General features: G+C 52.9%; 1 protein-coding gene across 4 annotated transcripts; it reads right to left on the bottom strand.

The window, feature by feature from the left end:
* Positions 1 to 3,579: 3,579 nt before the first annotated feature.
* Positions 3,580 to 37,483, bottom strand: MTCL2 (microtubule crosslinking factor 2). 4 transcript variants are annotated; one of them, XM_080403764.1, is made up of 15 exons: positions 29,788 to 37,483; positions 21,329 to 21,553; positions 19,583 to 19,741; positions 16,924 to 16,986; positions 12,834 to 14,066; positions 11,721 to 11,837; positions 11,422 to 11,547; positions 10,820 to 11,050; positions 10,543 to 10,650; positions 10,080 to 10,247; positions 8,746 to 8,997; positions 8,507 to 8,578; positions 8,050 to 8,120; positions 6,358 to 7,807; positions 3,580 to 6,261 (listed from the first exon to the last, which is right to left on the bottom strand). In XM_080403764.1, the coding sequence occupies exons 1-15, from the start codon at positions 30,478 to 30,480 to the stop codon at positions 6,112 to 6,114; spliced, it is 5,118 nt and encodes a 1,705-aa protein (XP_080259890.1). In that variant the 5' UTR covers positions 30,481 to 37,483; the 3' UTR covers positions 3,580 to 6,111. The 4 variants fall into 4 exon arrangements, with proteins under 4 accessions (XP_080259890.1, XP_080259889.1, XP_080259892.1 ...); XM_080403763.1 differs by having other exon boundaries at positions 11,721 to 11,840; positions 29,788 to 37,482; XM_080403766.1 differs by lacking the exon at positions 29,788 to 37,483 and adding an exon at positions 24,528 to 29,751 and having other exon boundaries at positions 11,721 to 11,840.
* Positions 37,484 to 70,138: the final 32,655 nt, after the last annotated feature.

Genomic DNA, 70,138 nt, shown 5'->3' on the forward strand with positions numbered 1-70,138 from the left:
TGCTGCTCAAGCAGCGTGGGATGGTTCTGCTCAAGCAGCCTAGGATGGTTCTGCTCAAGCAGCATTAAGGTGGTCCTCAAGCAACCAAGAGCTGTTCTGCTTGAGCAGCATGGAACGGTCCTAGAAGCTGGTGTTGTGTGGGGTGGTCCTGCTTGAGCAGCACGGGGTGAGCCTGCTCAAGCAGTGTGGGATGGTCCTGCTTAAGCAGGCTGATGTGATCCTGCTCAAGATGCACAGGGTGGCCTGCTTGAGCGGCATGGGGTGGGCCTGCTCATGCAGCATGGGATGGTTGTGCTTGAGCAGCGAGGGGTGGTGTTGCTTGAGCACCTGGAGCAGCTGCAAGTGGCAGGGATAGTTCCTCGTGTCCTGCAGCATCCCAAGCACTGCATTCAAAGCCATGTCCGGCCTTTCTTGTCCCTCTTGGAAATCATCCACTGTTCGGAGAAGTCTCCAAAAGATGTGTGCACTTGAAGGGATGCCAGGGGGCTTTGGTCAAGCTCCAAAAGAGTTATTGCTAATGCTAAATCAGGACATTTGTGACTATCTATGAAAACTTCCAAGGGCAAAGGATCCTCCCACGTTCTCAGTGACCAGTTCCAGCTGCACCAGCCCTAGGGAGAAGCATTTCCTCATGTGCAGCATGAAGATCCCTGCCTACACGCTGTGGCCATTGCCACTATTATGGAAGTGCCTTTACTAGTGGGGATGGGGTATGAGGCCAGTACTTCATCTAACCCAGCCCCACATCCCATCCCCAACAGTAAGGGCCCTTCCTGCTTGGATCAGGGACGGCTGCACCGGTGGTAGCTTTCCTGGGTTGGTAAGGGGTGGGATACAAGGCAGGGAAAGGAGGAAGAGGAGAAAATAACAGCAGGAGTCAGGTGTGCTGGGAGTAAAAGAGTGAAGGGAAGATGGAGGAGAGAATAAATGGGAGAGGTCAGGCTGGGAGAAGATGGGAGGTCATGATGGAGTTGGGAGGTGAAGGAGAATGAAAGGACAGTGAGAGAGGGAGGTGTGAGGTAGGGCAGGATGGTTGAAGGTAAGGTAGGGTGGCTGGAGGTCAGGAAGGGGTGGAGGGAAAATCTGTGAGGTAGGCAGGACACTTGGAGGACAAGGAGGGATGGGGAGATATGGAGAGGTAGAGGAGTACAAGGAGAAACAGGGAGACTGTGGGAGGCAAATGACAAAGGATGGTGAGATAGCCAGAGGTCAAGTATAAGGAGAGACGGGGAAAGACGTGAAAGAGCATGAAAAAGGATTGGGAAGAATGGGAGACTCACAGGAAGGATAGAGGGACTGAGGTGGAAGAATAAGATTTATGAGACGGAAGATGAGGGAGAAGGTATGGGAGATGGTAGAAAGTGGAGGACAGTGAAGAGGAAAAGAGAGGTTGGAAGAGGATGAAGAGGACTGGGCAGACAGTGGGAAGGTGGAGGATGAAGAAGAACAGGCAAACAGTGGGCAGTGTTGGGGCATGAGGAAGGATGGGGGACAGTGAGAGGTGGAGAAGTAGGAAGAAGGGCAAAATGGAAGAGAGAAACAAGGAGAGATGAGATGGCAGGTGGTGGAGGACAAGGAGGGAGGGAGAGATGGAGATGAGGAAAAGGGATGAGGATACAGTGGGAGATGGATGAGGATGACAGGAGGGATGAAGAGATATTTAGGGGGTAGAGGAAAACAAAGATTGCAAGGCAGTGGAGGAAGATGGGTGAGGAGATGGTGGGAAATGGTGAAGCACAAGGCAGGGATTAGAAACGTTGGGGGTGGAGGAGGAGGAGGCAGGACTGGGTGAAGTTGGCAGCTGGGGGGATGGGGCAATGGTAGGAGGTGTGGGTGGACTTTCATATGGAGAAGTGGGGGAGGATGAGGGGGATGAGGAGGTAGGAGGAGATAGAAGAGGACGAAGAAAGATGGGGAGAAGATGAGAAATCAAGGAGGCTGAAACAGGCCAGGGTGATGGTGAGAGCTAATGGAGGATAAGCAGGGATAAGATGGTAAGATGTAGAGGAGGACAGGGTGATGGTGGGAACTGATGAAGGATGAGAAGGGATGGTGAGATGTTGACATGAGGAATATGAAAGGAAAAAAACCTGGAGGCAAAGGAGGATGGGACAGGGTGGAGGCAGAGAAGGAAGAGAAGACATGATGATATGTGGGAGGCAGATGAGGATAACAAGGAATGGGATGTGGTGGATGAAGGAGGAACGGGTGAGAGGGATGGGATGCAAGTGCAACAGGAAGATGGGAAGGTGGGATTATGAAGGGCAATGGAGAAGCACAGAAAGGAGAGATCGAAGGTGGTGGGTGATGGAAAAGCACAGGAAGAAGGGATGGGGATAAGGAGAGAAAGTATGTGATGTAGGATGCAGGAGTACAAGCGGGCAGCAAGGGATGCAGTGGGTAATGGAGGAGCATGGCATGGCAGGTAGGGATGGGATACAGTGGATGACAACACACTCTGGGAGGAGTGCAGGAGGGATGGGATGTGAAGGATGTGGAAGAGAACAGGGAGGGATGGGAGGTGGTGGGTGATAGTGGAGCACAAGAAGGGACAGGACACGGTGGAAGATGCAGGAGCACAGGAAGGAGGAACAGGACATGGTGGCTGATGGCAGAGCACAGAAAGGAAGGATGGGACCTGGTGGTGGAAGAGGATGGCAAAAAGGGATGGGACACAGTGGGTGACAAGAGCACAGGGAGGATGGATAGCATTGGTGGACAATGAAGAAGCAGCGGAAGGAGAGGTGGGACATGAATGATGGAGGTACACAGGAAAAAGTATGGGATATGGCGGGCGATAAGAGCATGGGAAAGAGGAATGGGATGGCTGGGTGATGAAGGAGCACATGAAGGAGGGCTGGGTTGGGTTAGGTGGGTGATGAAAGCAGAATAAAGAGGGATGGGACACGGCGTGCGATGGAAGAACACATGAAGGAAGAAAGGAATGTGATGGAGGATGGAAAGCAAGAAGTATGGGACATGGGGGATCAAAGAGCAGGGATAAAAGGGATGGGACATGAAGGGTGATGCAGGAGCAAAAGACTGAGAGGTGGGCCATGGTGGGTGATGGAGGACCTCAGGGAGGGACCATTCTACGTAGTGAGCCTGGAGGAAGCTGGGACCTGCAGGTGATGAGGGGCACAAGGGCAAGAAGCCATGGGCAGTGATGCAAAAGGGGACATGGGGTCCATGTGCGGGCTGGGGTGGGCTGCTGGGCAGGATGGGACAGGACAGAGGAGGCATGAGAAACACCAGCATCACAAGAACAATGCAGAGCTGAGAGGAGCCTGGTGTGAGGTGACCACCCTGGCAGTGAGGCCATGGAGGACCCATGGGCAACAACAAGGAGCCCTGGTGGTGTGGCACAGTCGGGGTCAGCACACAGGGATGGTGTTGGGGAGAGACAGGCGGGTGAGGAGAGGATGGGACAGCGTGTGTAGGCTGGGCAGCTGCAGGGTGGTGGGTACAGAGGGACCCAGCCACTCCACACTCCCCTCCGCAGCAGCACTGGCTCCCCAGCCAGGACAGGCATCACGGTCACCCCACCGCAGCACGGGAAGGCAGCACCAGGGGCACAGGTGAGGGGTTGCAGGGCCTTTATTCATCACACGACAAGCAGGCATGGTACAGGGGTGCAGGATGGGACAGGCAGGGGGCCCGTCATCAGGGCAGAAGGTGCCCTTCACGCGACCTTGGCATGGACTGGTGAGAAGCAGCAGGAGGAGAGGGCAGGGGAAAGCGTGGTTTTGCCCGAAGCACCTTGGGCTTTGCCCTGGGCTGGGCACTGGTGCGTGGGGAAGACAGGGGCAGAGGCTGGGGGGGCGGGCTGGGGCTGGATCAGCCATCTCCACACCTCAAGCAAATTTTCTCCACTGCCTCTGCCAATCCCTTGCTAGCCCCGGCTCAGCCCCCAGCCCCGCGGGAAATGTGCAGCACCGCTATTTACAGAGTAAGACGGAACTGACCAATATTACAAATAATTAAAAGGCAGTTGTAAAAATGAGAAACCACATTCCAAATGTAGAGAGTCTTTTAAAAACAAAACAAAACAAAAACAACAAACAAACCCAAACCCCCCATTACCAATGAAAATGCTAAAAAACACCCCGAAAGGATCTATGTACAGCAGGAGATCGCCTGCAGCAGTGCTGCGCCTGCCGGGGTGCAGAGACCTGACTTCACGGCAGGCAGGGATGCTGCCTGGCCCCGGCTGCTGGTGAGGGTGGGCAGCGCCTGCCCCGCGCGTCCCGCACCCGGGTGACAAGGGTCCCCGTGGGGCCGGCCAGGCGCTGCAGGAGCAAAAGGCCATCGGTGCTGGGCCGGCTGGGCCCTGGCTGATGCTGGTGTGTCCGGAGACACAGGCAGTGAGTGGCCGTCGCGGAGATGCTGACGGAGGCTGCGACGTGGCAGTGATGCAGCCTGCCTGCCGCGGGCAGTGTGCGGCTGGACGGGAGGGGGCAGCAGCTTCGGCCGCAGGAGCGTTTTTTAAGTGAAGCTGCAAGATGACAGCAACGCGCAGAGGCCCTGGGGCAGCGTACACTGGCCCAGAGCAATGCACGGAACCCCTGGAGCAGTGTACAGAGCCCCTGGAGCAGTGTACAGAGCCCCTGGAGCAGTGTACAGAGCCCCAGAACAATGCACAGAGGTCCTGGAGCAATGTATAGAGCCCCTAGAGCAAGATACACAGCCCTTGAGCAATGCACAGAGCCCCAGGAGGCACAGGCACCTGCAGGCAGCTCCACCTGGGCGAATAGCCCTGGCAGGCAAGCCTGAAAATAGGTCAGGCAGCCGCCTCTGAAATTGCTGTTCTCTCCTGGGGCTGCAGAGGCAACAATGCTGCTCTGCATGGGGCTGGGATGCAGCCCCCTGGCTCCAGGAGCTCTGCACCACCACAGGGACTGTGGCTGCTGCCCCCACTCCCTCCCTGGCTAAGGCTTTTTCTGGTGGTGACCGAGGGACGCATGGCGCAGACCGTTGGCCATACTGCAGCCTCCCAACCCACAATCTCTTAATCCAATTGGTGCATCTCCAATATAGCTCATTTCGGTATTTTTAAAATGCACTTGGTTTTACATTGCAGGCTGTCCGGAGTTGGGCAGAGCCAAAAGTAGAGGGGAAAAAAAAAAAAAAAAGAAAAAAAATGTATATTCAGCACTTGGAGGAGCAAATAACTACAAATGGCCCCAGGCAGGGAGGTGGGTGCAATGCTGGGGGCACCACAGCCGTGGCCCCTCGGGATGGCGGCAGGAGATACGCACGCACGAGTGCGCGCGCACACACACACACACACACACACACACACACACGCAGGCACACGCTGCCTCCCCCCACGCTGAGCACCCAGCGCCGCCGTCTCTGCAGCTGGACGAGCCAGGGGGACTGCCTGGACCCTTCCCAGCAGTGAAGGCCCTCAGCTGCCCCCCCACCCCAGAGCAAAAGGGTGGCCAGGGAGGGCCCCCCACCCAGCCCAGCCTGGGTGACCGCAGAGACCCTCCCCGCCTCCTTCCTGCCCGGGGAAGCACGCGCAGCCCCGTGGCTGATGCAACCGCACGGCAATCAGGGCTGGCAGGGATGCGCCGGGGCTCGGGCAGGGCGGCAGCGCTGGCAGCGGCTGCAGGGACCGGAGCCAGCACCCTCCGCCCCGGGGGCCAGCGCGGCATCGCGCCTCCATCCATCGCACCCACACGGTCTCCCTGCCGCGCTTCGCCCCAGCCCTGCCCTGTCTCCACGAGCAGCCTCCCTCCGCTGCTCTCCCCTTCTCGGGGCCCCGGCGAGCCCTCGGCACGGTGGGGTCCCAGCTGACATTCCCGGGGTGGTGGGCACCGGGGAGGACCCCCCAGTGCTGGCAGCGGCTCTGAGGGAGCAGGTCTCCGCACAGACGGGAGGTGAAGCAGCCACCCCGGCGGGACATCCCCGCGCACCCCGGGGCTACCGGCAGCCTGCGGCTCCGACATCTGCTTCGTAAGCGTCCCCGGGGGCGAGGGGACGGTTAGGAGACAGATGCGCCCGCGCTGCCTCCGAGAGGGGCCCCCGCGGGGTGGGTGTCAGCGCGGGTGCTCTTCCAGCAGGAGAGTGGGTAGCAGGCACGCTGCGTCCCCCGGTCCCCTGTCCTCACTCACTCGAGACCCCCAGCTTCTCCTCCGCCCTGGGGGGGTCCGTGGGGTGCAGTTTGCACTTGGAGGGGGAATGGCGGACGGCGGAGCGGGATGGCCGGGCGAAGCAAGAAGTGAGGGATTGGGAGCTGCAGTCACAGGCCGTGTCCTGCAAAGACAGAACAGGGCACAGGGGGGTTAGAGGGGTCAGAGACCGTGTCCCCTGCCACGGTGGGACACCCCGAGGGGCACCCTGCCTCGTTACCTCGCTGACTATAGCCGAGATGAGGTCGGGGTCCCGCAGGGCTGCATCCTTACTCCCCTGCCCGGGGGATGAGGGCTTGGGGTCCTCGCAGCTGCTCTGCTTGAGGACTTTCTTGTTCAAGACACGGGAGATGTTTTCAGCTGGGTGGTGGGCGGCTGGGCTGGGGTGCTCAGCTCTCTTGCTGCCCTCCTCCCCAGTGGCTTCCTTCTTCTCCGGAGGGGCAGTGGGGCTCTGTGCCCGCCCACAGACGTTCCTGAAGAACTCCTGCACGAGGCCATACTTGGGGGCTTCAGGCTTAGCCCTGCTGCTCTCAGGGCAGCCCGGCTTCCAGATGGACTCGGTGCTGCCTGCGTGCTCCACCACGCTGAATAAGCTGGACAAGCCGTCATTGATGTTGCTGAGGACGGGGCTGTCGCGGGTGGTGGTGGAGCGAGCCCAGGCAGAGCCGTTCTGCTTGCTCTGGTGCAGGTTCCAGAGGCTCCTGTCCTTGGAGGCATCCAGCTTGGAGGAAGACCTCCTCTGGAGCTTTGGAGAGCCATATTTTGGGGAGCAGCATGGCCGCTCAATCCTGGAGTGGACCTTATCCAGGGAGGAGGAGATCTGCTTGCTGCGCACGGACACAAGGGAGGAGCTGCGTGGGGACCAGCTCTTGCCATGCACGCCACTGCCACGCGGCAGGTCAGTCTGCAGGCCAACGCTCACCGTCTGAATGGTCTGTGTCCCCACGTGGGCCAGCCCCACTGTCTGGCTGGAGGTGCTTTTCACCTTCCTCTCCAGTGAGCTGGAGCGGATGGCCTGCCGCACGCAGTTGGTGATCTCCTTCATGTCATCGCTCATGTTGCCAGAGATCTCCAGGTCGTGCAGCGATGGGGGAAAGCGGGGCACGGGTGGCACTGTGCTTTCCACCGTGCCACCATCCAGCAGCTCTCGCTGCTGCTTGGAGAAGTTGCACAGCCACTGGCTGTAGGTGCTCTCAGCACTGGCTGACTCCTCCGGCTCCTTCGGCTTGGCCATGGTGAACAAGAAACCAGGTTCGATCATGATCTTTCCCTCCTTGTTGTGCACCAGAGGTGCCTCCAGCCGCCGCACCACGGGGGGGCTGTAATAGATGCGGATCCCCGTCTTGTCAGGCGCTGTGTAGCTCCTCTGCATTTGCTTCTGGGCTGGGTCATGCCCAGAGAGGCTGCTTGCCCGCGAGTAGTCCCAGGAGGAGATGCCCACCTTCTCCTTGGCCAGGCTGTCGGGGGAAGGTTGCTCAATATTCACATATGTACAGTTTGAGGGAGGAACGCCGGTGCTGTCCCGGATCCCGCTGGGCAACAACTGGGCAGCTGCAGATGCCTTTTTGGCCCGGGAATGGTCACCCAGCCCCGGTGTGGTTTTTCCAGGGAGGTAGGGAGAACAGTCGAGCAAGCTTTCAAACTCTGACATGGAGGAAACGGACTTGGTCCTGTGGGAGGAGAGAAGACGGGGCTCACAAGGGGACTGGGCAGCAGTCTGGCACCTCACTCCCACCCCAATGGGACCCCTCCTGAGCACCCAAGTCCTGCTCCTCATGGGAGCCCTTGGCATCCAGGACCACCCTGGACCATGGCTGCATCTGCCCCCAGCTGCTAGGGCTGCCAAGCCTGGGGAGAGCCCCAAGCAGCCTCCTCCATGCCCCAGGGACCATGTAGACACCAGTGCACGTACCTTTTGAGGTTGGTTCCCTTGGCTTCTGCCTCAGAAATTGTCTCTTTGTCTGTGATTTTTTCATTGAGAGCCTAGGAGGACACAGGAGAAAGCTCTGGTGTCGGCAAGCACAGGACCAAAGCACACAGGTGGTCTGGAGCAGAGACTGCACCCTGCTCCTCTCCAGCACTACTTCCCCCATGCAACCAGGCCTGGCATCCCATTCCCAGGGCTAGATGGGGCTTACTGTACCCATGTCTATTTTAAATAAAGTTTTTATAACCTCATGGAAGCCCTTGAGGTTCAGCCATGCTCTCCACCCTCTCATTCTCCCCAGCCCCTGGTGCTCCCCTTTGCAGCCTCATTTGCTGTTCAAGGGGGTGTTACTTTGGGTTCACAATGGGATCTCCCATCTAACCCTTAGCATAGACCTGAGCCCAACGAGCATCTCGAGAGCCCTCTGCCTGCTCTTGCAGACCTCTTTCCAGTTGCTGCTGTGCTTCTCCATTTCAGAGTGCTTCAGTGCCCATGGGTTGGCTCCTTTCTGCAACTGGAGAATGTGTTGGTCACTCAATGTGTGCAACATGTGCCCCTTTCAGCAAGCAAAAGCATTTGCTGCTTGCCCTCAGTGTGTGCCTTGAGTGCGTGCTCTTGGGACACACATGGAGGGCAAGTGGCAGAGGCTGGAGGAATATTCACGATGCGGGGACACCATACCTGGTTGATTTTGTTCTGCAGGTCCTTCGCTTGCTGCTCTGCCTGCTGCTGCTCCTCCTTGAAGCGGGCCAGGAGCTCCACTTTCTCCTGGTTCCAGTTCTTCTCGCTGATCTGCAGCTGCTTGGTGAGGTCCATGACAGCGCTGTAGGACTCGGCTAGGAGATGCTGGTGCTCCTCACGCTCCCTCTTCAACGCTACCTTCCAGTCCGGCAGCGTGCGCTCTGCAATCCCTTTGCCTGCCTTCGACTCCAGCTGCAGGGACATGTTGGTGGCTGTGGGGGACCCATGGCTCCAGCGTGGTGCTGGACATCCCCAGCAAAGGGGCAAGGCTGTGGGCACCCTGGTTCCCAGTGCAGACCCCGTGCTGCCTGCGACAGGCAATAAGCGTGTCCCCAGGGCTGTGTTGCACAGCACGGCTCGCCCGTGGGCACAGCCAAGCTGCAGCCAGCCCTGGCTTGCAGCCATGTCATGCCACACGGCCCGGCAGACGGTCACCCAGTGGGACACAGGCTGAATGTCCTGCCTGCTCGTCTGTGCTCTGCCTGCAATCCTGCCTGCTGGACCTGGCTCCTGGAGAGGGGCAGCATCACCTGCAGGGCTGGCGGAGCAGACGCCAAGGATGCTGCTGTTGCTGGCAGCCAGGAAGGCACCTGAAACTGGGGTGCTGCCACCACGGCAGCTCTCTTTTGGGGTGGGAGAGAGGGGAACTGGGGACTGCTGCTGAGCTCTGCCTGCAGAAATCCTGCCTGAAAGGTGCCGGCACCCACTCTGGGGAGCGAAGCTGATGTACGGCCATGGGCTGCTGCCAGCACAGTGCGAGGGAGGGGAAAACCCTCATCACCCTGAAGGCAGGGCTGGGGGACTGGTGGGACTGCTTCTGCAGGCAGGAGCTTCCCCCAGTGCCGAGGCTGCCCTCCCTCCACCTCCTGCCCTCGCTGCAGACATACATCCCTCCCGCAGCATCCACAGGGATGCAGAGCCCCCACCTGCGCCATGACCTGCAAGAGGAGAGAGGAGCGCTTTGATGCTACTCCTAGATGCCTATCCTGGGGAGGGATGGTGAGCACGGGTACCATCCTACCCACCCCAGACAAATCCAGCAGAGGAATAAAGAGCATCCTCTGCTGCTCTGCAGTCAGATTTTCATGCCAGCACTGTTGCTATAGAAACTCGCCTGCTGGAGTGGCTGCTAATTGAGATTCCCACAGTGCCACCCCGCCTCCCAGCCCTGCCCAACAGCCAGCGCCTGGCACTCAGCACAGGCAGCCCCAGCCCCATATCCCCACCAGGCAAGGAGGAGCTGTACCAGCCCGTGGGGTGTCCAGGGCTCCCACCTGGGCGATGTGGCACTTGAGCTCGGCACGCTCCATCTCCCAGGCAGCCTTGGCCTTGGTGAACTGCTGCTGCAGCTCGCTGGCACCGCGCCGCTCCTCCCGCAGCTCTGTGCACAGCTCCTTCAGGGTCACCTTCATGTCTGCCAGCGTCTTGATGCACTCGTTGGGCTGCTGGGGGATCAGGCGTGAGCAGAGGGAGCTGGGGTCCCATGCTGGAGGAGACCCAATGGGGTAGGAACCCGTGGGAGCTGCCCTCTCTGCAGCCCACCCCTGAAGGCTGCCCACCTGTGGGGTGAGGGACAGGGGGTGCCACCAAGGCAGGGGACCACCTCCTGGGGTGACGTGCCAGGGGGGAGCATCCCCTTTCAGCCACGCACCCCGAGAGGAGCTGCTATCCCACACCATGCAGCTGCAGTGGGGGCTGATCCTGCCCACCCACTGGGCTTGTGGGGACCCCACTCACCGTGCTGGGGGTCCAGCTGTCCCCGGTGCACATCTTGTTGTCTGCCTGCTGCTGCGGGGCGAGCTCCTCCTCCTCCAGCAGCAGGTACAGCTCCTTCATGCTGTTTACCTGCAGGAGACACCATGGCTGGGGTGATGAGGGGACCCACAGCAGGAACCGGGGTCATCCCAGCAGCCCCAGGTGGGATGCATAGGCATGAGGGATAGCCCCTGGGATGCCCAACAGCGAGGTCTCCCCTTCATGGCAGCCAAGGTGGAAGCCCCTCAGCCCACAGTACCTCCAAAAAGTCCTCGCCCTCATTGTGCACCATCTTGCCCTGGCGCCAGTGCTTGAGGAACCACTTGAGCTTCATGAAGAGCAGGAGAAAGCTCTGCCTGAACTGCTGTGACTCCTGCACCAGCAGGTTCTTCTCCTGGCTCCAGAACTTCTGCTCCAGCCGCCTCTGCAGGTTCAGGCTCTGCAGCTCGAACTCTCGCCGCAGCAGTGCTTTCTGGTGGTCCTCCTTCAGCTGCAGAAAGAAGCACAGGCTCTGAGACAGGGGCTGGTGGCAGAGACATGGTGCTTCTGCCCCAGGGTCTGGGCTAAGCCTGGTGCCAACCCCTTATTTAACACCCCCGGGAAGCTGCCATGCCCTGGCAGCGTGCTGGGGACAGCAGGGTCATTGAGGCGTTGCCATGGGTAGAAGCCCTGCGTGGCTGCACACCCATGTCAAGGAGGATGTGCTCAGCCCCTGTGCCCCTTGAAGATGGGACATGCTATGTGTGCGGTCCTGGGTGACACCTGGGTCCCCAGGTGGGTCATCAGCCTGGGGCTGGAGGTGGCACGGCCGTGGGTGTAGGGACACCTGACTCCCAGCGATCAGGGCTGTTGCCTACTCACCTGGCAGATCTTCTGTGAGAAGTTGTCCACCTCGTCCTTCCTCAGCTGCCTCTCCTGCGAGAGCTGCTCCTGCAGTCCCCGCAGGCTCTCGTTGGCCTCCGACAGCACCAGCTGCAGCTCCTTCATCTGAAACAGCCCGGGGAGGGGATGGGGATGGCGGGCTGCGCCTCCCCACATCCCTTCCCAACGGGGCTCTGCAACTTCCCTTGTCCCCAGCCCTCAAGAGGTACAGCCCGTCCCCGCAGCCCTGTCCCCAACCCGGCAGCCAAGGGGACACAGCTCCCCAGCCCGTGTCATACCTCGGTGGCGTAGGAGTTGTTCTCCTCAGGCCGGCAGGTTTTGTAGCTCCGGGGATGCGCGGGGTCTGTGTCCTTGGTGTGGGGGATGCGGTAAGGGTCGGCGTCCCTAAAATCAGGCTGCTGCATGCGTGGGCAAGTTAATGAGAACAAACCAAAAGAGCGGGAAGAAAAAAAAGCCAGAAAACAAAACAATGGGTCTCCGAAACAGTAAAGAACTACAAGACAACAAAAAGGATGATGAGGAGAAGGAGCTTCATCACCATGGCGGGAGACAATGCAGAAACCAAAAGGAAACACAGGATGAGGAGACACGTGGCCTGGATTGTTTGGGGAAAGGGGAAAAAAGAGAGAAAGAGGGAAAAAATGTGCAAACACCAGTTACGGTGCCATGCAGTGACTGGGGAGACTGGGACCTGGGGCTGGTGGGACCACATGCAGAAAAATAGGACTCTGAACAAGTGAGTGTGCTCCAGAAAGGGGCTTGTGTCTGCAGCCCTGACCACCACCGGCCGACATCCCTGGCCCCTGGCACGAGCTGGCCCCCCCTGGGGAGGAGGGGGAAAGCAGGGCATGAGCTCCGCTGCTGCACAGGCGCTCCTCACTGGATGCAGGTTTGCCCTGGAGTCTTTGCTCTCCAAATTACCCTGCCTGGGTACCACTAGGGGCTAAGGCTTCTTGCAGCTGGGGTCCTCACAATTTGGGCTGCTTTCAGGAGGCTGCAGGCTGCTCTCCTCCCACCCAGCTCATCCCCAATAAGCAAAGGACTTTTGAGCTGGGGATGTTGGGCTGAGCCAGGGACAACAGCCAAAACACTGGTCCCTGCTAAGGCAGGATGGTACCCAAAGGCCCTGGCTGTGGGCAGGGCAGCCTCGGCACCACCAGCCCGTGCCGGGATGCGCCAGGATGTCCTTGCCTCCTGCCCTGGGCACACTCTGTTGGAGCAGAGTCCTACCTTGTTCCCTGGCATGCAGCGAGGTGTTAGTCTGGGGTTTGCTCTGGAGAGGCTGGAGGGAGGTTACGTTGGGGATCAGGGTTTGCTCCGTTAAAGCGGGAGGAAACAGGGCAGCAAATAAAGCGGCAGCTCCTGCAGGGGACATGGGAAGAAGCCCGTACCTGGAAGTCAGAGGCATGCTCCTTCTGCAGTCCCTCTTTGGTGGCATCGTGGCTGCTGGGGCCGGAGAAGGGGAAAGACTCCGTGTGCTCCCTGAGGCCACTGGTGAGGTTATCCACCCTCCTCGCGAAGCAGCCCAGGTCCTGCTGGAGCACGCCCAGCCGCATGAGGAGCACATTCATCAGCTTGGCATCGCTGGGGCTCTCGCCACCGCTACCCACCGCCTCACCCAGCAGCCCCCCCATGCACTCGTTGTCCAAGCAAGCCTTCAGCCCAGAGGTGAAGCCATTGGCATCTGAAATCAAGACATCGATCGCTTTGCTGACGAGCGCCACTTGGTCCCGGATGCCCAGCAAAGTCTCCAGGTCCTTGGGCTTGAGCAGGTTGGCGGGACCATCGGGCACCTTCCCACCACTGGGCACCCTGTCCTGCCCATCAGCTTCGCCGCTGCCCACCCCGTCCCTCCAGCCGGCGGTGGGGATGCACTGTGCTGAGTCGCCGGCCTCAGCATCAGTCTCCAGCATGGGCCGGGTGGTCTGGCAGGAGGCCAGGTCACAGCGCTGGAGGTTGGACAGCAGCACACGGTTCTCGTACTGCAGCTTCTTCACCTTGCCACTCAGCTCGCTGATCTGCACCTTGGCTGTGGCCAGCTCCTCCTGCGAGGGCTCACTGACCACTGAGCAGCTGTCCTCTGACAGCGTCACGTCCAGTTCATGGTCCGACTTATACTTGGTCAGCTCATTCAGGAGGAGCTTGTTCTGGTCCTCCAGCTCCAGCAGCGAGCGCCTCAGCAGCTCAGCCTCCTCCTCCACAAACTGCAGGTGCCGGCGCAGCTCGGCCACCGTGTCCCCTGTGTCCCCGCAGCCTGAGACACCCACCAGGAACCGCACATCCTGCCCCGGCAGCTCTCTGTCCCCCTGGCCCTTCATGTCATCCATCTCCGCCCGCAGCCCACGGTTTTCCACCTCCAGCTCCACTATCCTCCGGCTGAGGATGTTGGCTTCCTCCTCCACCAGCTTCAGGTGGACCTTCAACTCAGCCTCCCGGGAATGGGGAGAGTCGGCTAGCTCCTCCACAGAGAGGGAGCTGTCAAGGTCCCCATACAGGGACCTGTACTTCAGCAGCTCCTCCTTCATGCCATCATTCTCCTTGGCCAGCTTGGTCAACTTCTTGCACATCAGGGCCGACTCCTCCTTGGCAAAATGCAGCTGGCACTTCAGGTCCGCACTGTCCTCCTGGGGACCAAGAGGACGCAGGCATTACAAAAGTGCTCCCAGGGCCATGGGGACTCTGACCCAACCCTGGGGACGTGCTGCCCTCCCACCCTAGTAATCCTGGGGAAGCCGCAGCCCCCATTCATGGAAGGGAATAAACTTTGAGATCCATCCTGGAGGCTTTCAGGGAGAGCGCAGAGACAGGGCAGGATGCCTGGGCAAGGAGACCCAATGTTGTAGCTCCAGGAAGGACACCGAGCCACCGCCAGGGATATGGGGACAGAGACCAGCCCTGCTGCAGCTTGATCCACTGCGGGGAGGAGGGGAGGGAAAGCTGTCAGGCTCCACAGAGCAAAAAAAAAGCCATCAACAAGGTTTCCTCCCGAAAGCTAGCAATGCTGAAACAACTGGCACTGCTGCTGGTGCAACCCCCCTGCCAGGGTCTGCGCCTCCTGCTCAGCCCCCAGTGCTCCATCACAGGGCAGGGAAGCAGTGGTTTTGGCTGCAGACCTCCCAAAGTCCCAGCCCGTGCCCAGCTTGCATCCTTGCTGCCACCACCTTGCCAGGGGACAGAAAACCCAGGCAAACCTCCTGCATCAGCTTGCCGGTCCCTTCCCACGCCTCTTTGCTTCTTGGGACTGTTTTTGCACGTGTTTTTTTTTTAAATTTAGCAGTTAGGATCTCGGCTGTTTGCCCAGGCAGACTGTTTCTCTGCTTTGGAAAGCTTTTTGGATGAGGGACCGGGATTTCCTGACGTCCAGCTCACGGCTTCCTGTGCCGTGGGGTCACTCGAGTGCTCCGAGCTCTGGTGCGGTAGCTGCCAGGAGGGGACCTGCTGGGCTGTGACCCGCACCCTGCGGCACCTGCTGGAGCCCAGGATGGGTGCTGGAGGCGGCCAAGCCCTTTGCCAGGTGGCTGCTGGCCCTGGCATCTCTCTGCCTGTTGAACTCATCCCCTTTTCCTGCTTCCTTGGCTGGCAGAAACAAGCCATCCCCCTCTTCGGGTGCTCCTGACCTCTCAGCCCCCCAAGCTGTGCCCACATTCACCCCCCTCCAAACCCCACAGCAATTTACTCCGCAGACTTCCCAGGCTGCTCATATCAAGGCCAGGGGTGACGTGGGGGCCCCAGGAGTTTGGGGTGCCGTTTTACTCCCCAAACACCCCACCATGACCACAGGAACCACCCTGCTGCTCTTCTGTGCTTGAGCAGGGAGACATGGCCTCGCTAAGGCGCTTTAAAGCCATGCCCCCCCTAATGAGCTGCAGAGATTAGGGGAGGGCCAGTGCGGGCAGCTCTAGCTGCCGGGGCAGACATGACCTCAGTTCCTGTTTTTCCAGGGGAAAAAAAACCCACAGTAGTCTGACATGTCCCTCTGCCCTTTGGCATCACTGGAGGGACACGCACATCCCCAAAACCACCTGAGTGCTCCTAGGGTCTGGGGCAGAGCTCAGCATCGAGCCTGTCCCCCCCCAGCTGTGTTTCTGGTGAGTGCCGATGCTCACCCAGTGCAGCCAGGCAGGAAAGGGGCCCAGAAGCCACCGATGAGTCACGAGCATCTGTGCCCGTGGTGCACCAGGCCATGGCTGCACTGGAAAGGGAGCAGCTGGCGGGGGCCACATCAGGGGCATTTGCACCCCGGGAAGCTCGGGGTTTGCCTTCCAGCACCGGCTCCTTCCTGGAGCATCAGTCCCAGCACAAAGCTGGGACCGCATCCAGCCCTGCATCCCCAGGCTGAGGGGTTCCAGCTCCGCGGGGGTGTGGGAAGCAGAGGAGGGGTTTACTGTGGCCCAGGGCTGGGGCGTGTTTCCTGCCCCAGGAGGAGGCAGATGAGGGGCTGCATTTCAGCCTCGGGAAGGGGGGTGATGGAGGGGCTCCCGGACAACCCCCTCTGCTTGGGGCACAGCCAAGTGTAGGTGCAAAGCCACAGTCTGCTCTTTGGCAGAATGGGGGGCAGGACTTGGGGACCATCAGCGGGCCTGAAAAGGCTCTCAAGGACGGAGTTAAAGGGAGATGATAAATAAAAGACAAAAGGGGGAAGTCTTTGAGGGCCTGGGGATCCCTGCACGGCGTGGGCTGTGCCAGCAATGATGCAGGTCAGCCAGAAACCTCGGGGGTGCTCAGGGTCCTCATCACAAGATGCTCTCAGCAGCATGTGGCAGGAGTGGCTTTACAGGGTCTCCCTCTCTGCCCTGGCTTTGAGGAAGAAGATCTACTCCCCAAAATAAACCTTTCAGGTCTTTTGCCTTTGAAAGAGGATTTTTCCAGTCTTAAAACACTTGCATTTCTATTCCCGCAACAGCAGCTCTGCCCCTCCGAGCCCCAGTAACAGCATTAGCGAGTCACAGCAGCTCAGCCCAACCACAAGTGACAGCTGAAATCCTGCCGCCCCAGCAAATCCCCCTCCCCGCGCGGCCCCAGCACGGGCCAGGGACACCGTGGCCTTGAGCTGCCCCCCACAGGGACCCTCAGCTCCCCCAAACCCCCAGGGCCACCCTCGAGCACGGCCGCTGGCACCGGCAGGAGGGACCCAGGCTGCAACAGCCGCAGCCCAAGAGCAGGAGCAGCTTCACGGTGTAAAAGCCAAAGTCCTTCAGTTCCTTGCTGCAGTCCTGACACGGCAAGGGTTAAAGCCATCAGCCAGCCACTGATACTCCATTGATAAATGAGACAAGGGAGTGGTTGAGGACAACGAGGACGGCCCAGCACGTCAATCCCTCCCTTATGCTCTCTCTGAAAGGCAGGAAAGCCCTGCAAGCCAGGGGATGGCACTGCCATGCCCAGGTTTACTTCTGAGCCAGGAGTGGTCCCCAGCTGGCACCATGTCCTGGGGTGCTGGTGGGCCACCGTGGCGTGCCCCGGCCAAGCTGGTGCCAATACCTGCACTGATGGTTTCTTCTCGGTCTTCCCGATGGAGCGAGACCCCCGCTTCTTCAGGGAATTCTGCAGAGAGGAGAGAACGAGCTGTTAGCCGCAGCGATGGCATGGCACTGTGGCACGGACAGACAGACCCAGCGTGGATAGACATTGATGCTGATTTCTCCAGCTGCTTGTGAACCCCAGGAAAACACCAGAGCCCCAGTGGGCTGAGGCCCTTTGCTTTGAGGGAGCTGGACTGGTAAGCATCATATGAGGTCTGGCCAGAAATTCCCCCCGCAGGCAAGCGAGCAGTGAGAGAGCAGGAGTGAGCAGGAAATGAGCCGTGGAGAGGCTGAGTCACGGTCCTGTCAAGGCTGGATGGAGCGGGGAATCCAACCCCCAGGCCAAGGGGTGGCTCTTGGGGCATGCCAGCGTGGGAGCAGCAGATGATGATGTTCCCCATCCCCTCTTCCCCAAGCAAGGGACACGTCCTGGTCACAGCTATGGGTAGGGCTCCTCCGCAGGACAATGCTGACTCTGCCCTCACTGCTTCTGGTGACACCAGAGACAATCTCCAGGCCAGCGAGGACAGCTGGGAGATGGGGAGGCCAGTCAGAGCAGTAAGGCAGACTGGAAGGGGGGGAGAAAAGCAGCTGCCCAGAGCAAAGCCAGTTAGGAGGGCAGCTGGGGGAAAACCCTCAGGAACATCAACGCAGCCCCCCAAGTGCTGGCCGATCCGTGCAGCCACCCTGGACCTATTTCCAAGCTGGCGCTGAGGCCCAGCAGCCAAAGAAAGCAGCTGTGAAATGTAAGCTGCTGCCTGTGCCAAGGTGCTGGGCTCCAGGCTTTCCTATTAAGGCCACGACCATCGCTGGAGCTGCTGCTGCTGCAGAGCCTCTCCCGGGGGCTGGCTGTGCCACGTCGGCATCCCTCGCCCCCACCGTGCTGGGGACCAGGGCTGGCAAAGGGCATCCCCAGCCCAAAGCAGCTCCAAGCACAGCACCCTGGGGCAGACGGTGCCTGTCATCGCTCCAGCTTGGGCGCATCCCTTGGGGTGGCCATGCCTAAGGGTCTCTTCGGTCAAGCTCGATGTGGCAGGCTTAGCAGCGGGTACCTGAACCGACCTGCTCCCCAGGACGTGCCAGGCGGGGTAGAGCCTGAGGGGCAAATGCATGTGCCTTTGGGGATGATCTGCCCATCCCAACAATTATCCAGTAATGGGAGAAGCCTCTTGGAAGGGAGAAATAATCAGCCCTGAGGGGCGAGCCCGGCCCTGCGCAGCCGCCACTCTGCTGGCTTGGCTGCTAACAAGCTCTGCCACGCTCTGTGCCCTCCAGCAGCAGCGAGGAGGTGCAGGAGGGCTGTTAACTCACTCCTTTGTCTAATTATCGCTCTGCAATCAGTGAGTAACCCCAATGCCCTTGCTCGCCTGGGGACATGCCACCCCCAGCTTGGGGAGCTGTGCTCTGGCATCGTCCCCCTTGGGCTCACGCAGCTGCAGAGGGGGGCTGTGTCCTGTCCCACGCTCTTTTTGCCAGGGCAAGGCAGCAGCTGCCGCTCAGGTCTCCCTGCACGCTGACCACGCAACCATTTTCTCTGCCTGTTTTTCACACACGAGAGTCCTCCAGCCCAGCTCCTGCTGCTGCCGTTTGTTATTCAGCCTGCACTCGCTGGCTGCTGGGAAAGCCATTTCACGCCTGTTAGCGGAGGCTGTGCAGAGGAGGGACAAGATCTAGGGTGACGCTTCTCTGTGCCACCCCACGAGAAGGGGGCTGCAGAGGGGATGGGTGTGACTGCAGCTGGGTCCTGTGGCTTGCCAGGAACCGGCCCCAGAGACCCCAAGCCGCGTGCTGGCTCCCTGCCCTGCCGCACAGGGAGGGGGCATTGCTGTGGGCAGAGAGCCCCCTCCCTGCATCATGTCCCTGTCCTCAGCGGGAGCAGGGCCAGAGCTCTGCCACGGCACATCTCCCATGCGCTGCCCTGACGGCTCTGCCAGGGATGCTTCCCTAAGCTCCCCAGGGACCAAAGGCATCCCGGGCAGTAGGGAAGTGGGTTACAAGTGCTGCAACGAATCACAAGCCCAGACTGTCACCAGGATGCCTTTCCTGTCACCAAGGATGACATCCTCCTGTCTGGGAGCTGGTCCCAAACCAGGCATGGCATGGAACACCCTGGACCTATGGGCACATGTGTGGCACACGGCTTCCCAGGACACTGATGAGATCGTGCACCCTCCCAGCTCCACAGCACCGCCAGGACATCCCTGCCATGCAGCCCCATGGCTCAGCATGACTTGAATCAGCAGCACGCAGGCAGGATAGGGCCAGCACCGGGCACTGTGCCAGGAGCACAACAGACTCCACACATCGTGCAGAGCTTTGGCCAGCGGGAGCTGGGCACAGCCCAGGTGGCTGGGCTGAGCAAGTGGCGGAGGACATATAAAGTGGCTCTAGCGCAGGCAAAAAGTCCTGTAGCCCTCCCAGGATGGAGTAGAGCCACCCCATGCCTGCAGGGTGGATGAAGCATGCCTCACCCAGGGCAGGCGCTGCTCGGGTTTCGCAAGCATCTGCAGCATGGTTTGGGTTTCAGCAATGCTGAGCAGGGATGGGGGATCCTGCAGTGCAGGGCCAGGACACCTGCTATGGGCAGAGCCTTGGGGATGCCTACCAGTCCCCCTCACCTCTCGGAGCTTGTCCATCTCATTCTGCACCACCTGCTTGGCCAGCTCAGTCTCGATGAGCCGCTGGCGCAGGTCCTCATTCTCCTCCTCCAGCCTGATCCTCTTCTTCTCCACTGCCTCCAGCTCATTGTGGAGCCGCACAGAGACGTCCTTGGCCACCTGGGGACACAACAGGGCTGCCATCAGACTGGGCACAACACGCATGGGGCTGGGACCGCAGTGCCTGGGCACCTACAATCCTCATGCAGAGATCATCAGGTTGTTACTGAGACCCTTTGGAGCAGACACTGTGCTGGGTGACACCCTGGTCCCTGTGTGTGCCCCCTTGCTTGCATGCTGTGACTGCTGTTCCCCCTTCACCAGCTGCAATGCTGCTCCACATCCCCATCCCCAACCCAACCCTGCCTTTCCCAGTCCTAACATAATACTGCAAGATGCTTGTCACCTTTTTGTATTTTTTTTCCACACCATGAGGCTGGAAAAGCCCCCAAAAGGCTGGAAAACCTGGTGGGTAGCACCAGAGCAGGCAGCCCCTCACTACTGGCAGCAGCTGTGCAGGCCAGGAGAAAGCCGAGCTGCTGCATCACATTACAGAAGAAAACAGCAGCTGCCCCGGGGTGAAGGGTGCCTCCATCATCCTGGGCAAGGCCCAGGGACCCCCCACTCCAGATCCCTGCAAGTGAGCAGCCCCTGGCATAAAGGGAGCTTAATGGCATGAAGTGTTCGCTCCCGCATCTGTATGAAGGGAAAAATTGTCCCCAGTTCCCCCGGTCTCCTGCCCAGCCCGGGGCATGAGCACTGTGGAGGCAGCAGCAAGCCCCACTGTGGGCTGGGCTCCTGTTTCCCCCGAGGATGGGCTGTTCTTTCTCCCCCAGAAAGGGAGAACTTGGAGGAGGGTGTTTTTGGCAGCAGCACCCCAAGCTGGGGGCTGCTGGGTGGTCTGGGGAGGGGATCGGGCCCCCAGCAGGGATGGGCAGCGCGAGGTGGGTTCACAGCCCTACACTTGTGGCATGCCTCGGCTCTGGGACTGGCTGTTTTCTGCTCAAAACCCCGAAGTTACCCCTTGAGCAGTTGCCTGTCCCTGCAGAGCTGTCCCCAGCTGTCACTGCACCCCACTCCTGGCAGCAGCCATGTCGATGAGAGCCCTCAGCAAACACTCACTGGCACCAGCGGCTCCTTGAGGGCCAGGAGCTGGAGAGGGTGAAGCAATATCACCCCGCAGAAATGCCCTCGTGCCTGCCCCAGCCTGTGGTGCCGCAGTGCCCGGGGCTCTGCAAAGTTTCCCCGACAGCCAAGAGCAGCAGCCCCCAGGTCCCCAGGCTCCCTCCCCGTGCACTCGTGCTGCTCCAGCCCGCGGTGGTGGCCCCGTCCTGTCCCCACTGGTGCAGGATAAGGGAGCCCAGCCCTGGGGCACAGGATCAGGCTGGGCTCCAGCCTGCACAGGATAAACCTCACGTATGGCATTATGAGACCCCCATCCTCGGGCAACACTGGCCCTCTCCACCCTCAGGATCCTCCCAAAGGCCCCCACGCCCAGACCGCGTGTGAGCTGAAAGCACTGCTCCCCACTTCCCACATCGCCACTGCCAGTGGGGAATGGCAATGCCCCCATCAGCAACCTCATAAACAGCGCAATCCTGCAGAGCTCCCTGCACCCCAGCATCCCCTGCCACCCCCTCGTCACCATAAACCACTCTGGGGGACATGGGGACTGCCTGGATGGGGATGTCGCCCTTCCAGCCTCACCTTGACGTCCTGCTCGAGGCTGTGGATGAGCTCGCCGTCCACCTGGCCCGTCTGTGCCACGCGCAGGCTGCGGCGCTCGGCTTTGCGCAGCCGGTACTGCAGGATGCGGCAGGTCTTGCTGGCCTGGTCCAGCTGCTGCCGGAGCTCCTGCAGCTGGTAGACATCCTCCTCCATGTAGACATCCCTCATCTCCAGCATCTCGGCACGCAGCTCCTCAATCTCATCCTGCGAGGAGATGTGTGTTAGAGGGGACAGACCCCACAGCTCGTTCTCCCCTCTTTTCCCCCTGGGACACCTCCCCACCATGGCTGCCCTGCCCTCCTCCATCCCACGAGCCATTTTCACAGACCTTCGACCCCTCGGGTCAAGCCCCATCCTTGCAGGAAAAGGGCTCAGAGCCAGCTAAGCACCATCACGCACTGGCAAGCCAGCCACCCGAGGTGGGGACAGCCAACACAGGCGCCTGTAAATATCTGCGGTAAAAGAAAGAGGAAGGTGGGGGAGGGAGAGGAGCTGCAGGAGCAGCACAGGCGGCAGCCGCGGCAAGAAAAATGTAGGTTGTCTTTGGAAAAGATGTGTCAGGGAGGCAGGCGAGGGAAGGAGGAGATGGCAGGCGAGGACAGGGGAGGCAACGCAGGGACATGAGTGAGACGCTCCCGGTGCTGGGGACCAGAGGTTGCCCCTTGTTTTGCCACCAAGGGGCAAATCGCTGGGCTGGGAGAGGCTCATCACCATGAGAGCTGATGAGACTGGAAAGGGGAGTAAGGGGGGACCCAGTTCAGCGATTTGCCCCTTGCAAATGGGATGACATCCTGCTGGCACCAGCGCTGACCCAAACCCTCCGCCGGGTCTGTGGCACATGACTGCTGTGGATCCCCTGCAACAGCCACAGTGCCACTTCCCCATCCAGCACAGGGCTACAGCCATTGGGGATGCTCAAGGACTGTCCCCTCGGGTCCCTGGGGACCCACACAGGCTGTGCTGCCCAAAGCTCTTTTCACGTCCCTGTGAACACGGTCTCGACCCAAATTCTCCAAGCAAACGCTCCAGTGGTCTCACCGGCTGTTCTCCTCGACAAGACCCAGTGGACCTGGCACGCTCCTGGGAAGGGATCAAGCATCTGTTTTCCTGCCAAGAAAGCTGCACCACTAAACACCTCCCATCACTGCCAAATGCAATTGCCACGAGATGTGAGGGGCTCACGCTGCTGCCTTGCACCATGTCACGGCCAGGGAAGGGACAAGAGGAGGATCCAGCACAGGCAGAGGGGATGCACTGCCCCGATTCACCCCAGGCAGAGGGGGACAGGACCCCACTGCTCCCAAGACTGCCCATGACAACGACCTGAGACAGCAGCACCACGCCAGCTCTGCCAGGCACTGGCACTCTTGCTGCCACGCTCACCCAGCCCGGACAAAGCCCCAGCTGCAAGAATTCCCCCGAAAAGCAAAGCTGAGCCTGGCGAGGGGGGGAGGCAGCTGCGGGGACAAGTCACAGTCGCTCACTGTTGGCTTTAAACACTATGTGACAAATAAGGAACGTCAATTAGACAATCCCGGATTATCTCTGGGCCTAGGCTGCTGGAGCCTGGCGGCACCACAGCTACCAGTGTCCTGCCGCCCTCCACCGCTGCTTCTTGCTGGGGGTCTTGAGAACAACAGCAGGGCAGAAGCAGCACCAAGGCACCGAGATGGGCAGTGGGGTGTCCCGGGGACACCTGGCTGGGCTGCGCCAGGGACAGCTGGAGACCATCCTGTAAAGGGGCATCACTGCAGGTATGTTTCTGAAACACTTCACGGACAGCTCAGGCATGAAACCCTCGAGGGACGGACCGCACACGCCTGCAGACAGCCCTGTGACTGCTGTGATGCACCGCAGGGTGACAAACCTGATGGAAACCCACTGCCAGCACTGCCCAGGTCATGGCCCTGGGGACACCAGCAAAACCCCCGTAAACCAAACCAGCCTGGGGAGCTGGTTTATGGGATCTATTCCTTGGGAGTTTTCACGGGAAAAAATCCATTATGCACCGGAGGCGAGCAGCTGCTCTGCAATAGGGTGGTGGAAAACAACCTTTCACCACCAAAGTCATGCGAACTGTGGCTTGGATATGACTGTAGATGCACATGGAGCTGCCTGCGTCCTGCTCCAGTGCTGACCATGCCAGCTCCCGCTTGCCATGCGGCTTCCCCAGGCAGCAGCTGAGCAGGGCAGGGAGAGGGACCTTGGAAAAAACCCAACCAAACCTCACATTTGCTGGAAGGACGCCTGGGCTTGCCATGCTAAGAGCTGCTGCTTGTTTATACCTCGGGCTGTAGCAACCGTTATTTTACAGGGAGGCCATGTCCAGCACGAGCTTCTGAGCGGCTCTTTCGTAGGGTGCTTCCCCAGGGATCAGGGCTGGAGGGGTTTGCAGCCAGGCCAGCACTGGGGGGGGGTGGGGGGTGGGAAAGCAGTGCCTCCCTTTGCTCCAGCTGCAGGAATTCACCCACACCCTGTAATGCCAATAAACCCCTGAGTGGCTGCAGCCCAGCAGCTGCACAGCCGGCCCCAAGCTTGCTCCTCAGAGGCAAGCCGTGCTGCTCAGCCATAGTAACTGGATTAGGAGTGCAGAGCAGAAAATGCCAGCAAACTGGGAGAGAATTTAGGATGGCAAAGCTGACCTCCTCTGTGCCAGGCTGCCGTGGGTGGCACAGCCCCACAGTGTCTGGAGGCAGCGCATGGGGTGCAGAGAGGTCCCCTTATGGCTTTGGGGGTCTGTGATGGCCACTGAGCCTCACCCTTTGCATCTGCACATTTTTTCTGGAGTTGATGCCCAGCTTAGCAAAATCAAAGCAAAAAAATCCATTTGGATGGAGGTGAGGGCTGAGCCAGCCGCAAGGAGGAACCCCACAGAAATATCCCCAGTTCAGGGGGGCACTGCGAGCATGAAGCACCATAAGCGATGCTAAATGAAGCATGAAACAGAGACAAGGACAAGATAAATGACTTCTTTCCCACACAACTGCCCCTGGGGACTGCAGGCTCCGCCACTTGTTCCATAATCAAAAAGGCGCCCACCCCTATGCAGAGTCAGAGCCTCCCAGCACCCATGGGCTGCTCGTCCTCTCCATCCTCCAGGGTTATCCACCACAACATCCGTGCTCACCCCATCCCTGTCGCAGCAAAGATTTTGTGGTGTTTTCACACTAGAAGTCACCTGTCTTGGAAAAGATGCTAGGGATCTGCAGTCCAGGGAGACTTGTTTCACTGCCCAAGGGACAACAGTGTGCAGGAGCAAACACCCCACTTGTGTTTGCAGGAGCCAGGTTACACTCGATGGAGGAATCCAAGAGACAAGATAACTTCAACCGTCTTCACGCAAACCTCGGAGACACTGTCTCTCCTTGGGAAGACTATTCAGGAAACTAAAGAAGCAGTAAGGTGGGATGCAAACTGCCTGGGTCCAGTTCAGACACACACACACACACCCCCCGGTGTGTTTTCACAGCAGAAGGTGACAGCTACAGCCCTGTCCATGTGACCGTGCCCACTTGCAGGACATCGGCACCTCCAGGCAGGGCAAGACCTGGAAAGGGCTGAGCTTTAGGGCGATGGCCCTGGCAGGAGAGGGACCAGTGGAGAAGGCTGAGCACACCCCAAAATGCAGATCAGACCCATCATGGGTTGCAGCAGCAGAGTTAACCCTTTAATCTCCTGCCCAAGAGGAGCTGCATGCTGGCTTAGGCGCCTGCAAGAATGCAGCAAGCTCAGACCAAGCCAGGGGACTTGCGCTGTGCAACGCCTGCAGCTCCTCAGCAGGATCCGCTATCTTTTAGAAGCGGAAAGCAGCAATGGATACAAAACAGGATCATGCAAATAACGACATGGCTGGCTGTCGTGCTGCTGCCAGCGCATACACCCTCAGCTTTGGCAGCCCCAGGCTCTGGGGTGCAGCCAAGCAGCAGCTGCCTGTCCATGGGGGACGGACGGGCGGCTCTCCGGGGAGCACGGCCCTGCCTGCATTCACACCCTCCACCCGCACCCTCAAACCTCAGCGCAAGATGCAAGCAAGGAGAAAGGGTGGAAGCTGCCTGTGTGTTTTGCATCGATGCCTTTGTGCAGAGCTCGGGGCTGCGCTGGCAGCGGCTGCGCCCGCCGGAGAGCCTGCAATCCCTCGTGTGAAGATGGGGATTACCGTCCAGGAGCAACAAGCACTGCTTCCTCTGAGATTACAGGACAAAAGCAGCAGCTTTCAATTAACTCTGAGCCCCTGTCAGACAGAACAGGGAATTATGCTAGGGAAAAATATAGAATCAGAAGGGATTTCAAAAGGAAATTGCCCAGGGTACCCAGCATGTCCCCTTGCCAGCAAGGGGGTCCCAGTAAACGCAGCTCACCCCAAACCCATGCCAGGGTGCAACGGTTCAAAGGATGTGTAAGGCACACCCATGCGTCATTGTCACACACAGGGGTTTCCTTAGGTGCACTAAGACCAGCTCTCGCCCAGCTCTGACAGTAAACATCAGCCATCCTTCCCTCCATGTCACGCTGGAGCTCGATGCAGCAGCCCGAGCTGAGCCCTGCCCCTGGCCGGCACGCCAGCTCCCGCTCAGCAGAGAGCACAGCACGTCAGCGGGGGAAAAAAATCAACATTTCTCAGCTTTACACCTGCCCCCATAAATTAACAGGCAAACAGCTGGGGGCTCTCCGCAGCCCAGCCCGTGTTGTGCAGCATCTGAACAGGCGAGAGGCTGCAAATCCCTTTCCAGAGTGGCTGCTGGAGAAATGATACACAGCAGAGCTCTGCACCCCGGCTCTGCCTGTGGTTAGTGGGACCCCCAGGCATGGTCCCTGGCCCTGTGGCCTGGCAGGATCCGAGCAGCAGCACGGCTGGGACCCAGCGCCAACCAGGCTGCCCAGACACAACCTCCAGGTCCCCTACGCAGACCCTGGTGCCCCTGTGTGATGCCCTCAGCGAGCCCTCGCTGGTGCCATGCACCAGTCCCCAGCTGCCTTGCAGGAAATGAGGCACCCATCCACCCACCCTACCTGCTTCTACACAGAGCTGGGAAACGCACCCAAACCCTGAGGGACACAGGGTGACGCAGGGCAGGGAGCAGGAGGGAGCAGGCAGGACGGTGCTCCCAGCGTTACCTGGCTCTCACCTAAGCCCCTTCCAATGGAAAGGGTCTGCGGGCATCCCCTCCCCTCGCTCCAAACCCTCTCCTGTGCCCACTCTTTGTCTGCCTGTCCCTCCGCAGCTGCTGCCGTATCGCATCTCACATTTTCCAGCCCACTGAGCAGACCAGGAACTGCTCTCCATTGCATGGCTCAGCAACGGCAAGACCTGGCAAGGACATCCAGAGATGTCCCCTCCCTCACTAGGCATCCAACCTGCACGTGAGAAACCACCCTTTTTGGAGAAATGCTTGAAATAACCCATTTATGGGGGGTCACTGCAGGTGCACACACCCGAGAGCAGGGCAAGAGGAGACACCAGGCCAGGTGGTACACTCAGAACAGGAGAAGGAAGGCAGAGCCTTGCAAAAATCTGGGTTGCAAAGGGAAATGGGTGAAGTGTGCTTAAACATGTACATTTTATTATGGCAGCCGAGGAGAGATGCAACATGAGCTGGCACTGTTACCGAGGGCTGCGATGCACTCTGCTAGGAAGCTCCAAAACCCTGTGTGCATCACATGGGCGTAGTAGCACCACACATGTCTGGCCCATGCCAAAATCCTCCCACCCCTAAAATTCCTCATTTCTTTTTAAAAACACACGAGGTTTTAGCTGGCTCCAATGAACAAATAAAAAAGATACTAATTTGCCGCTACTTGGGTGAGTCCTAGGAAACAAGTCATCTCTGATAAGGTGATAACGCCTCTGATATTCACCCACACCTGAGGGGAGGGGAGCTGCTGAAGCCAGGGGCCATCCCTGCAGGGTCCCTGCGTGCTGCTCTCCAACCTGGGCTGCGTGTCAGGGCGGGTGATGCCGATAGCTTGGGTTAGGGCTTTATTTTTGCCATAAGGCCCCAAATCCCCCGATTTTTAGCACAGACAGCACAAGCCAGCACCCTGCTGCAGCCCAGCACAGTCTTCTGCTCCTTGCTGGAGAAACCAGGCAAATCTTCCATCTTTTTTTTTGGAGCACAAGGGGTGCATGCATCTGCCTGTGGCTTCTGCCCAGCTGGAGCCAGGGTACCACCCCAGCAGTCTCCTGCTCAAGCGTCAGGAGAAGTGAGCGACAAAACCGAAACATGGTTATAAGCCGGATGCACATGTCAGGGAGGAGACCCATGTGCTGGCGCGAGCGCACATAGATGTCACAGTGAAGAAACCACCAGCATCCCCCTGGTGTTTCTTGGTGCATGCCTCCAGCAGCTCTCAGCTCTCCCCATGGCTCCTGGCCAGGAGATTTCAGTTGCCACCCCGCACAGCAGGTAAATAATCACACCCCGCACGCCTGCAGCTTGCCAGAAAGAATATCACGTGGAAACAGAGGAAGCAATTGCTCAGTTCGCAGGAACAGCAGCATTTGCACGCGTGTTCTTGGAAACCGGAGGGGCCTCATCTGTATTTTTCCAGCTCTCAGTAAATCAAAGCCCTTAAGCTCTTGCTGCTAATTCTGGCAGGAGTTGGGACACCAGCTGTGAACCAGGGCTTTGCTAATGGACAAAGGGCCTGACTGAGCATCTTCCAGTACGTCACCCAATGCCTAACTCCCACCTCATAGCTATAATCCCAACACATTTACAAACTTTGGCACCAGCGGTTGAGAGCTGGCCTGACCTCCAACCTGTGACATCCAAAGAGCAGCCAGCGAGAGGTGGCACCTACCCCTGAACCCCCCAGCAGGTGACTGCACCAGCATCTCATCCAGAGCTCTGCCTTGAAGAAGAGCAGAGTGCACAAAATGCCTGCAACCCACTGGGACACAGCATCTAGCGGGTATTTGTGCCCACCCTGCAGCAGGCAGCGTGTGCCAAGGTGCACCAGGTCGATGTGTGACCGGAGGCGGAACAGCTGTGTCCCTGTCCCCACACAGCATGTCTGCCCTGGCTTCACCATGTGCCTGCCACACACCTGGAAAAAGGCCCCGGGGAACCAGTGGAAAGAAGCAAGCTGGAAAATCTCCCCAGGGTCTCGCAGCATCAGTAGGCAGGAAAGCAGTGGGGAGCATCCCACCCTGTGCCAGGCTAAGCTGTGCCCAGCTGCACTGGGTCACGTCATGCCATGCTGTATCCCAGGATGTCAGACTGGGCTGGGCCAAACTGTGCCATGGCAAGCCACACCAAGCTGTGCTGAGCACAGCCGTGCCATGCTGAGCTGTGCCTTGCTAAGCTGTGCCAGCCCTGGCTGTGCTGAGCCTAGCCACGCCAAGCTGGGGCCATGCTAGGCTTGGCCATGCTGTGCTGAGCCAAGCTGCACCCATCTATGCCATGTCAGGGCAGGTCATGTCCTGCTGGGTCCTACCAGGCCAAGCTGGCCCACATTGTGCCAATGCATGCCCTGTGCCAAAGCGTGCCATGTCACCCTGAGCCAAGTGGTGCCCAGCCACGCCGCACCACGGTGGACCATGCCCAGCTGGGCCTTGCTGTGCTGGAACAGGCCAGGTCTTGGCCTCAGCCATGCCATGCTGTGCCAAGCTGAGCTTTGCCCTACGTCCAGCTGCACCATGACAGGCTTAGGCAAGCCATGCCCTACATCCAGCCATGCCACACTGTGCCGAGCTGAGCCAAGCCCAAGCCCATCCCCAGCGCGCCAGGCCATCCCCAGCTGTGCCATACTGCCCTGAGCTAAGCCCAGCCATACCATGCCAAGGCCACGCTCACTGATGCCGTGCTGGGCTGAGCCATGCCAAGCCCTGCACCCAGCCATGCCACGCTGCCAGCTGAGCCCGGCCAGGCTACGCTCAGTGGTGTCGCCAGGCTGAGCCAGGCCATGCTGGGCTGAGCTGTGCCCTGTGCCCAGCTATGCCCAGAGATGCCTCACTGTGCCACGCTGTACCTGGGGACGCTGTGCCATGCTGAGCTGTGCTTTGGGATGCCATGCCATACCGTTTCCAGGGATGCTGTGCCATGCTGATGCCCTGGGATGCCACTCCATGCCCAGAGATGCCACACCATGCCATGCCAAGCCCAAGATGCTGAGCCACGGTGACCCCTGTCCTGGGATGCCACGCTGTGCCATGCTATATTGCCCAGGATGCTGCACCATGCTGAGCCATGCCCTGGGATGCCACACCGTGCCATGCCGTACCCAGGGATGCTGAGCCGTGCTGAGCCGTGCCCTGGGATGGCACACCGTGCCATGCCGTACCCAGCGATGCTGAGCCGTGCCCTGGGATGCCACACCGTGCCATGCCGTACCCAGGGATGCTGAGCCGTGCCCTGGGATGCCACACCGTGCCATGTTGCACCCAGGGCTGTCGTGCTCCGCTCCCGCCCCGGGCCGCCGTGCCCCGCCGTGCCCACCTTGAGATAGTCGTTCTCGGAGCGCAGGTCCTCCAGCTCGCGGAGCAGCCCGTCGGTGCCGGCGTCCAGCAGCTCCTCGGTGAGGTCGGAGAAGGCGAGCGAGGTGCTGAGCTGCAGGCGGCTGCTGGCCATGGAGGCGGCCGAGGGCTCCTCGGGCAGCGGCGAGGCCTCACCGGCCGAGGGCGGCGGCGGCGGGGCGCTGCCCGGGGACTCGCCGTCGCTGCCGCTGAGCCCCAGCTCCAGCGAGAGCAGCTTCGCCTCCTCCGAGGCGCTGCAGTCCGACACCTCCGAGCTGCTGTCGGTCAGGCCGGGCCCCGGCCCCCCCGCCGGCCCCGGTCCCGGCCGCCGAGCCCCGGCCGCCGCCGTCTCCGCCCCGCGGCACCGCCCCTTCGCCCGCAGCGCGCCGCGCCCCGCCGGCCCCTTCCCGCCGGCCCGGGCCGCCGCCGCCGCCCGCTTCTCGGGGCGCCCGTCCTTGCCGCCGCCCGCCCGCCGCGGGTGCGCGCCGCCCGCCGCCAGCCGCGGGGCCGCGCCCGGGTGCCCCCCGCCGCCGCCGCGCCGGCTCTTGGCCAGCGACCAGCCGGGCACCTCCTTGGGGCGGGCGGGCGACGGCGCCCGCTGCGGCTTCTTCTTCCGCTCCGGGAGCGGCGGCGGCGGCGGGGCGGCGGGACCCTGCTCCGCCGGAGCGGCCTCCATGTCCCGCTGCGCTGCGCTGGGCTCGGCCCCGGCTGCGGCTGCGGCTGCGGCTCCGCCCGCCCCGCCGCCGGGCGGGGACGCGCGCGGGCGGCGAACAAAAGGCGGCGGGGGGGGTGGGGGGGCGGCCGTGCTGGCGGCAACAGCGACCCCTCCGCCCGCCCGGCGCCGCGCACGCCCCCCGGCATCCCCGGTGGGTGAGGGGCGCCATCATCCCCCCCCACGCCGGGGCGGCGGCACCCCCGTGGGCAGGGGGTCCCCGGGCGTCTGCGGCGGCACCGGTCCTTGGGGGCAGCCTTGTCAGCGCCCGTGGGGGTGAGGGTCCCTGAGGCACCCCTGGGGGTACCCTCACGTGTCCCCTGCAGAGCGGGTCGCTGGGGCATCGCGGAGGGGAAAGGGTGCGCTGGGGTGTTGCGGTGGGTGGGGGTCCCTGGGAGAACGCGACGGGTAAGGGGTCCCCCAGGACAGGTGGTCCCCAGGGCGTCCTCAGCAGTGCAAGTTCCCTGGGAGTCCCAGTAAGCGCAGGTCCGCCGGGGCAGGCTCGGAGGTGGGGGTCCCCAGGGTACCCTGTGAGTGACGGGTCCCTGGGGCACCCCCGTGGGTAGGGGTCCCCCAGGGCACCACAGTAAGCACAGGGCATTCTTGGAGACAGAGGTGCCCCACGTACACCATGGGTAGAAGGTCCCCGCGGCACCTCTTGGCAAGGATCCCCTGAAGCACCCCCACGGCTGGGGGTCCCCTGGGACACCACCCCCCCACCCCCACCCCCCCCCCGCTGCCCAGGGCCAGCTCCCGCAGCCGGGGCGCGCACAGCCCCGCACGGTGACTCTGCATGGGGAAGCCGCCAGCGGCCAGTGTCTGCCGGAGCCTGCGCCCACCGACCCGCCCCCGTCCCTCCTACGTTCACAGCCCGGCCCAAACCCGCTGCGAGCATCCCCGAGCTGCGTTTGAAAAATGCTCCTCCACGCCCGCTCCTGCAGCAGCCCGGCCGGGGGGAGCGCTGCCCCGCCACCTCGCGCGGACCCCCCCGCACCCCCCAGCTGCTCAGACTCAGCTTCCCATGCAACACAACTCCAGGGCAACAGCTTCTGCTCTCCAGGAGCAAACCTGAGCCTGGCCGAGGGGCAGAGCCCACCGCACAGCTCGCTGGGTTTCTGCCTGTGCTAGGGGGTGTGCTAGGGCGTTGCTCTAACGCTTGACACACAGCCCCCTGCCCCCCCGGGGACCCTCCCCAAGCTCCCTCTGGGCTGCGGGGTGGAATTGCATCCCTGCTCTGCCCTAAACCAGCTGTGCATCTGGCATCGGAAAAATCAGGATTGTCCCACAAACCCAGACCTTTATTGCAGGAATAGCTCCGTGCAGCTTGCGGCCCGAGCAAGCGCTAAAAATTGGGTGGGTGCCTCTGGCCACGGCTCATTGAGCCTCTCCTGTGGCTCTGTGAATCCCTAGGTGGTGGCTCTAGCTGGTCAACAGCTGATGACTGTGACAAAGGGGAAGTGGCTGGAATAAGGGACCCCAGGAAGGTGAGGGGGGCTCAGTGCCCTGGTCCCATGCTGCAGTACAGCTGCTGCACTGGGGGAAGGTCCCTGGGCACTCCTGCTCCTTCTAGGCTGATTTTTTTCCAGGCTCTGGCACATTGCCTGATCCCACACCTTGCAGGAAAGTAGGCTGAGTTGTCACAGGTCCCATCCCGCAATCCCGGGGCACGAGGGATGGACGGAGGGTGGCGTGGAGCTGCCTTTTGTACGTGCTGTGGAGCTAACGGGAAGGCTGCTCTCCCCACGGGCCTTGCAGCATTGCTAGCAGAGCGATGATTCAGTCCTGCTGCATGACTGCACATGCCCCTGCGCGGGACATCAGGCCCTGACCAACAAGTGCTGCGCTCATTAATGAAGATCATTATTTTTCCTCCAGGCAGCGGTTAATTGCGTAACACAAGACACGCCGTGGACTGCCCTTGTCCCACAGCAGCAGGGGAGTGAGGGATGAAGGCAGCGTGTCCCCAGTCTTTGTCCTTGGGGAGAGCCCTCAGGTTGCCATAAGGATGGGGCACACGATGTGTCCTGAAAATTGCTGAGGGCTGAGCACGGTGTGAAACAGCTTTCCAGAGAGAGGCCAGCTTCCTTCAGGGAAGCCCATCTCCCAGGATCTGGTTCGTCTCATCACCCACCACCTGCTTGCTGGAGCTGGGGACTCGCTCCTGCGCTCCCAGCCCGGCTACGGCTTGTCCCCACTCTCACCCAGGTGGCCTCAGGCTGTTGCACCCAAGGGTGGGCATGAATCTCGCTGCAGTAGGGCATGCATCTGGCAGTGCATATGCATCCCCTGACAGGCATCTTGCATCTCACCGCTTCTGCAGCACAGTAAGCTGGGACAGGCTTTGGAGGCAGGCGAGGGCTGAGCCAGCCCTGTTCTGGGATGGCTGCCTGGGGGACAACTGCTCAAAGACAGGGACAGGTTTGGGATAGAAGTGGGAGGGATATAACAGACCTCCAAATATCCCCTGGGGCTGAGGGCAACGCAGGCAGCCAGGTTTAGAGCTGAGACAATGTTGCCCCGGGCCAGGCACTTCATTCTGCGCTCACCATCCCCTTGGCATGGCCACAGAGATGCACCAGAGGACACAGAGCCCTCCATGGCCAGGGCTGTGCCAGCTGATCTCACCCATGGTCTGTTGTAGTGGTTGATCTTGAACTAGCTGCTCCCAGGGGAATTATTCAATAAATTTGAATTAAATGCAAGCGGGCAGCTTTCTGAAACCTCTGAAAGAAAAGCAATGAGCTTAACCAGCCCCTTGGGCCCTCAGGAGGTCTGGCTGGCAGCCAGCCGGAGCCAGGATTCGGCACATCCCTGTGCAGCGCAGAGGGAAAGGTCTGCTCATCCGCGTCTGTGCCACTGGAGACAGGGCTCAGGCAGGGCAGAAGTCCCCCTGGCCACTCAGCCCATCCTGGGGGGGACCAGGACCTGGGAGAAGGGGGACAGGTGAGGTAGCCAGAGGGAACATTGTCCCATGGCACCACGCAGGGTCCCTAGAAGGCGCTGGCTCCCGGCGCAGGGACACCAACCCTGCAGAACCAAGCCATCACCTCCAGGGCCACCAGGTCACAGGGATTGCACTGGAGTCAATGGCACCATGCTTGGTCTGGATAAGGGCAGAAGCACCCCAAGGGGTTCAGGGGGATGTATCCAAAAAATGTGTCCTGAGTGCAAAGGGCAGAGCCTGAGTGAGCACCAGGAGGCAGCAGCAGGTCTTCCCACCTGAACACCTTTCTGGATCAGGCCCTGGGTTCTGCACGCTGTCTGCCCCTTCTCCTCTGGCTCTCAGTGGCAGCGCTGGCTTTGCTCCAGACCTCCGATGAGGCTGTCAGGTTTATTTTGGGTTAAGATGCTAAAAGCCTTGTAACAACGGGCTACAAAGCAAAGAGCAGCGAGCCCTGGTGAGTGGCAGGAGACAGAGCCTGAGCCCTCAGCCTCCGAGGGTACAGCAGGACCCCTTCAACCTGCATGCTGGCCCAAACCATATCGACCAAAGTCAAGAAATCCCTGTAAACTGATGGGCCTACAATTTCTTATGGAAAAAAGAATTAGGAATTGCTGTAATGTTTTGCCAATATTCAGCATTCCCGCTCATTCAAACAACATTTGAATCTGATATGAAGCACTATATATATACACATGCACACTATCTGAATGACAAATACTCTAGCTGCATTATTTTTACACTAAGCAGTACATGCAGGTGTTTAATGCCATGCTTGCCCCTCCCCAGCACTGCTTTCACTGATGGGGTTCCTGGGTCTTGGATAGGGACAAGGATGGAGGCACACAGCCAGCATCCCAGGGGAGGCTATGGGAGCAGAGGGAGCAGTGTGTGTGGCCTGCCATGCCATGCTCACACCTGGGGGGAATAGATTTGCTTTCCAGCTGTGGCACATCTTCTTGCAGAGCTGCTTGACATGAAGTTGCATTGAGGACAATCTGTGGCAACCATAGCAACAGGGCTGCCATGGTTTTCCACCTTTCTCAGTAGAAATTATACTGATTTCTCCCAAATTTACCACTTTTACCATTGCCTGAGAGGTGCCAGCAAAAACTTCTGGCCAGGCAGGAGAGAGGGGCTCATCTGCGCCTGGGGAAGGTACCCAGATTGGGGCTCTGCTGTCTCATGCCAGGTGAGGACTCTGGTGTTGGGCCCAGAGAACAGCTCCACAGGCTCGGGACACTCCCACCTCCACCAGCCCAAGCCTCTGCAGAGCCCTAAGCCACATCCCAGACCCTGACTCCCTCCAGCATCAGCAGGGTGGGAAGCACTGCCTACCTGCACCAACAGCCTGGATTGCACAAGAGGACGAGCAAGTAAGAGCCAAGCATCCAAACCTCTCTGGCATCAGCAGCAACCTGTAAGCAGACAGCAGTGCCGTACGGCAGAGCATGATGGTGTAGCCCACTGAAATGGCTACTGGGGTTTGGAGAGGGAGGCGCTGGGTCCAGGAATGGTTATGGGGATTTACATGATCCCAGATGCTGAGGGCACCCTGGGATCTGAGCAGCACCCAGTTTCCATGGCACACCACCAGCATGTTACTGATCTGCAATTAAGGTATTAAAAAATGCAAAGATGAACAAACCCCCAAATGCACCCTGGACTGCCCTTCCCTGGCCCTGGGCTGCACCCACTCCTGTGCCAACCAGTGTCAGGGCTGCTGCAGCTGTGGCACCCACTGGTCCAGTGCCAACTGAGCCTGGCCACAAGCCCCACAGCCTCTCACTGAACCAATTCCACCTTCCAGCATCACGGGCTTTACAACTCGTGCTCTCCTACCATCACTGGTGATGCCCATGGTTCCTCACCCTGCCCTCAGTACAGGTCCCAGAGCTGTGCAGACCCCCCATCTCTCCCCAGCCTGCCCTCCCCTCAAGGCATGGTCCAGTGGGGCACTGGGCTGTTTTGTTGCTGCTCAGTGCTTCCCCTCGCTCTGCAGCAGTGCTCCTGGGAGCTGCTTTTTGGGAGGGGGATCTTGCTTTTGAGGTACCAAGCCACCGCACTCAGGTGCAGGCTGCGCTCCCCTTGCACAGCTTGCTTCCCCCGCCACGCTGAACCATCTGGCTCTGCAATGGCAGCAGTGTAAGGTCAGGTCCTGGGCCAGATGCAGCGAGCACACTGAGCCCCCCAGCCTGGCTGTCCCAAACGCCGGTGACACGGCAGTGTGGCAGAATGGGGATGTTTGTGAGGAGCAACAGGAAGATATTTGCTCCAGAAACCCCACACAGTGCTCAACACATCTCCCCTATGCTGGCCCCGTGGGAAGTGCCACTGCACTGTGACCCAAGACTCCAGCAGCCAGCCTGGCTCTCCCAGGCTGGAGATGAGTGCCTTCGTCCGGGAACGGTCACCAGGATTTAGGGCATCGGAGTGGCCCTCCAAGGTGCTGGGGGCATCTCCCAGGCTGCCTGCTCCCCCGGCTCTGCTTCACAGGAGCTCCTCCGGGACAGGGGCATGGACATCATGGGCCAGGTGGGTCCTCCCACCTATGAGTTTTCTCCTCGTCCCGCACCCCAACAGCCCAGAGCAAACCAAGGTGCTGAGCAAGCCCGGAGCTCTGCAACGAGCATCCCAGCGGGTGTTTCCTACCCCACGGCTGCCCGGGCCGCCGGCGGCGCGGCTGCGGCGCCATCTGGTGGCCGCGAGGCGGAGCGCAGCTGGCCCGGCTTCCCGGAGCGCAGCTTCCCGGCTGCAAGCCCCGTCCCTTCAAAAGAGCTTCCCGAAACGACTTTTTGCAGTACTTTGCAGAGACACGGGTACTTACACATACAAATGTTATTATGTTTGTATTTATAGATAAATGTGACACCAAGTTGCTTCAATCTTCAGCCAATTTTGTTAAATTTGTATTTTGCATCCCCACACCTGATGCTTTCAGTGCTTTTGTGCCTTTCCCCTGGGAGCAGCGACCACAGCTCTGCCTGGAGCACCAGCATCCCATTCTGGGCACTACCAGCAACATGTTAGCAAAGGAAAAAGTCTTCCTTTTGCTCCCATCTCGACGATGGGGATGCCATAGGGAAACTGACACTGCAAAGACTAGGCTGTTATTATAAGGATGACTTTTTTTTTTTCTCTCCTGAATACCCAGCAGAACATTTTAGCAACATTACAAGTATAAAATCCAGTCAGGGCAGCCCGAAGGCTGAGCTGAGAGCACAGGTGGGGGCACTAATCCATCTCCTTTACAGCCACCAAAGACAACCAAAGATGTTCAGCTGTGGGTCCAGGTGGGGGAGGGAGCAAGGACAGCAACTCCATGGTTCAGCCAAAGGCTCAAGAATACACAGGGAAAAACTTGAACAAGTTCTTCCCTTTTCTCAACTTGGCCACTGAGAAACTATCACCTCCTGCTACATGAAAGTTTTCATGATTGGACGGTGCTGGTGTGCTGACCACAAATTGGCTTTTAAGAAGTCACCAGTACATATACCTAGCTTTTAAAAAAACATATACAGTAGAAAAGAAAAAAAGAAACACAGAAAGCCTGAAGCCATAGCAGCACTCACAGTGTGAAGCTCTGACCCCTGAGTAAGCCCAGCTATATTTGCACTCACCCTCTCAAAAAGGACTTTGCAGCCAGGGGTTCAGGGTAGGCTCTAAACAACAAGCAGGAAGAATTTCAGAAACCATTAATGATTTTTCTAAAGAATGTCTCCTATGAAAGGCTAAAATTCCATTTTGTAGCTTTAAAAATAGGTAACACCAGATCAACAACTAGTAACACAATAGAAACAGCAAACAAACATAAAAGAGAAAACCCACCCCTATTTATTCATCTCGTTGTGTCTCCCAACACTCCTTAATCAATAATCTCTACCAGCTGAGTTGGAAGGTGAATTCAGCTCACCCAAGCAGCATCCCTGCCCAACCAGGTGCTGCTAGAGTGCCCTAATAAGCCTGAGCTCCTGATGAGCCTCACCTCTGGGACCTCACTCACAGTCATTTAAGCTCAGACCCAGGCTCTTTTGGTGTGGGACTTTCCAGGGTAGTTTTTTTGTTGTGGTATCTCTATGAGCATGCTGGTGGGAATTTTTTGCACTAGTCCTGATCTGCTTCTGCTGTCCTTCTAGAAAACAGTAAGTATGGAATCTTTTGTAAAAGTTCTGCAGTGTGGTAGCTGACCTGCAAACAGTCACCTCTGCATGCAGAGGAAAGGTTTGTGGTTACAAAGCGTGGCTGCCAGCCCTGAGGAAGTGTGTGCCTGTATTATTCCTGGTAGGGGTGGAAAACCCCAGAAAAGAGCTGTGTTACAAGGAGACTTTTTTTCCTAGTGTGATGTATAGTCTTTGATGGGAAACTTCCAGTGGCTGCTGTTTTGCTACTCCCCTGTTTGGTGGGCTCTGTGACATGCTGGGCTTTATACCCTGTGGCTGTGGTGTGTGTCCTCGGGCACCTTACCCTGGGTGCTTTGGCTTGGTGGTAGCTTGGGTGGCTAAGAATCTTGTTTAGCAGGACCTTCCTCTGGGGGAAATCTGGATACAAGTTTGAAGGGTTTTGGAAGAAGCAGCAAATGGTTCTGTGTGTTTTTCTGTGCTAGGGCCTGTTGTGCTTGCATTGGCTGGTGGCTTGTACCTTCTGGTGTGAAGCGTTTTGCTCAGGCAGCTGTTCCTGGTCAGGCTTGATGAAGGAACTTTCTGCAACCTTGTGGGAAGGGAAAAGAGCTGGGAATGAAGGCTGGGGCAGCAGATTCCTGCAAGGAAGAACAGGACTGGGGGTGTCCACATGTGAGGAAGACTGTCTATACGTGAAAAGCAAGCCAATAACTTTAAATAAGTTTTAAATTCTAAATATGCTAAGAAGGCACTTCTGATGAAGCAAGGAAGCCTTTCACTACTCCATCCCCTAGGCCCTAGAGCTACCATTTCTTCCTCATCTTTCAAATCTGTTTCATCTGCTGTTTAAAGACAACCTCTAATTAGCAGAGTAGAGTTCAGCCTGCAAAATCCAAAGGAGACCCAGTGCAGAGACCAAGCCCTCAAAGTTCAAGGGGATTTAGCCAGCCAGAATCAAATGGCCACTTAAAAAAGCCTCCTAAAATCAAGTTTTGAACAGTCTCTGTGTCCAAAAGTGCTTGTGTTCAGAGTATGGGAAAGGCTCCATCTCTGGCAATGTGAGTTGTGCCCCTTCTCCCTCCTCTCTGTAGCAGGTGGGTGCTGCAGCTCTGCAGGAGCAGCAGAAATGCTGCTGTCCCTGTGGCCGCACTTCTTTGGCCCATGGTCTCAGCTTCTCTCTTCCAAGCTCAGCAGCTTTGTGTGAGGTCAGTATTAAGTAGGGGTGTTAGGATTTCTTTAGAGGAGTGCCTCTTCAGAAATAAAAATTGCACAGGCATACCTTTTTCTTGAGAACTTGAAAAAAAATGGGGCTTTTCTTTTTTTTTTTTTTTTTTTTTTAAGATTTAGACATTGTAAAGCCTTCAGAGCATGCAATATCAGTGAAATCAAACGAACTTTTAAAGTAGTGGATGCTGTGAAAAAGAACCATATTGAATAAGAAACAAATAGTATCAGCTAAGCTACTGTACCGTGTCTGTCTGGCACCCGTTCTGTGTGATGTGGGAAATGCTGTGGTGGTGCTGGTGGCAGAGGAGGGTATGAGGTGAGGTGCCTTCAATGCTGTCTGCACTGAGGATGGCAAATAAAGCCCCTGTAATGAGCTGGCCAGTGCACAAGAGCACAGCTACCACCTTTGGATGGAATCAGAGTTGCTTGGCTACGAGCAGCAGCACTAATTACTGCTCATTAATGGAAAACCAATTTCAGTTTAATTGCTGAGAGTTTGTGCTTCTGAAATGGAGGGTCTGGTCTCTAATCTTGCCTCTGCTATAAATCTCTAACCAAGTCCTACAGGCTAGGTAGAATCTTCAGCTTCCCACCTGATCACAGCAGACTGAAATGTGGTTGAAGCTTTTCCAAGTTGGGCTTCAATTCCCAGAGGTTTGGGTGCTGATAGCAAATCCTTTCTGCCTTTACCTCTTACCCACTTTTCCCGCAAAAATAAAGCATGACCCAGGCTTGATTATATATACCATGAATTTGTGATGTGGAAGCACTGGGGAGCTGATGGGCTAATAGCATGATAAACAGGTTAATAAATGCTGGAGAAAGCCCATAAGAGCGGACTCTTGGGATGTTTGGGAGGTTTAAGCTTGCAGTTGACTCTGTACAAGCCTTTCCTAGGTAGGAGAGAGCACAAAATGCTCATGGCTGAGAAGACAGATCTGCAAAATGAGCTTCAGGGCATGAAACAGAACTTTGCTGCAAAGGCTGGTTCATTCAGGGGATGGACAAAGCAGCAGGGTGAGCCCTGGTTTGTTCCACAGGGCTGGACTTGCAGTGGCTGTGAGTCACTGCGGTGCAAAGAGATTCTAGTGAAGAGGGCGAGGATGGATAAAACCCCTACACACTCCTCTGTCTGCCGGCTTGCTCCTCAGGGAGGTCTAAATGGACAGCAGAGGTATTTGCTCTGCAGCCTGTGTCCAACGCTGGCTGTGGGACCAGCGTGCACAGTGCTTTCACCATCACGAAGATCTCTCTCGCCCCATTTGGAAAAATAAATTGGGCGGGATGCTAGCTCAGCAGGATACCTGAAAGCTTAATGGATGCCTGACACACCACATTTCCAATCTGCCAGTATAAACTGAGCACATTAATAATGCTTTGGGGCTGGTACCTAAAGGAATGGGAAGCTCTGAGTTGCAAGCCGGCGGCTAAATTCTGGATTTGGGTACGTGTGGGAAATGTGGCCAAATGTCTGCGCCTCCTGCCTTCGCATGCAGCCTGCTGCTTCCCAAAGGGGATTCCCAGCACGTGGCTGAAGGTGATGCACTGCTGAGCTGTGTAGGTATGAGGCATTTAGCTACTGAGTTGTAGAGCTAATTTGATACGCTTTATGTGAAATGTTTGTAGCAGAGAGCAGCTGTTTGCTACTCCTACTATTTTCTCACTGCAGTGCTGGCTAAGGAGGATGATGTTTTTTATTAAAAAGGCAGCAAAAGTTGTTTCTATGGGAAGGAGAGTTGGTGTGGGCACCCATCAGGAAAAGCAGTGCCATTGAAATGGCCTCAGATGATGCTTTTCAGGAAGGTGGAAAGCATTGTGTGTCCCTGTGCCCATGGGAGGACCCAGCTGGTGGCCTGCAGCATCCAGGCTTGGGAGCACTGTTTCCTCTGGTTTTCCCTGTATCCTATCAAATAGCCTGTAGCTGCAGGCAGGCTCCTAAGACAGGAGACGTCATGCTTTTTTTTTTTTTTTTTTTCTATAAACCTAGGGAGAAAATAAATCAAATGTAATTAAAGGTCTGTTTTAACTTTGTTTTTCTGTGGGGTGGTAATTCCCCCCTCCAACATGCTCTCCTGAGTCTGAGCCTGGCACAGCCTCCGGGCAGGAGCTTTGCCAGCATCTGCTGAGTCTGGCTCCCAGCTTCCTTGACATACAGCAATCCTGATGTGGGAAGTCTTATAAATATGGGAGAAATAACTCAAGCGATAGTTGGTCTGCTTTGGTCATGACGTCCAAACAACAGAACCACAAATATAAACATTTTCTTGAGATGATGAAAACTTTCTCTGATCTATACTTCTCTCCTATATCCTTGAGATGTATGCTTTGGGGTCCACTGTAAAAACTCCTAGACAGCTCAAAGAAGTTTTCTAAAACCTCTTTATGGCTTTGTCTGGGGAGACTTTTCAGGGATATTTGGTTGGAGGCTTTGCTGACTGTTTCATGTGACTGTGTGACATGGGGGCTTGCATGGGTTCTTCTCCCAGTGGTCATGTCCTGGGAGCTGAGCAGGCAGCACCTGAAGGTCTTCTGTGAAGTACAGAATTGCAATGGAGCACTTCATAGATGGGCTCAGCAGTAGCTGCACTGCTGCCTCTGCCCCGAGCCTTGACCCTTCTCAGCGCAAAAGGGCATCTTGTGATGTGGTGTGAGATGCTTTGCTTCCTCCTGGGAAGACAAACTCGATGAGGCTCATGGTGGAGGCTCCTTGCTGTCTTGGTTTGGCTCAGGAGGCGCTGCAAACCCTGCAGCACCCGTCCTGCTGTACCATGCACCTTCCTGCAGGGATCTGAAGCTGTGGGAAGAGCGACAGGACTCTTGGAAGTGGCTTTAATCGAAGTCGGTGGGTTTGCTGGTGTTTGTGTGTAGTTTTTTTTTTTTTTTTTTTCCCAACTGCAGTCTCCCACGAGATGGTGCTGTGGGATAGGGGACAGTGCCACCGAGACATGACTACAGGGCCCTCGCTGCACTGGGTACAACAGAAAATCGGGAGGGCTTCCTGCAGTGGCTTTGCAAAGGTCTCTTCAGGAAGGGCAGATGGGGAGTGAGTAACATCAGCTGCAGCTGGGCAGCTCCCCTCCGCAGGAAAACCCAGTCAGAGGAAAAGTAGTCACCAAATCCCATTAAATAATACACAAATGACAACTTGTGCTGAGCCCCTTTTCACTCAGAAATTGATGCTGCCAGTGTTATGCTCAAAATCTTCATGGGCAAAAAGGAAGCACACCTTATATGTGAGTAAAGCAGAGAACACGTTGCTAGTATATGCAGTTTCTTAATAATTTAATCATTATAAGACAAGATATTACAGAAAAAAGAAATAATGCAATTAAAATGGTTATACATGCACTTGGCTTCTGTGCCTCTTCTAGTGGGTTATGTTCATCCCTGCCTCGCTCCCCTGGCTCTTAAGGCTGGTGGCCTCACTCTGGGAGCACTGAGGGATGTTGCAGCATGTTGTCAGCATCTGAGTCCTTTGGCAAGAACACAATCTTCTTGGTGGTGATTTTGGTTTGCTTGCTCTAGGATCCCCTGGGGTTGCTTCTTTATATTTGCTAGCATGCCTTTATACCTTTGCTCATTGAGCAAAGCATTTACATCATTGCTGCTTTCTTCATGGTCTTCAGCTGTGTTTATATCGCATGCAGTGGTCTTCTCATATATTAGATTCTGCTTCCGTGTTGTCACACCTAAAACCACCTTGGCTGAGCTCCAGGTCTGCATTTCTTTTAGTGAGCTCTTTGCGATTGTGGGGTCCCCAAGTGCCAGCCTGTGCCCTGGCTCTTATCAGCCCATGCCTGCATACCTCTGGGCTGCCTCCCATGTTTCTGTTTCAGTCCTGAGGCTTTGCAAGTTTGGTACAAAGCTTATGGCCTGCCACAGCGATGGCAGTGCTGTATTACGGGGTGTGTGGTTACCCTGGCCCTATAGGCACTGGGGAGCAGGTGTGGGATTGCTGTCCCACAGCCTTTCCCCTCTGGTTCCCATCTTTGTGCATGGGAGGGCTGTTTGGGGCACTTCTGATGCCAAGCTCTGAGTCTTGTTGGGGGGAAAGTGTGTTGGGTTTTTTTTTTCTGAACATGTTCTTTCAGATGTTTTTCATTATTAATGATACCTTTGATCAATGTCATGAAAAATGTGGATGTTCTTAGAATGTTGGTATTTTACAAAGAAACTGAAAGTGAATGAATGAACAAATATTTGTCACAGGGATCCTTCTTTCTTTCCAAGCAAGTACCTGGGTTATTCCAATTGAAAACAGACATTATGGAAAATACAAAAAGATCCAGGAATTGCATGTCAGCCTCTGCTTTTATTTTTAATTTCAGAGCCTCTCCATCTAGAAATAAAAGTATTACTGGGGTTTGATCTGTAGTCCTCTGAAGTCAAAGGAAGATTTTTTTTTTTCCCCCCTGTAAGTGATTCAGCAACAGTTGAGACTGGATTGAGAGAGGCTAAATAATTTAGTCAGAAATTCCCACTGCTCTGTTTGCTATCCAAACACGCTGTGAGCCAAAGGGTGCGCTGATGTCCGTGCATACAGAGATCCCCTCAACTTGTAACACACAGGCTGGGTCCAGCAGCAGCTGAGCTACTGCCAGCTTGCCTGGGTCCTTAAACCCTTCACTTGTGGCAGCTGCTGAGTTTTGTCCTTGTTCCTGCCATGGAGGTGGTGTGGGTTTTGTCCCACCTGGGTGGGTAGATAGGTGATGGACGAGGTGTGTGCTCTCACCCGGTGACACTGGTGTCTCTGTACCCCAGGAGAGCTATTGGGAACTGCCAGAGGCAATGTATTTTCACTGGGTTGCATTGCTGAATTTGGTTAATTCAGTTGAGTTTGTCTTTTTCTGTTTGCTTTTGTTCTGAGGAATAGGTTGGCGAGGTAACAAGCATAACACAAGTTGCAGCCTATTTCTGAAAGATGCTAAAATAAAAATCTTGGGTTGGGTTTTTTCTCCTGCTACATGTTGATCATCAGGGCCCTTCATTGCTGTTCAAACAACAAAGTTAAACTTTGCTTCTACAGTAGTAAGATGATCAGTTGTATTTCTCACCAAAGTATTGTCTCCTCTTGTTAATTTACCTGGCCCAGGCACTCAGTTGTGATCTTCCTGCAGATCTTTCTTTAATGAACTGTTTTGTGACATCATGTATGCATGCCCCAAGACTACAGTGGCTTGTTTCTTGCTGTTGGTGGAGTGATGTGGTCATGCCAGGCTCTTGTTCTTGGCTTGGGGTTATTTGGCAACAACAAGACCTGGGGCCAAGGCTGCAGTGTGGTACTGCCTGCTCTGACTTTTGTGGTGATGACACCCACCTCCAACCTGCACATTCTTCTCCTTAAGCCTTACCTGGGAACAGCCTCTTCTGCAAAGACCTAGTCAGCTCCTGGTTTTGTGCTAATGACTTGTATCTCTGCGAGGAGAGGACAGGACCCCGGTCCTGTCTCTTCAGTGTCCTCTGGAGATGCCGCCATCAGCTCAGTCTCCACGTGGCTGAGACCTCGGTCTTTCCTGTGTGCTTCCCTCCATCTTCCTCCTTGATCTGCTGCCAGTACCATGATTATCATTCAGGTCAGCTCCCTGTTGTTGCCTTTGACTCAGATTTCCCTCTGGGTCCTGATGTTGAAGCTACTTTTAAATTTTGCAGACTTTCTGCCTAACACTTCCATAATTCAATCCTTCTGATCCATCAATGCAGGTGGAGTGTCTGTGCCTGTTGGCTTACCTGGGGCTCATAGATTTCTTCTGGTGCTACCAGGTATGCACAGTGCAGGGGCAGGTGTTGCAGACTCACAGCTCCCGTAGGTTTGGAGCTTGACCAACTTATTGCAGGTTTGCTGAAGATTTTCTTTGTGCAAAGGTGGGCTTATGGATACCCTTAAGCCAACTCCAATTATGTCTCTTACTGGGCTTCCACGGTAATAGAAAACCTGGAAAACTGCCATGAATGCTGTTTTCTTCCCCTCAACAAGGTTTTTTTAATTCACCCCACAAACAACTAGGTAAACCCAGACGTGCCAAAAGTTGGGAATGTGACTTCATCTCTGCCACTGCCCTGTCCTTGCCTCAGCAAATGCAGTCCTGCCTCACTGCTCGGCTAAAACATTCCTCTAGGAATCTTGTTCTTATCAGCTTGCTGTGACCACCTCTCCTCTGCCTGCGCCCCTGCTGCTCCCCTTCCCTGGCACAGCACCAATGTGCCAGCAAAGCTGTTGTCTTCACTTTTCCAAGTGTATTCCCTCCCTGGTGCCAATGCACCCTCCTGACAAGCATCTTTGTGGCTTCTCCTAAGCAGCCTCCCACAGCTGGATGAACTGCCTGTAAGTTGCTAGATTCCTCATGATGGTCCTTTAATATCTGGTTTGCACCTTCAAATCTTTGTCAGGTAGACCACTGATGTGGAATTGTTGCCCTGGGGTTGCTCGGGATAGTCCTCCCCCCTTCCCCCCCCCCCCCCAAACTCCTTATTGCTTCTCTTGCCTTGCTGAAGGCAGCGGTGGATCGCAGGGGGGGTGTGTGATGTGCAGGAGGCCAGACTAGCCCCTGCCCTTTGCCTCTGGCTGCTCGCAGCCCAGGGCCTGGAGCTCTGCTCTCTGTTCCCTCTCCCATCCCATCAGCTTTGCATGTGACACCCTCATTTAAGGAAGAGACTTTGCTCTGTACAGTCTGGAACAACTGAGCCACAGGCCAGTTTTTACAGACGTTGGCGCAAATAATTGCTAATTTCATCCCAGGGACAAGTGGCTGTTCCTTATTTTTCTGTAGGCAGAAGTCCTAGATCAGTATGCAGAGAGGAATGGGGTGTGCTGGCTGGGGCGGTGGTGGCCCAGATCTCTGGTGAGCTTTGTCTGTGCAGCTAATAGGCTTTGTTTATTAGTGCTAAGTCACGATGCTTTTGGTCACTGCAAACGCAAAGTGGAACAGTTCAGGCTATGGAAACTGGGTCAAATTACTAAGGAAGAGCACAAAAGACTAGTGTGTGAGCCTGGGAGGACAGAACCAGAAGGCCAAGGCACAGAATGATGAGGGAACTGGGAAGGATACAGAGGATGAGGAAGCTACTGCACAAGTACATTAGGTGCAAGGGGAAGATGTGGAACTGTTGGTCTGGTCCTCAGTGAAGAGGGAAGGTTGTGGGTGAGCAGTGCCCAGCATGTTAGTGTCTCATGTTGAATTGTTCCAGCTTCAACTGAAATTTGCAGCTGCCACCAGGCAGAAGAAATCATGAGGAAAGAAAAATGTGGATTATTCTCAAGTCACTAGGTGCTGTGGAAAATCACAGTAGGGTATGTAGAGAAAAGCCTAGAGCAAACTCAAAGCTGTTCACCACTATTTCTGAGGCCTTATGAGGAATGGCAAAGATAAAAAAATAATTCTCTCTTAAATGGGATTAAGGAAGCTCCATGTACAGGCCTGTAGTTTAATTTTATCTGCCAGGAAAACACTGGAACAAATAATGAAGATGTTAGCACATAATCAGGAGGTCAGCAGCATCCCATGGTCTTGTCTAGAACAAATGGCTTTCAAAACTTTTTTGATTTCTCTCCTGTGACAGTATAATCCAGTTTTATGTCAAAAGAAAAGCAGTGGATATCATATAACTTGACATTAATGAAGCTTTTGATTTTTCTCCAATTATATTTTCATAGCCAAGGTAGAGAAACCTCATTAGAAGAAAACTTTCATTTAGTGGTTGTAAAACTGGTTAGAAAGCTGCTTCTTGTCAAAACGGAAGACTTGGCAAAGTGGTGTTCTGCAAAGGTTTACCATGGGTTTACTGTCAATCAGTATTTTCACTAATGATCTTGAGGGCGAGATAGAAATTCTTACTGAACTTGCGAATTAGGATTAGGACTTTAAAGCTGTTTTGAACAAAGATGCGAAAAATAAAATGTTCTCCATGCCTGCTCTTCATGGGTGAAGCCATAGTTTTAAGTTTCATCTATTTAGACCACAGAGTGCAACAGGGAGGATAACCAAGTGCTGGCATGGCTTGCCTCAGGGTGGTGTGAAAGCTTCAGCAGAAGCATGATGTAGGAAAAGGAAACTTGGGTATGGTGTGTGTAAAGGTGATCCCTCCCCAGCATAGAGAGCCAGCCTCTTGAGGTTTCTTCCCTCCTTGTTTCTGGTCTGTAAGGTGGGAGAGGGTTGGTGGTTGCTGCCTGTGATCACCACAAGCTGCCAGGAGCCGGCCCTGTATGTAGGTGCTGGAAGGCATCAATGTGCATGTTCCCCTGCCACTGACTTTCATATCTCTACTTGTGTTATTGAGCATCTTCTACTGGTTTGCAGACCACCAGAGTAGTCAAAATGCTGCTTTTGCTGTTTCCCCAAATTTCTTTGAGGGGAGTGAATGTAGGAATTCATAATGTGCCTTATCAGCCACACAAGTTGATAATGTGGATCACATGTAATTTGGACCACTACTGAAGAATGAAACAATGATGCATAGATCTAAGTTCACTGAATTTCCAGAAGTAAAACTCCTCCAAAATTTGTATCCAGAATAACATTGTCTTATAATTTACACTTGTGTTTCTATTTCTGGACTGATAGAGCTTATGATTTTTTTCATTTCCAGTTTTGAACTTTAGGCATCAAAATGAAAAACTGAATTTGGTAAACAGGGGTTTTCATTTTGGATTCTACAGAGAGAACAAAATTTGCTGTGCATGGAAATTTTTGCTGGTCGGAAGTGGTTAATTTGACTTCGTCTTCTGGACACATGACATTGGATTCATCAAAGCGTGTTCTTAAGTAGAGATGGATCAAGACCTGATGTCCCTCAACTCTGGGTTCACCCAGCAGCTAGGTTAGACTTCTGCAATAAGAAGCACTCCTTCCTAGAGCCAGGCGAGACCCATGGGTCTTTCCTAGAACCTTGGGTTAAATGGCTTTTTTTTGAACCTGGACCAGGCCTAGATCCTCACTTGCATCTCAGGATTTTTTCTTTCCCAAGGAGAAAACTCTGTGTAAATGAAATCTATAGGCAAGGAACATATTGTGCTACATTGTAATAAGATTTGAGTTTCATCAATATTCAGTACTAGTACATGCTGGGTGGTGTTAGGGACTGAGCAGATATTGCTAGCACCAGCTGTTGCTTTATGGCAGTTTTTCATACTTAACAGTGGGAAACTAAACTATAGCATCATGCAAAATGGAAAGCTATCATGAGCTGTGAGCAGCCAAGTAAAATTAATGCAAATCCTCCCTTGCTCATTAATGGGTGTTTACAACCAGGGGTCTGGGGCTGTAAGGAACATGGTTGTTCCCCTGCACTGTCAGAGGGTCAGTGCAACCTTGGGTAACTCTCTCTCTAAGACATAATTATTTTTAAGGTCCACAGAAGCCTTTACTTTAAGGTTGACTAATGCATTAAAATGTCTTTTAAAACTCTGGCCCTTAGGCGTGTTGAAGATGAGTCATCTGACTAAGCATCTGTCCCTGTCTTGTTCCCTCACACTGTGGGTGGCTCTGTAGTTCTCTGGGCCTTTAGCTGATGGCGTGCAGTCCCCAGGGCCTTGTCACAGCATCTCCCATCGCACCAAGGAGAAGTGTCCTCAGGGCAGGTGCAAACAACCTACCCAACTTGCCTTCCATACCTTTGTGTACATTCATTTATTTTTAATTCTCAGTCCTTTCCTTTGAAAAATGACCTTGTAGGTCTTTATGTCCTCTTTTGAGGTACTTTGGAGGAAAAAAAAAAAAAAGATCTTGCAGGGTCCTGGACTTAAAGACACCAAAAAACCCCAAGAAGGTCTTCAAGGATGAAAAGAGCTGAAGATGGAGATCTAGCTTTCTTCTGCAGGGAAGCCCAGCCAAAGACCTCACAGCTGGCACACTGGCTGTCCTGGGGCCACCGCTGGCACCAGAAAAGGTCAGTCCAATGCCACCAGGGTATTCTGTAGTTGTTGTTGATATCCTGAATGACCTTGGCCAAGCCATCCAGCTCCCCTAGTTCTCGGTATATTTTTATGGAAAGTAACAGTTCTCATTTTCCCACTTACTGTGTCCCTTGAATAGTCAAATCGGGATGTTCTTTACTTCTCTGATCTAGTACATGGCGAAACTCAAGGCTCTGTGGCAGTTGGTGCAGTTGTAGAGCTCCTGGGGATAGAGTGCTGGGACTAAAGTCTGGAGAAGAGGTGTCTTGGTCCTTTAGAACCCAAGCACAACTAGCAATCCTCCTTCAGATTTGTATTTACAAAGCATATATGATAACTTTTTATAAAGAGTCTTTTGACTAAGAGTAGGTGACAGTTATAGTCTATATAGGTTATAAGTCTATAGCGTGTGATCAGAAAGATCACCCTTGAATGATTAAGAAGTGTTCCCCCAAACACCCTGTTCTTGTTAATGGCAGCTTCTTGCCATGATACAGAATTTCAATTTATGGTAATATTTTTTGAAAGCTGGTCTCCCTGTTAAATGCCTTTAGGCTAATTGAGCTGAGGCATCAAATTACAATTAAATCGGAGCTCAAAAATGCTTGTAATTGGGACTCTTTCAGGCTTACTACTGCTCTTTGTAAATCAAGATACGAGTGTACTTCTAGTATAATTTTAAGGGTTGTTTTTTTATTTCCCTTTAGTCTTTTGGTAACTTGAAAATTTTTGACTTTTTTCTGATTTGCAAGGGTGAGAGAGGTGGTGTCAAACAGCAATTTTCCTGCTCTCTGGTCGAATGACAAGATGGTGCATCTGCAGGAAGGGAGCACACTGGGTTATGTGCCATTTGCCAGGGGAGGAAGCAATTTCCCGCAGTGACTAAAGGCCTCCGTTCCCCTATCAAGGTCAGCAGAAGCATTTGCTGCCTTTGGCTACATCATAATTGCATTAATAAAGACTGCAGCTCCCAGGGGCAAAGGCTGCAATTAGAAGCAGTATCAGAGGTTTCATCACTGTCTCTGCTGTGTTCCCCTGCAAGCAGATAGGCTCTGTCTGAATTTATTGGTGCTGTTCCCCACCTTTGAGTAAGTGGCTCCCACTGTGCTCTTGCCACCCGGCAAATCTCTCTACAGTTGGAAATAGGTGCTGGGGGTGCTGGTGTGGAAATCGGGTCAGCTGAGGGGGTGGGGGGGTGGCAGGAGCTACTTCAGTCCAGAAAGGAAAACCAAATTATTTGGAGGATCAGCTGGTCCTTATCAGGAAGGGGATGATCATGACCACAGTGTTTTGGTTGGCTCTGTGGGGTGTCTTGGTGTAACTTCTGCCTGCTCTGCCTGCCTTGGCTGCTCTTTAAGTTTAAAATTGAGCAGGAATGACAATATCTGCCCAGTCTACCCTGCAAGGGACCTCTGTGCCTCCAAACACCCGCTTAGGTGACGATCACTTGGCCAGTCTTAGCCAGATTTGCAAAGAGCCATTTGCAGCCAATAGCAAAACTGTTGAACACGATGCTTGGAGACCCATGTTCCACAGTGTTGACTGGGCTTTTATAAATGTGCGTCTGTATATGCGCACGTGTATAGCTGCATCTATACATACAGGTCTAAAGGTACAGGCCCAGACGAGTGCTCCTGCTGGGATGATTGGTGGCCTGACAGTGGCACTGCCAAGGCTCCTGCCAGCCATCCAGCCCGCAAGCTCTCCAGGGGAGCAGCTGCCTGGCAGAGCTGCCACCGAGCTTTTCTCTCCTGAAAACTCACTGTGATGTGCTACTGCCTGCTTAGGCACTTATTAATTTTCTCCAAAGGTGAAGGTACTGGGAAGGTCTTAAATGGCTTCTTGGCCTTCTCATTGCATTTTGCAGAGTTGTTGCTCTTCAACATTTTAACTGAAGTAAAACTCTTTTTAAAGAAAAAGATTAGAAGTAGTGTGGTGGTTTACTCACTCTTCCCATGTGGGAAGTGTGGGTAGAGGTTTGAGTGGAGCAACGCGCAGGAGAACTGATGGGCTCACATGTTCATTAGCAGTCTCCTTGTAGCCTCCAAGGAAGGTGGGCACAGCATGGGCGTGTAGGAGGCTACACTTGACCCATGGCTGGCGTAAACCAGCCAGGTCCTGTGTTGGCTTCAGTGGAACAGAGGATGGAAAAGCTTCTATCCAATAACAGGATCATATAGTCATATCCAAGAGCATCAAACACTTGGATTAGTCTATAATGCTGTTTCATTCTACGTCATATTCCACAAAGCTAGGAAAATGCTACTGTTTCCTTCCCCCCTGTATCACCACCCACCAACCTGCTGCAGCACACCGCTCCTCTCACTTTTCCCCTTGCCAGCCTGAGGAACTTTGAATGTAAAAAAAATAAAATCAAACCCACCATCTGGTTCCCATAAACATGATCAGAACTTGGGCCATTTCCTCTGCAGGATCTGGCGTGGCTCCATCCTCCCCAGCAGACGAACTTGTCTTACTCTAGCTTTGGGTTTGGTCCCATATGGTCAGTGCCCAAATTATTTATATTACTATTGTGCCTCAGGTCCAGGACCTTTTTGTTCTAGCTACTGTGCAGAATCAAACAAAACATGTCCCTTCCCTGGGGACTAATAGATGTTAGTTCCAATTATGCTCATTACCTGGCTGTGTCTTTTAAGTGATGTCCCAGGAGCTTTGCACACTCTCCAGTTGATCACTGCGGCTCATAGCTTTCCTTCTGCAGCGTTTGATCATTTTCTTCGAGTCCCAGGTGGAGTCATGTGCCTATATGAAAATGACTGCTTTTAAAAAAAGGACATTGATGTTTACATCACCATAATTTTTCTTATGAACACTTACTAATAGGTCCAGTGAAACAAACTGATTCCTTAAAAGACAGAGGTTAAGAAGATGTTTACTTTGTCAACCTGGAGCTGAGAATTGGGACTAATAATCACAATTCCACTCCAAGAAGATATGGTAATATGTAATGGTGTTATCTGTAATTTTTAAACTGTATGTTTTCTTATTCACCTGGTAATTGAAAAGAAAGGATTAGTGTTCATCAAATATCTGGAGCTTTCTTCCCTGCAATACTCAATGACTAAGCAATGGGAAATAATTTCTTACTAGCATGCTTGGGCACTCAGGCTGTGGAGTGTCCTTTCAAGATGTCAGCAATAAAGTCAGCTGGACCAGTGGAAATGTGGACGTTTCTACCCTTTTGATGGAAGCCTTCTGGTGGCTACTGCCATGATCTGCAATTACCTCTCATGGGGTCAGCATAACGGAACACAAAGAATGAAAGGAGCTGTTTTACCTCTGGTAGTCATGTTAGGAAGACTGATGTCTTCACTGTGCAGCTGCTTCTGAAGAACCTTGCTGACCATATCCAGAGCTTGCAGCCAGGGCTGTCTTCTGCATTTGAAAGCTGGAAGATAAGAATGGGTAGTACCCATGGTAATGGAGAAGCAAAAGCCAAGCAGAAGCTGCTCCAGAGCTCAGCAGAGTCTCTGCAGGTGGCTGTGTATGGAGAAACTAAATCTGGAGTGAGGGGAGGAAGAGAGCGTTACTGAAGAAAAATCTCAGAAGCTTTTTTAGTGGGGTCAAACTGAAGACTTGTGGCTGCTGAAAACAGCAAGTAACTTCAAATCAAATAACCTTTGATTTTTAAACAAACACTAATAATAATGGATCAATGTTTGAAAGTCAATTACAGTTCAGTTGGGCTGTGACCTTTAAAGCCTCCCAGAATTGCTCTCCTGTTGTCCTCAGCGACACAGAGTTCCCAGGTTTGCTTAGACAGTGGGAAGCTTTTTTCACTTCCAAAAATTGCACTTACATCTTTAAAGCCAGGAAAATACAGTCCAAAATGTCTTATTTTTCTTCTGAAAGAGGAAAGGATTAATTAACAGAACTGTCAAGGAAAGAAGTAATGAAAAATACACATGCCCAGCTGAAACATTTTGACATGCTCTCCTACCATTTCCCACAGGTAGTTACTGAAGTGACAGCCACTTACACCTTTAGAAATGAAACTCTGCCATCCTACAGCGTGCAAGATACACTAATCCAGAAGGACTCAAAGACAAGAAAATTAGTAACTTGATGACTATAGCTTTGCTGTATAGTCTCAGATTCTACTTTTTTCAGCCCCATTAGATTTAACTCCATGTTTTGTAGGTTGTGGCCCTCTCTAAGAGCCTTCAATAACACCCATCTCTCCTGGTGGAAGGTGAAAGTACCTCCTGGGGAAGCCATTGAGTGTGTGGAGTTCAGAGGGACATCAAAAGGTTGCTATCAGGATACCCTCACCAAACTCAGAAATCAGCAGCATCAAACAGTCTTTGTAGACCTAGGAAACTCTACTGTTTATTAAAAATCACTTATAGCTGACAGTGCACCAAGGAGCCAAAATGGAAGGGGGGAACCTAGTGAAACCCCCATGTTAAAAAGTGGTAATGGCTTTGTGGGAACCTTGAATTTACCTAGTGCGTGTTGAAGTGTTTTGATGGTGGAACAGAAAGCATAACATTTGGATGTTTTTGGGGCTACGGAAGCATTAGGTAATGAATTCTGTATTGTGATTTGTATTTTGCATGTGGGATAGCTTAGGTGGTGGAGGGAGCCATGGGGCGCTGCAGCTGCCCCCAGCACTCCTGGTGCCAGCCCGATGTGCAGTGCTCGCATCGACTTCGTCCTGGTGTGCTGTGAAACTTCTTTATCTCTCTAAGTTTTGAGTCTTAAGGAAGAATTTTGTGACTGTTTCAGAAGACATCGGGGTTGGGAGGCTGCGTGCCTTGGGGCGGGCTGCTGTGGAGTACTTCTGTAGGGAGCTGCATTTACGATTTCCATGAGCCAGCAAGCGCAATGATGTTTCCCCTAATCCAGGTGCTGAATCTTATGTACTATTTGAGGGTAGGTGCAGAAAAATAGTAGCGTGTTACAGTGGGATGACTTTGTTGATAGGCTCAGTAAACAATTTATTCTCAGCCTGTAAGCATCCCAGGATCAATGTGCTGGGAGTGATGAAGTCTTCCTCCCCACAGACTGTACTGGGTAAGATGGAGGTGGTGTTTTATCTATGGGTAGGACTGGTCTTGGCAACCATCTCAGATGCCATTCATGATAAAGAGAAGAAAGATCTGTCTGTAACTTGGACTTAATCCATTAACATGTTGCTGCCAATCGGCATGTGAGGGAGCATGTCTCTGCACCTTGGCCACACTGATGGACTGGTGACCCTGGGATGCTTTTTATATAGCAGAAAAAGAAGCTTCTGGAAAGTGTATCTACTGAGGTTTTCCAATTACTACTGCCCTTTTTTATGCTTTTTTCATTTTACATTAATTTAGATGAGTTCAGAGATATCAGGTTAGGCAGGGTGATAAATAAATTAACCTTTATTAATTAGACTATTTAGGACTGATTAATTTGTTTTGTTTCAGTGTTTGTGATTCACTAGCACTATTTCCTGCTCTGTGTCTCTGCCTCGCAATCTATTTGTCTTGAATTTCAGTTTATTCTTGCATCTGTCTGGGATCTTCTAGTATGGGAGAGATTTAAAGATTATAAACACATATAAACAATGTAGGAATAAACTGAGAGGCTTTGGCATATTACCTTGGGCTCCATGCCATGCTAGTGTGACTATTAGGATTATCTGGTCTAGAGTTGTCTCATATCTGTCTTGGAGAAGAGATGGTGACAGCAGGCGGCTGGCTGTCCATGCTGGTACACTTGGAATGTGACGGCATCCTTGACACCACTGTGGGTCCTGAGGTACCAGACTGAACGATTCCTCTCTGTCAAAACTGGAGAGTACTCCTGCGCTATCGGCGCTTCAGCGGGGATATAACAGACAGCTACCTTTCAGTGACCCATTTTTGAAACTGTTTTTGGTTTGATAGACACACATCACACAGTTTATTTGTTGAACACACCCGGCACTGACCAGAGCATTGCTGCCTCTCAGTTTTGCACAAATGGACTGAGAATGGTCTGAAGTGTACGTCTACTCTGATAAAACAACTACAAATCTGATGTTCTCTGTCCAGATGCATCTGGACACCCCAATAGATAACCAAGCACGAGGTTGGCACCATAGCTCACACCTTGCCTTACTCAGTCTTGGTCATCAGTAGAAGCGAGACAAGGCTTTGACAGTTATATCTGCATTTCTCTTAACTCTAAGTTTGTGCTTTTATTTTTTCCTTTTTGACGAGTCAGAAGAATAGCAGAAGTTGATGTGTTTCTAAGCCAGTGCTTGCCCGTGCTCTGAAATGCTTCATTTAATTGTAGAAAAGCTACTTGGGAGAGGAATTTATGGAAAGAAAAAGCAGCAGCTCTTGGAAGTGCAGCTTGCTCTCTGCAGGGCAGAAGTGTTTCCAGGGATTTTTGTGTACGTTTCCTTTCTGAAGTGAAGAGGTTCCTGGCTTACGGAGACTCATTTTCTCAGGGGTCTGACTTGGTGCTGGCCATGTTCCTGAGCATCCCATGGGTGGATCCTGCAGATGCTGGCTCTAGTCTCCCCGGAGGCAGTGCCTGTGTCACTGGTGTGAGGGTGGCTCCGTGGATGCACCTCTCCCGCATGCTGCGGTGTCCTGGAGATGCAGCATGCAAGTCAGGTAAGACACTGTGTGTGTGCATAAAGGGGAAATTTGTGCTGTAGGAGTCCACAGAAACTTAAACCCCCAGCTGAGCTGCTGCTTTGGGAGCTGAAACTACCATAGCTCCCCAGTGAGGATGCATCCAGTGCAAACCACCAGCGACGTGCACCCAGGCAGGCTCTGCACCTTATCTATCTTGCTGCTGGGGCTGCACCCATCGTTACACAAAGGTTCTTTATCACAGACAGTGAAGCAGTGTCTTCAGCATGGCATCAGGTTTATGCTTTGACAGGGCCTAATAAAGCCATTTTTCTTTTGCAACCTTGACCAGGCAAGTCTGCTCTGGATGCTGATCAACAATTTAGCTTTACTTGGATGACTTGGAACAATCTTGACTCTTTTTAAGGCTGAGTGGAAAAATGTTCCCAGCATGTCTAAGGGAAGACCTTGAGGATTTGTCTACAGTTCTTATGGCTGGTGCATCCCACTGTGCATTCAATTCCCACATTTAAAGTCTGAGCAGGGAGCAGTTAGTTTTCACCAGAATACTTACAACCCCATCAGCATATCAGAGTGCAATGTTAATGCTTTAAAGAGCAAGTCCCAGACACCCCAGCTCTGCTAGGAGCAAGCAGCAGGTTAAAGCATCCAGTAGTAAATATGCTTAGCAGGTTCTTCGTAAAAAGTAAGAAAAGGGCCACATTGGCATAAAACCACAGAATGTTTGTGCATCCATTTGCCTTTGCAAATTTGTTAGAAAGGGTTGTACATGGTTTGCACATAGCACTTTTTGTTTGTGATTTGCATGTTTCTGTTTTTTTGGTTTGCTTATATCAATACATGTTTGTCTAGTAGAAGCTGTATTATACCTTCTTGCAGAACTTGCTTCTCAATCTTTAGGCAGTGATGGGTGCCATTGTATCACTACAACCCAAACAGACATTCAGACTTTGCTTCATTTTGCTTTCTTAACATCTGTCTTTAGACAATAGATAGGAAGAAAGTATCAAAAGCTACCTTTATATAGGCAGCAATTGGGCAGTCAATGCAAATCTCATAACATGCTACGGGGATGGTCATACCTATTCCCTCGGAAAGTGGATGGAATTAATTCTTTTTCAGTAGCAATAGCTGCTGGGCTTTAGCTCAAACAATGACTCTATCTCAAGCTTTGAAGTGTCCATTTCTTATTAAAAAATATCATTAGGATATAGCTAGAACAAAGTTCTCAGAAACCTAACCTTGGAAACAGAGAGCTTTCTTTCCTGGAGAATACAATGAATTAACAGTTTTCTTTCAAATGGATAGCCTAAAAATAAATCTAAAAATCCCAATCTTGACTCGAAGTAGTTTTTTAGATTACTTGTTAGTATGTCAAGGTTGCTTATTGTCAAGATAGGCTGGTGAGACACAAGCTTGTATCAGTCACATTTCATAGTTTTTTTGTGTTGAGTAGGTGAGAGGGTATATAATATATACAATAGAGGTAGTTTTGGCAGAATAGTTAATGGGACCAATAACTTCCCTCCACCCACTCATCCTCTCCCTTCAGGCTCTCACAGGCAGAAGTCACAAAAGCAAGGATTCTTCTCTTTCTGCCTGTCCTTTACAACTCGAGCTGCAAAGCCATCTGGATTTGTAAGACAAAGAGCAAACCCCCATCAGAGCTCCTTTGCTTCTGTACGTGCAGTTTCTGTGGGCAAATAATTAATGCCACGTGGGATTTGCAAACAAAGGTGATACTTAGAAAAATACTTTCTGGCAGGTTTGGTTTGTTTCTAGCAGCCTTTTGCTTTATGCCACAGGACTCAAACAGCAGAGATTGCTCCTCTCCTAAAATAGCCACAGTGAAACATGCCTGAGGTGTTCTAGCAGTGATGTTGAGGAGGAATTGCTAATATATGATTGTTTTCATCTTGAGAGTGAATGGCCTCTGTTGTGTATACCTTGCAATTAAAAGGGAAAGGCAAGACCTTGTGTAAAGTCTGCATCCCCAAGCTTAAAACACTGCCACACGTCCCCGTTAACCATTCTTCTTCTGCAGCTACTTATGGATGCAAATAAAGTTTTCTGATGAAGGAACTTCAGCTGGCCGAACAGAGATACAAATATATGTTCCAATGCAAAAGAGCCTTCTGTTTTGCAGCTCCTTCCTCCTTGTCCAGAAATAGGGGCTATGGAAAGAAAGAACAAGATTTTTATATGTTAACTTCTAGTGTCATTAAAATATAATGCTTGCTTGTCCTTTATCAAGAAGCTTGTTTACCTCCGAGGTTCAGCTTGGCATGCCTGGCAGTGTGTTGGATTGTGTCCTCCGAGGTCGTGGGCTGAGGGGGAACGTCCAGACCGGGCAGTGTGGGCAAACAGCGTTCGCTTGGCTCCCCAGAAGCAGTGCTTTTGAGGCTAATGCTGGGAGTAGCCTCAGGGGCATTGTGAAATGTTCTCTAGGGACACTTTCTGGATTTGCTGCTCTGACTTGCTAATCTCATTCCAGTGCGTTTGCTCCTAGCTTGGCTGCAGCTGCTCTAACTTCTATCTGTTAAAGTTGGAGCAAACTCAATGCTTTTTGCCTCCCTAGTTTATCTAACCTAAAGTGTCAGAAGAACCAGCTCCCTTCTTGCAGACAGGCTATAGACATGTAATTGCAGAGAATTTCCATCAGTGTAACTGGAATTAGCACTGGGAGACCAGCACAGATGATAATGGTCTCTGAGTTTGTAAAGATTCTGGGTTTTTAAAGCTACTTGTCATCTGTAGGTATGCGAGAGCAATGTGATACTATTTCTATTTCTTACTTTATCCTTTTTTTTTTGGGAGGTCACAACTGCCCTATTTGTACCTCTATACTTGCTTTCATGTCTAGTGCTGTTTGGAGTGGGGTCCAGCCTGGCATTCAGGAGCTTGTCTGCCTGTTTGCAGCACTGCAGCTGGTGTCAGCAGAGCTAAACGACCCCTGTGCTGGTGCTGCAGTGCTTCTACCCTAGCACCCGTCTGGGTAACCACTGCTCCGGCAGCCTGGGCACACTCTGTTCAGTGCTGAGTACCTTTACAAGATGTCACCAACAGCAAAGGCCTTGGATTGAGTGTCTGCTACAAAATGCTTCAAGTTTACTCCTGAGCTGGCCATTCTGAAGCTCATGGAGTTCCCTTGGCATAAATCCAGGCTAAAGCATTTCATGTGCACATGGATATCTCATGGATATGAGCACATGGATGTTTCCTATCACCATGAAATGAATCAGAGGCAAATGACCTAGAAAAATAAGGCAAGTAGTGCTGTCTGTATTTGCCTCATTTTGTATCTGATTAAAATGAGTGGAGAGTGGATGGAGCTCCAGCTTCTTTATTTCAAAGTGGGTTGACCTCAGTGACTTTATCTTTTCCTATACAGATGCCAGTGATTAAAAATATCAGTTTTACTAGATTAGTGCTGCATCAAATCTCAGATTTCTGACTGTGACATCTTGCAGAGGTTCTGTCATCTAAGAAATTCCTTTAAAAAAATATTTTTTTCTGTGTTGATCTTTATCACACATAACAGCTTCTAGTCTCCAGCACCACATACCTTAGGGAAGACTAGATTTCAGGTTGTTCTCCTACCATAACCGTTACTTACACTTTCCTCTGGCCTCTGCTGAGATGCAGTGTCTGTATCACATGATGGCAAAGCAGCAATTTATTTTACTAAACTCATCTATTTGTGGCTACACAAAGCAAATCAAAAACTTAAACTTTTCAAACCACAGGCAGATGTGATTTGCAAAGTAGCACATTCACCTGCCATCAGAGCTCCAGAGAGAAAATCTGGACAGCAACAGCTTCTTGGCTGATTTTATCTACCTGGCTGGGTTATTGGACCAACAAGATAAAGGGAAAGAAAGGGTTCAAAATGTATTTGCTGTTGTATAGATAAACATAGTGAATTTGCAAGGAGCGCGTAGCAGCGGGCTTATTTTGGTTCATATACATACAGTAAGACTTCCAGCTCTGCATTTTCTCCATGCGCTCAGTACTAATGCACCAAGAGTCACTCGCGTCCCCTCTCTCCTGTTTATCCCTATCTGGGCAAAAGGCCACACATGCTGTGGTGAGGTGGTGGCACTGCTGTGCAAATGCCTGGCTGGACACCAGGAGCTACATGCAGACAAGCAGCCGTGAGCCAGGAAGCAAAAGCCTCTTGCAGGGCCCTAGCCTTCACTTTGCTGGCAGGTGGGTCACGCAAAAAGCTCCGGCTAGCAAAACAAATCCTTTCTGGGGAGTAGTATGTTGTGTAGGTCTGGCTGGGTACAAAGTGATATTGATTCCATGTTAAAGCATTTAAGAATGGCTGCAATACGAAGAAATAAATGTCATGCTCATAAATAAGCGTTAAACTAATTTAAATTACCTCTGCAAGATAATTAGAAGCTATTACAGCTCTGGATCCACGTGCTCCCTGCTTGAAATATATAATTTGGCAAGCAGATAGCCCCTTTCTTCTCTATTTGTATTTTGCAACCTTTCGAGGGGCATGGTGGTAATATTGGATGGAAATAAGAAAGGTGCTTCTAGCATGAATTGTGCTTTCCTACAACGCACCTAGAAAAGCTCTTTCCTCATTCCATATCAATAAAAAAGGCTAAAGAGAGAGGGCAGAGAAACAGAGCCTTAAGCTTTTAGGAGCAATCTTTCTAAACTTGGTATCCTATACTGCTTTTTTAATTAAAAATTTATCCTCCAAATTACTTCTGGTTCTCATCCGAATTTGGCTTTCATTTACCTTTCAGGCTGGCATCTCTTTTAGCAAGAACAGCAGCACAGAGAGGGGTGGAGGGTCGGTCTTGAGATCAGCATGCATCTTCCCTGTTTACCTACACCCTTTCATCTTACTCCTCTGCTGCATATGCTTAGTATCTGGCTGCTAACCAAACACGTTTGACTACTGTCTACAAATAACATGATTCCAAATATAAAATATTCTGTGACTCACATTAATTCAAAAAAGAACAAAAAAAAGAAGGGTTTTAATGAACTGGAAGTGTTCCTGGGAAGATGAAGCTATTTATCTGATTGCCATGAGCCAACTACAGAAAAAATAAATCTGCAGAGGAAAAGAGAAGTCTCAATTATAGTATAAAAGACAGTGCGCTATGTGTTTTAGATAATAGATCTAGAATTATACTGAGTCTACCCCAGTGACGGCCAAACCGCTGGGGTTGTAGCCTGAGCCACTGCAGAGCTGTAATCAGAGGGGTTTAAGGAAGAGTGCCAAAGCTCTTCTGACAGTGGTGTGGTGCTGAGGCAGCCCCGGCCGGCCCGACGTGGGGAAGCGGTATGGCATCCCCCTTACATTTGCTGCTGGGACTCATTTACAGCAGTCTCTCATCACATCCCACCTCACTTCACTCCCTGCCCTTTACCCAAGTGGAGAACAAGCTCAATTTATTTGCTGGCATTTGGCAATCTAGATAGTAACCCATTTTAAATTTATTTTGTGCACCCGTATTTCTTAAAGGTTGGGGTATCATGTCAAATTACTGCAGCTGCCCTTTCTTCTGCACTCCCAGGTTAGAAACGGCAACTTCTCTCTGGCACCCAAACACGTGCCCCCTCCCCAGGCTGGCTGGGCAGGAAAGTCTCTGGAACCCCTGTGGAAAAGCTGCTCAGTGTTTGGTGCATGGAGAAGGTCTCACTTGATGAGGTAAGAAATGTTATTTTCAAGCTTATAGTAAAGTATTGCAAATAATTACAAAACAGAGCTCTGTATTTATGTAGCTTAATGTTATTTTAACTTGCATTGATCAATGCTTGCTTCCAATCTAATGCATGAAAAATTCTATCAAGGGTAATGCTTATTCAGTGTGGATCTTGGTTAGAAATAGATCCTCAGGTGATACATCCATGATGAGCCATTTTAAAGAGAGGGTATTATATATCTCTCAAAGCCTTATGGGAGGGAGGAGGAAAAAAGTATTTTGAGACAATAGCGAGCTGATTCAATAGCTGCACATGAGAAAGGCAGGCTCACGGTGCAGCCTTTGTGACACAAGCCGAGCATCCCAGCACTTCTATGAAATGCAAACGATTCAGATGAAATGAGAAGAACAACTAAGAGAAACCAAGGACAGGCCCAGCAAAGGCCAATTAAAATGAGATGGATGCAAACCTTTGTGGGAATTTGGAAGGAAACCAGGGCTGAGCTGTTCCATCACTGCTGTCGCTTGCAGAGCTGTTTGCTTTCAGATTGACAGCTGGAACAGGTAGCTGGAGTGCTGATCTCTTCTAAAAAAGGTGCATGTTTTTGTGGTCTCTTGGGGGCTGTTTAATAGACCTACAAGGCTGGATGAAGCAGAGACACATCTTCCAAATCAAGTACTTGAACAGGCTTCCTGCACAAATGCTGGCAGCTCTCAGCTAGCTGTTTTTGTCCAAGGTGGTAACAGCTGAAAGGTGCTTTCACTCTTCTCTTAAAACCTATCATTCTAAAAAATACAGCATGGGTAAGCAGTTAGCTTTAAAAGGTCAGGCTAGTTTGTCTCATCTGTATCGTAGCATGTGAGCCTCTGCTTGAGCTGAGAGCTGCTTTTGCAGGTGGAAGCAATAAAACATGCATCTAAATGCTGCACCCCCCAAAAGACCCCCCACAAATGACAGTGCTACACAGAGCAGTGACACAGCTGATGTGCAAAAAATGTTAAAGACATTCTGGGGGCTCAGCCTAGCTGCTGGGTCTCCACCCTCAGCCCTGCACATAATCTGCCTTGGACACTGCGAACATCCTCCCACAAACAAACCAGGTGGGGAAAAAACCTTCTGTTGAATTAATTGTCACTGAATGAAATGGATTTTTTTCCTGAATGCCCTTTGCTTATTGAAGTAGTTCATGACCAGGAGGGGGTGAGACAAGGAGGATACAATTAGAAGTGCTTTCATCACACCTGATGGTAATTGTTTTCTAAGAATGCATAAAAAGTGAAGCATTTGCTTTCTGGAGTGCCTCGTTGTGCTGCAGGTACCAGTCACAAACCACATAAAGCTGATGAGCTCAGCCCGGTCCCTGGTGATGGGCATCTCCATGACAGAACTCACTGCTCCATGTTCATGAGGGATGTGGGAGCAATGGCAAGGAAAAAGAGACCCTGATTTACGGGGCTGGCAGGAAAATCCCTCTGTTTGCAGCCTGGCCCTGGCGCTTACTGTTGCTTTCTGAACTGCTGAAACTTGGGACATTTGCAAAGTGGAGAAGAAAAGGAAAAGAACAGAAAATGAAGCAGATAATTTCTTCAGATTTGGTGTTTGACCTCCACCTTCATTGTGACAACATGTGTCAAAATAGATTTATTTTAGATAACTGTGGCTGCAAGTGATGCACTTCCTGATCTGGCAGGGAACATTTTAAAAGTTTCCCTGTAAAATGAGGCCAGTTGATCTGTGCCTTGGCTGTTTATTGCACAAAATCAAAGTGGGTATAAAACGCTACTGAATCAAAATGGCAACACTTACCCCCAGCTGCAGCGCGCCTCTTACCCGCGCCCTGGTGCTCATACCTGCGCTGAAGTTTATCTTCTACTGGGTGGCCCAAAATGGGGTGCAGACATGGTCTAATGATGACTGGGAAAGGGATAAGTTCTTCCTTTGACTTGCCCCTGTTGCCACAGCGGGCACTCCCAGCCAGGGCTATAAGTGGTTTTTTTCAGGTTAATAATATAGATTTTAAATGGAGCAGGGTCTTGCCTACCCATCCCCTGCCCATCGTCCTCTACAGGACAGGGCTGCACTGGCACCCACCTGCCTGCTGGCTGCAAAAGCCTCTGTAAGACACCAGAAATAATTCGAAGTACAAATGTGGATTTAAGGACGACCCCCTTAGCAAAATGTAAACAAATACATAAGCCCCCACCCTTGTAACTGAATAATATCATCCCCTCCCCCCCCCCCCCCCCCCCAAGCAAAAAATCAAACCAGACCAAATAAATAAATGCCACCCTCCCCTTAAAATGCCAGGGATCCCCTGCCCTGCAGAGCCCGTGTCACATGTTAAAGACCTGCAAAGAAACGTTAAAACTGACATGATTGCCAAAAGTCATTGCTCATAGATTTGAAGGCAAGGAAGGATTTTGTTGCTGAACAGAGGGCTGCACGCCGCAGGGTCTCAGCCCCCCTGCTTGCTGTCATTTTGTCCCCCTGCAGCACCCTGGGTGCTGGGGGGGAAGGACAGCTGTCCTGGTGGCTGCTGTCCTCCACGGCCCTGGCCAGAAGCATGGACTGCGACCTCATAACTTGTTCTTGCCTTTGTCCTGTTCCCCTGCTCTGGGGAAAGGGCAGGGTGTCTGGAAAATTAGGGTATGTGGAAAAACACCTGGGGAGGAGCAGATACAACAAGAGTACTCCTGCTCGCAGGCTGTGGGCAAGTCCCTCTGCGCAGCTGGGCAATGGCAGACCCTGCCCTCGGGCCACACCATTCATACACTATTTTTATAGAAGTTCTTTTGTACAGAGCTGATGTAGTACAGGATAACGTGTTCCTTCTGCTGCTGTTCAAGCATTTACTTTACTGAAAAATACAAGCGTGTTTTGTTTTGTCATCCTTTTAATTGGCTGCACAGTCCATAGTGCGTATTATTGTACCCTAGAAACTAATTTTATTGTGATGTTCCACCGTGTGCAATTGGGAGGGGCTCGCTGTATCCCTGTAAATGCTGAGTTTTGCATGTGGTGTAAGTGCTGAATAGAAAAATCCATTCCTCTGTGAGGTTTCCTTATTAGTAAACTTTAATAAGCTATTGAACAACGTTCGGTGCAACAGTTGAGAAACCTGACTGTAACAACAGCCCCTTTATTGAACCCCAGACATGCCAGTAGCAGATCATTTTGGAACGCGTGACAGCAGGTGGTGCTCTTGGTTTGTGTTAGCCACCTGCAGCCGGAGCGAGGAGGTTGTCCACTCTCAAATCTAGTGAAATACTCCTTCAGAGAGCAAACCCGGAGATGCTTAAGCGTTCGACTAGGCTTGCTAAGGCTCCTGATGGCCCCAGCCCCCAAATCACCACGTACACAGTCCACCGAGATGTCCTTCAAGAAGGTGTCAGGGCTAAGTATGCATGTAGGAAACAAGTCAGCTTTTCTATGGCTCCTTGCAAGCCTCGCAAGCACCATCTCCTGGAGGGGTCCTTCTGCCAGAGGAGGCTGAAGCCCCAAGCAACACACACCCCCCCCCCCCCCCCCCCCCCCGCCTGCTTGGCTGTGCCTGGGCGCTGGTGTTACGGGCATATTCTGCGGGAGCCCCAGCTGCTCCGGCCAGCCAGTGCATCCTCTTGACAGAAGGAATAAAGCAAGATTTCTGTGTTGCGGTGCCCCCCCTCCATGGGAAGAGGCAAGCCAGCCGAGATGGGGCTGGGGAAGCTGGACGTGGTGGTGAGCACACCCCGCTGCTGGGGCAGCGCAGCCCTGGCACGGGCAAGTAGTGCGGGATGGGGCTGGGCTCTCCCATCGCATCTGGGCGAGGTGGCTGCTCTGCTGCTTTGCTTTGTCCAGCTGCACGTTTTAAATCCTAGCAATTATGGTTTCCGTGTTTAGGTTTCACTTCCATGAGGGGCTGTGTGGGAGCTGATGAGGCTTTGTACCTGAGAGGATATATCAGCAGGTACCCGAGGAAAAACCTCAAAAATACTTTCCAAAAGGGTGAGCACTCATGTGAACCCCTTCCTAGGGACTGTTATGATTCTGAGTAAGAATTTGATAAGGCCTTAAAAAGCAAACCATGCTGTAAAAGGCTTGGGTGCCCAGCACTCGTATAAACAACTCCTTTTCAGTCTGAACATGTACTTGAAACCAAAATGTGCTCTGTGAGAGTTATTGATTTACATAAACTATATGCACACGCTATAGCCCATGGTTGAGCACCACCAGTTTAAGACTATACATAATCTATAAAAATATTTCTACTTAAGCAAGTGGTGCTCCATCATAAAAGAGAACAGCTGTGTGTGGGTATAAAGGAGGAGAAGAGTGACGGTGATACGCATGCAGATGTGTGTTGCCTGTATATGCCTGCGTGCCTGTGCACAGGCACAACTGGCATCTTTTAAATGCGCCCTGTTGCCTGGACATTAAAAGGCTTAAAAAAAAAAATGAAAAAATGAATTTTTCTGCAGCTTCCTCTGCACTAATTGAATTTCTGTCCATAACATTTACAGACTTTAAGAAGAGCCCGCATAATTACCTTTTCTCTTGATTTTTTTTTCTCCTCTCCATTTAAAACTCATTGTATTGTGTCATTTTATAGGCGCCGGGAATAAATCTTTTGTCAACTCTATTGCATTATTATGCAAAGTACACAAAAAGTATAGGAGTAAAACAGCCTGAGAGAAGCCGAATGCTGCTCCTTTCAGCCCTCCCATTTGTCCACAGCAGCAAGCCTCCAAGTTTGCTAACACAATCTTTTTCTCAGAGAAACTTCCTCACCCTCCGCCATTGATTGCAAAGAGTTCACTTGACCGTACTAATGCTGGCTATAAGGAAGTGTATTTACTATGAGAAGAAAAGCCTGATGAAGGAGCCATCAATTATCTCTGCAGAATTGATCCTGGGGGACTGAAGGAGCTGCTGTGCACCCGCAGGATTTCTTGGCAGGAGGAGAGAGGTCAGTGGCAATGAAGTCCCTTCTCCCCCAGGGATGGCGATGTGTCCCAGGACGAAACGTTTTAGGAAAAACCAAAATCATTGATGCTGAAAAATATTGCAAAGGGCAAAGCTTAAGAGGTACGTGGGATCTTCTCAGCTCCTTCAGGAGGTCTTGCCAAGCTGTGGTTAATCTGAGGAGCTCGGAGCGAGAGCTGAGGGTGAGAAGAGGGACCTTAACCTGAGGCTGCCCCTGCCCGGTCCTGCCACCACCCCCAGTCCAAGCCAGGCGCCTTCCAGCCGATTGCAAAGCGCCAGTAAGAGCTCATTTAACCACATTAGTGGGTGCTTTGACTTCTAACCAAAGCTCGACAACATTGTTGGAACAGGGCTTTGCTCCCACAATGTATGCACAAAATGGAATTAAGCAACTTAATTAGGCTGGGTAAAACACAAAGAGGGATTTAATACCAAGGGGACTTGGCAGCTGTCTGCAAAGTGACGTCAGGGGCCACTGGAAAAGCTCATCCAGCCAGTCCTACCCTGGAAATAACCTCCGCTGCAGGAGTGGGGCAGTAGGGTGTTTGCTCATGATTTTGTTGTTTTGTTCTGTTTTTTTTTTTCTGTCCTACCATAAAACACTGCAGAGAGCTAGACTCATAGTATGAGAAAGTTCTGGCACTCCCGCCGCCCATTTCTCTTCCCGTTCTTGTTTCACCTTATATAAATAACGGCCCTTTGCTCAGGAGAAGAAAAGTACAGCCACTGTCTGTGCTGGTGAAAAAAAGAGAAATTAAGGGAGAAAAGAGTCGGCAGAGAGCCAATAGCAAACTTGTACTTTCTTGGAGGTAAATGATTAATCTCTGCTCACTTGGGGAGATGGCTCCAGGGGGTTATCCGTATTTATCCACTTGCATCTAGATACTATTGGCGTTTTTTTTCAGTTGTCAACATGGAGATTGCAGTATGGTGGGAGAAACCCTTAGCCCCCATGTCAAACTGAAAAGTCTAAAATACTTCATTGTGTATTTACTCAAGTACATCTTTAAAGGAAAGGCTGAGTGGTCTGCATGTGCCCCCGGGAGCCATGCGCTGGCCCAGGCCAGTGTGGAGCACCTCTTTGGTGGAGCACCTCTTCAATGGGCCACAGGCACCACTGTTAGAAGATCCTGCTTTGTGCCTGGAAGCTGGATCCCAGCAGCCGGGTGTGAGGTCCTGGGAGCCTGGAGCAGCCAGTGCTGTTCTGGTCGGCTGTGCAATGACTTATCTCTGCTTCAGAGATGCCAAAGCACTGTGGGAAAGGTGGAGGAGCTGCCAAGAGAAACGTCTGGCTCTATTTCTTGGACAAATTCAATTCTTCTGGAAATTGAGATGGAGACATGCATCCCTGGGAAATGTTTACCACCACCGCGGGCATTAATCTCCCAGAGACATTGTGGTGGAGAGTGTGATGGTTGGGTTGATTCGCCCTTCCTTGGCACAAGCTGGCCACTTCTCCCTGTTCCTCAGGGAGGGCCCCTTGCCAGGAGTCCAGCTTGCCCCCCCCCCCCCCCCGCCACCGGGTAGCCACAACTGCCCATGGCCCCAGCCTGCTCCACTCCTCCTGCAAAGCCTCCTGTCCTGAGGGGCTGTTTTATGGGCTCTCTCCTGAAAAGCCATAATGCTTCAGTGGATATCTTTTCTACCTCTATGGCTTAACTGAAGATCTTTTGTTTCATCATCTCAAGGTGATCTTTTGTTTTCAGTCGAGCCCCTTATAAATAATGTCATCCTCGCTGCACCTTTGACTCAGGTATCCTGGGATCCCAGATGGTACTTGTAAAACATACATCCCATCTGCAGCTCTGAAAAAAGAAAAAAAACCCACCAAACTTCTAAGAAAGCAGATGAATTTAGCCTCATGACATTACCTTAAGATGTGGGACTTTAACAGGTGGATCACCACACTGCAAGTCCTGAGCCAGCACATGAAGCTGAACTCTGTATCATATAAAATAGATATAAATATAAAATACTGACAAGATTGGACTCACCACAGTTCTTTGTGATGGGGAAATATTTGTTGCCGTGCCTTATCTCGTCCCTTTCAGTACAACTGGTTGCAACTATTTGCTCTGCTTTCAGGCTACTGTTTGCAAATAGTGACGAAGAAGGGGGTGCGAGCATCATTGCACAAACAGCTTTCTGTTTGCGTAGCTGTTTGAGAACGGCTGTGCTGTGCATGAACGCCAGGACGAGCGGAAACCAGTATTTATGAATTATTTACATTTCTTTAGTTGCTGTTCATCATTTGTTATTTTTCAGTTTAAACAGTTTGTCCTCTGTTCCAGGAGCAGAAGGAAAGCCAAAATGACTTCAATGACAGCTCAAATATCCCACAGAATGACTAGTAAGTAGTCAAAGTAAACAACTTATGATGTAAATACAGTCTTGAAAAATTATTCATCCCATCCACACAACAAATTGGTCAGAAAAAGGGATTTCTGTTCTACAGAAACCCCTTGAATTAAAAACCAAAAAGAAGAAAAATTGTTTACCTTTTCCACAGAATGAGGATGTTACAAAAAAATAGAATAAAATATTTGCTATTATTGTGTTTCTTTGTTTCTAAAATGTGAGAACATCAGAATCACAGTAAAGAATTGAATTGAGTCAGCTAAGGAGATGATGTGATGTTTTTTCCTTATCAACATGAGAGAGAAGTGCTTTATTTTGACTTTTCCCCATCAAAAATGTTGTGAAAATCGGTGGTTTTCTGTGCAGCATTCTGATGAAAATGAAAACCATGTTTGCTAACGGAACGCTGCTCCAGCACCAGCTCTAGTGGCTGCCTGTAAGTTACTGGCCGGATCCTGATGCCAGTTGCCCTTCAGCAGAAGTCTGTTGAGTTAACTGGAACTGCTCCTGGTCTACACAAAGCTCCACCAGCTTGGAGACACCTCGCCGAGGCTTTCTGCGCCGGGAAGGGGTTGTGCTCATCGCTGGTTTGTTCCCCATGAATAATTCAATCACTTCTTGTCATTGCTTTGCTGCATGTTTCTGTCATACACTGTGTTTGATTTTATTATCGAAACCTGTATCGTGGCTTCCCATCCCTTCGTCCAGAAATATTCCCTGCGTTGTGTTGGGGGGGGTGGGGGCAGCACTATGGGGGTGCAGATGAGCCTGCCCCCCCCAGCAGCATTACAGCACCTCGGGGCTTATGTCTGCAATATGTCCCCGAAACCAAGGCAGCAAACGTGGGTTGTGGAGAACTGCAACATTATTGGGTTGAATATTGGTATTTTAGTTAAGGGGTTTACTGCAAAAAAATAATAACTTGTTTCTAAGCATAGGCATAGCATAAAAATGCAGAGAAAAATCTCTTCTTCCTCTGCCAAGCTTAAATATGAGAACAAACTGTAGAGTTTGTGTTCCAGGTGAATTGCTGGAGCTTTAACTCTATAAATAAGCCTAGCTCCACTGATCTCGATGGCACGATGCTGATTGACACCTACTGAGGATACATGCATAAGTATTTTTCATAATGAGCTCCTTCTGAGCCCACGATTGCCAATTGATGTGGCAATTACATATTAATATGTGTGACTGTGCACAATCAAACTGGGCTAGAAGGGATGCAACCTTTTGTTTTTTAAAAATTAATAAAATATTTATTGCAATCAGCTCATGTCTCCCAATTTGTTGCCAATTAACAAAAGTGTTTAGTGTGAAGCTGATTGAGGCTGTAGCCACAGGGCTGCACTAGGGGAACAAATTGGAGACTTCTTGCGCTGAGTTTCTATTTCATTCTCTCCAGGTAGGAGCAGAACAGCAGGAGTCGGGAAATGGTGGAGGACTTTCCAGGGAAAGACATCTCCAGTCATCAAGAGGAGATGAAGCTAGGAGACAGCTAAAAAACCCCCACAGATTAAAAATCTAAAGTGCACCAGGCTAAACTTCTGTTGATGAACACCAGGCATTTTGGCCAATAAATTCAAACAGACTTTAAAAATATATTTATTTTTTCCAGGAATATTGGTTAAATGTGGAGAAGGTAAATGAAGCTGCAATGCAGAATGACACCAAGTTTTGAAATGTCTTTGCCATAGATGTGCGAACCCTGATTTTCAGCTGGTATGGCATATGATGTATGTTAATCTAATATTAGGGGATCCCAGATCCTCAAGGCACGGCAGAATATATACTTATTTATACAGCAGTCAAGACAGGACAGGAGAAGTACTGGCGGTGATGTCTTTGGCTGGTAGGGAGCCTTCCC

The sequence above is a fragment of the Falco punctatus genome, assembly GCF_963210335.1.
Source record: "Falco punctatus genome assembly, chromosome: 10".
In the NCBI taxonomy this organism is placed as follows: domain Eukaryota; kingdom Metazoa; phylum Chordata; class Aves; order Falconiformes; family Falconidae; genus Falco; species Falco punctatus.

Bases quoted from the DNA above. Each gene is read 5' to 3' on its own strand.
- MTCL2 (XM_080403763.1), bottom strand. From the start codon at position 30,480: ATGGAGGCCGCTCCGGCGGAGCAGGGTCCCGCCGCCCCGCCGCCGCCG. The intron at 21,554-29,787 runs GTGGGCACGGCG...ATCTCCTCGCAG, and splicing joins CCGAGAACGACTATCTCAAG to GATGAGATTGAGGAGCTGCG. The intron at 8,998-10,079 runs GTGGGAGCCCTG...ATGTCCCTGCAG, and splicing joins TCAAGTGCCACATCGCCCAG to CTGGAGTCGAAGGCAGGCAA.